This window comes from Benincasa hispida, chromosome 11, assembly GCF_027475165.1.
Source record: "Benincasa hispida cultivar pf3 chromosome 11, pf3_genome.v1.1, whole genome shotgun sequence".
NCBI classification, from domain to species: domain Eukaryota; kingdom Viridiplantae; phylum Streptophyta; class Magnoliopsida; order Cucurbitales; family Cucurbitaceae; genus Benincasa; species Benincasa hispida.
Genome location: NC_143488.1, coordinates 39,594,398 through 39,661,017, shown reverse-complemented (window position 1 = coordinate 39,661,017; position 66,620 = coordinate 39,594,398). Strand labels below are relative to the sequence as shown.

The 66,620-nt window shown below is 35.9% G+C and overlaps 1 protein-coding gene and 1 long non-coding RNA gene across 7 annotated transcripts; one reads left to right on the top strand and one right to left on the bottom strand.

The window, feature by feature from the left end:
* Positions 1–20,112: 20,112 nt before the first annotated feature.
* On the bottom strand, positions 20,113–28,371 carry TRB1 (telomere repeat binding factor 1). Of its 6 annotated transcripts, none has more exons than XM_039049922.2 (8): positions 27,994–28,371; positions 26,948–27,145; positions 26,567–26,781; positions 23,876–23,956; positions 23,562–23,646; positions 22,344–22,427; positions 21,309–21,650; positions 20,113–20,416 (listed from the first exon to the last, which is right to left on the bottom strand). In XM_039049922.2, the coding sequence occupies exons 2-8, from the start codon at positions 27,095–27,097 to the stop codon at positions 20,402–20,404; spliced, it is 972 nt and encodes a 323-aa protein (XP_038905850.1). In that variant the 5' UTR covers positions 27,098–27,145; positions 27,994–28,371; the 3' UTR covers positions 20,113–20,401. The 6 variants fall into 6 exon arrangements, with proteins under 6 accessions (XP_038905850.1, XP_038905848.1, XP_038905849.1 ...); XM_039049920.2 differs by having other exon boundaries at positions 23,864–23,956; positions 27,994–28,264; XM_039049921.2 differs by lacking the exon at positions 27,994–28,371 and adding an exon at positions 27,408–27,534 and having other exon boundaries at positions 23,864–23,956.
* Positions 28,372–36,172: 7,801 nt separating this feature from the next.
* LOC150032635 (uncharacterized) lies at positions 36,173–37,183 on the top strand. Its single transcript, XR_016524849.1, has 2 exons — positions 36,173–36,374; positions 36,643–37,183. It is a non-coding gene; the product is annotated as an uncharacterized LOC150032635 (long non-coding RNA).
* The last annotated feature ends 29,437 nt before the right edge of the window (positions 37,184–66,620 follow it).

The following is a 66,620-nucleotide window of genomic DNA, read 5'->3' as shown; positions in this document are numbered from 1 at the left end:
AGACCAATTATCACGATAAGACATACGGAGAATAAGTTTGCACCTAAATGGGATGGGCCTTACGTCGCCAAAGAAGTTTACACAAATGGAGCATACAAGATAGTTGATCAAGATAGGATAAGAATCGACCCAATCAATGACAATTTTCTCAAGAAGTTTTACGCTTAACAAATGTAAAAAAAAAGGGGGAAAAAATCTTTGTACGAACTACGTTGGGACTTGATCCCTGTTATTATAAAGGGTATGTAGGCAACTTAAAGAAATTTAAGTTCAGTCGCGCATAAAAAATATATATATTTATACGAACTACGTTACGACTTGATCCTTGTAATTATAAAAGGTACGTAGGCAACTTAAAGATATTTAAGTTTAATCGTGCATAAAGAAAATATATTTGTACGAACTACGTTATGACAAAGGGGTATGTAGGCAGCTTAAAAAGATTTAAGTTCAGTCACGTGATTAAAAAAATATATATGTGTATGTACATGAGTCCAGTGTAAAAATGGATAAATAAACAAATAAAAGAAGTAGAAATTTAAAGAAGGCTACAAGGCGCCGGATAACATCACTGAGGAAATAACAAAAAAAAAATTCCATATAAGAGATTTCAGCACTACAATAGTCGAATCTAGTAGCTAAAAGAAAGATACAAGAAAAAACTCCTAAGCCACTGCCTACTGAGGTATGCCTAATCCAATAAGAAAAGCGACGTCAAGTCAAGGTACTTAGTGGTAGTTCCCCAACTCCTGCTGCATGGCTTCTAACATCTGACGTAGGACATTTAACACTTTGACATCTTTGTCAGAAAGGATTGGGGTGGTCTCGATCTCATTTATCGCCCCTCGCATTTCCGAGGCCTCAAGCTTATGCCGAGTCAAAAAGCCTTCACTCTCAGAAATCTGCCGCGATATTTCGGCCCTGATGGCTAATTACTCTTCTTCTTGTAAGGCCCGAGAGTTGCGTTCAAATAGTGCCTTTCGTTTAGCAAAAGAACTACTCTCATCATACAATATTTTCTCCAGATCAAACTTAGCCTCCTCCAGATGTTGCTCCTTACTTGTTTGAGTTAATTGAGAGGAAAAGGATAGCTGAATCTGATTATACATCTCCACATTTCGAAAGTACTCATCTACAAGTTTTCTGAGAGGAGAGAGGTTGGCACCACAAATGTCAGAAATGGCTCGGAATATCTCATGGGTTTCTTTCTCCAGACAGAGGACCTTCTCGAAAGAAGTACGCATAATCTTCTTGTGCATAGTATCCCACATGACTGAGGCCGCGTGGTGTCGAATGTCGGAGACCACATTCGCAGCATAGAACTTAGAGACCTCGGGAACGGCTAGAGGTGCTGCCTTATTTACTCACCTTGGGAGCTCACGATCACTTGGACATGCCAAGACCCTCGACCTTCTCCGGGTTGGAGAACCTTCCGGCCGCAGGCACCAGGGGGTAACTAGTTTCCTTGGCTATGGGATCTGAAGCCTCGATGTTCCCAACGACCACCGCCTCCTTGACATGAGGGATGCCACTGGGATAACACGTACTTGATAAGACCTTGGCACGTGATCCACTGGCAGGGCTTCGGAAGTGCCAACTCCTTCAACAGCTGAGTCAACGAAAAAGGGCCCGTCCTTGAAGAGAGAGGTTCAAGGGTGACTACAGAAAAAGGAGTTAAATATAAACAGTATAGTAAAAAATATGAAATGAGAGGACTTATATATATAAAAAAAGACGACGTACCAGTAGGTTGAGAGCGTTAGGAGCCACTGGATCATTCTGAGCCCTCTCAAGAAAATCGGTATCCGATACCCTGTGCTTTTTGGAGGGTCACTTCCAATAACGGTTGTCGGTACTACTGTGACTATCCTCTTCAATCAGTTTGGAAATGTCTTTTTGTGCGATTGCTACCGCCTCCTTAGTTAGGTGAAGCTGCTTCCCCCCATGGTTGATCCCTTTACCTTTGGATAGTCTGGGTGGCGTTGGGGGAGGAATAGCACTGGTCACTAACATATGAAGATTCTCTTCATAGTACCTCCCGTGCTTTGTTAACCACCAATCCTTGAACCGTGGAGTAACATGGGTGTGCGGATCCAATGTACGAGCCGACAGGAATACCTGAGACAAAGGCTTGCGTCTCGTGCATACTCTTCAGTAATGTAAAATATTCTTCAGCGTAGGGGCAGGTAGTATTCCCCCTATATCATTTGGAATGTCCTGATGAAAGCCAAATTGTCGACCGAAGCGAAAGGGACTATACGACTCTATAGTTCGGACATTCCCACATTGGAAGGATAAGTAGCCTGATCGTAGACTGGAGAAATAATTGGACTTTAGAAAATATAGGTCTCTACCATCAGTTAGGTGCTCATGCCTGCTTCTGTTCTGAATGCTCGTGTGCCACTGAATACTGGCGCTACTATGGATCAGCTCCAGTGCCTTGTACTTGTCAGATTAAATCGAGCCGTCTTCGCTAGAAAAGCTGGCCATCTTGGGACCCTGAACAGCTGCAAGAATGGGGTAATGCATGTTAAAGTAATGGGCCAGCCAGCCATGGACATAGTGTATGGGGAAGTGAAAGTTCCTATGCCCAATTGGGTTCGTAACCTTTGTTATCAGCCCTAGGCCATGATAGATGTTGGCTAAGACTGGAACGGCGAGACTATAAACAGTTCAGTGAGCCATCAAGCTAGCCATTCTGAAGACCTCTAGGCGAAGATAACCTCCCTTCTGGGGAAATACAAAAAGACATAACCAGCAGGATAGAAAGGCGGCCAGATAGGTTTTGTCCTTCAACTCCTCTCCTACCTTTAACTCCACGAATAGCATGTTTTCCCTGCTTGACCAATCTCGAAACACGATCTGCGTATCGTTAGGATTTTGCGTGAACTAGGAATGAGAGGCTTTCTTATGCTTCCGTGTAATGGGCTTGTCATATTTACGAGCCCTTAGGTACCAAAAAGAGATCCAGGAGCTGATAGACACTGAGGAGTCATGCTTCGAGGGAGTCATGCGATTTTCTCTCTGCGAGCACACTATCAAAAAATACGCCTGAAAAAGGTGTTCACATGTTTTCGACAAGTACTTCTCTTTGTCACGGTAACCGGTTAGCTCTTTGAGGGAAGGAACCACTTCCTCGTAAAAGCTTCCTTTGACCAGAAGACCCCCAAGCAACCAGAGATCCCATAAAGAAATTGATGCTTCACCCGCCGTGGTATGAAGAGTGTTGGTTGAAGAGCACCAGGCTTTACAAAAAAACTCAAACTATGTCACCATTGTGATCATATGTGTACAGGAAAGTCGTCCCTGTGCCAAATAAACTAATTTCACGAAGGAATCGCTCGTTTTAACCCATTACAACCTCAAGCCACTCCCAATAACAGCGAACAAAGCCAAATTCTCTAGGGATTTGTCGTGATGGTCCCGCGGACCTGGCCCTTAATAATATGACGTTCGAGAGTTAGAACTTGATCTGGATTAGGGGTCTCCTCTTGAATAGAAGACCATAGGATCCATGCAAACTCTCCCTAGGTCAAGGGCACTTCCATCGATAATTTGGAAAGGATCATGTTTTTGTCTAGACTTGGCCAACGATCAGCGAAAGGACAGCTAATGACTTTGCCACAGGAAAGTTGAGTCCTTCCTTTATGGGCTAACTCCAGTCTTTAAGAATCACGAAGTGCCTCTCATTAGATGAAACGTGCTTAATGAAGTGAACCATTATTTTGCAAAAAAATGTCATAGGGGGATGAGCCACAACCATAGGTTTCAGAGATATAAAAAAAACCCCCTATTTTTCGTGACAATTTGCTAAAAAAAGGGGAATGGGGGAACCGTAGTAGACCTTTCCAGGATCGTCCCTAGGATGATTGAACGGGAGAGTTGTAAGCCTTTGCAGGGCCCCTCTCATGACGCTCAGGATGCATGAACGGTGCTATAAGGTAGACCTTTCTGGGATCGTTCCTAGGGTAATCGAATGGGAGAGTTGTAAGCCCTTGCGGGGCCCCTCCCATGACGATCAGGATGCACGAACGACGCTACAAGGTAGACCTTTCTGGGATCATCACTAAGGTGATCGAACGGGAGAGTTGTAAGCCTTTGCGGGACCCCTTCCATGACGATCAGGATGCACGAACGACACTACAAGGTAGACCTTTCCGGGATCCTCCCTAGAGTGATAGAATGGGAAAGTTGTAAGCCTTTACGAGACCCTTCCCATGACGATCAAGATGCACGAACGGTTCTACAAGGTAGACCTTTTCAGGATCGTCCTTAGGGTGATCGAATGAGGGGATTGTAAGCATTTATGGGCCCCCCTCCCCCTCCCCCTCCCCCATGACGATCAGGAAGCACGAACACGAGCACGAACAAGGATACAATAGATAGACCATGTCGGGGTCATCCTTATGTGTACTAAAAAGTCAGTTACGCGGCCGGATATTTCTATAAAAAAAAAGAGAAAAAAATTGTTACAAAACAAAGCTTTTGAGAGGAGGAAATCTACCCTTTAAGATTACTAACGGGTTGGTGAGATTAAAAAAAAATATTTTGTTGTGTTCCCTTGGGTTGCGCTATAACTCCTACAAAAAAATAGTAAGGGGGCCAGTTAGTAAAAAAAGAGAGAAAAAGATAAGAGAAAAAAAAAAGAAAAAAAAAACCTTCTGGAAAAAAAAAAGAAATAAAAAAAACATGGGGAAAAAATAGGAAAAAAAGAGAAAAGTGTTGCACAAAAAAAAAGCAAACAGAAAAGAAAAAGAAAGCAAAAAAGAACTTTTCTAAAAAAGAAAAAAAGAAGAACAAAAAGGAGGAAAAAACGAAATTTTCTTTTAAAAAAAGAAAAAAAGGAAGAAAGAAAAATGGAAAAAAGAGAGGACGAATTTTTTGAAAAAAAGAAGAAAAAAAGGGAGAGAAAAAGAGTAATAAAAAAGAGAAAAAAAATAGAGAGAGAGAAAAGAGGCGGAAAAAGGAAAGGGCGCGGAGCCCTAGGGCACCCCTACTGAAGTGCGCGAGCCCGGCGAACGGCGGCACGAGCAACAGTGGCGAGCCCCAACGAGCCTTGAATGTCGAACGTTTGTGGTGACCAATGTTTGCGACAACCAGACGAATGGATAGGCTTCGACAACGATCAACGTTGTGACAACCGAACAAACGAGCGGGCGGTGGACTTCGACTAGCGGACGACAAACGCGACTTCAGCAAGGTCGATGGCTCGGCTCGGTTGACGGTTTAGGGCTGCGGCTCGCCGCACAGCTCGGGCTGTCGCGCGTGGCTCAGCTCAACATGGCAGATTGGTCGGCTCCTATACGGCGGCTCGGAGTAAAAAAAAAAATTAAAAAATTAAAAAAAAGAGGAAATGGGGAAGTTTTTTTTTCCCTCTACCATTGAATGACTGAGATGAAAATGCAGAAAGCTTTGAGCCCTATTTATATGGGCTCCATTGAATCTAGAATTCAACCAGGAAATCTTAGATTTGGTCAAATCTAAATTTTATTTGGTTTAAAAAAATTGTTTTCAAGCCTAAGATCTTATCTTTGATTATTTTTCCATCCCTCATTTTCTATAACTTTTGGCCATGCACAAACCTTTTTATTAATCGCGTTTTCGCTCCAAATTAAATTAAAATGGGGATGAAACTTATTCCTTTATTTTAAATTCAAAATTTATGAGCTTCATCCCTAGGACAGGAGCTCAAGGATTTTCAGAAATTTTGCCATATTCCTAATTTTTTTTTTTTAAACCAAAATCTTAAGTTTTCATCTCCAAATTAAATTAAATTGGGGTGAAACTTGAATTTTTATTTTAAACTCAAAATTTCTGAGTTTTATCCCTAAAATCAAATTAAATGGGGGACAAAGCTCAAAATTTTTCGAAAATTTGGCCATATTCCAAATTTCTTTCTTAAAGCCAAAATCTTAAGTTTTCATCTCCAAATTAAATTAAATTGGGGTGAAATTTGAGTTTTTATTTTAAACTCAAAATTTCTGAGTTTTATCTCTAAAATCAAATTAAATTGGGACAAAGCTCAAAATTTCTCGCAAATTTGGCCATATTCCGAATTTTATCCCAAAATCGAGTTAAACTTATGCACTAAACTTATAGTTTGACTAACACGTCAATTGAGGTCAAATTCAATAATAGATATATTTGGATTTTGATTCCAACTTTATACTTTTCTAGATTCATCCACCTATATATGTACATAAATCTCGAAATGGGATATTTGTTGAATAAGAAATTTTGGACCAATCACAAGCTACTACGTCATTTACTAAATTAATGATGAAATTTCAAATCAGTAAATTTAGATCAATTAGAAGTTGACACATGCCCCGAATTGAAGTTGAAGACAACTTTTGGTGATGTCACGTGGTGTCATCATGACCTTGAATCAGGTAAAATTAATTTAGCCCAATTTGATATAATTATTTGGGCAAAAGTCCAGTTGAGCCCAAAATTAGGCTTAATAAGGCCTAAATACCAAAGTAGGCCAAGATCCAAATAATTGGACCCAAGGGCTAGGCCCAAACCCACGGGTCCACTAAACCCATGGGTCAACCAGGCCCAAACCCATGGGCTAGTCAACAAGTCCATGAAGCCCATCAAAGAGTCCTATAAATAGAGGAACTCTTCTCATTTCAATGGGCAACAATTCTACATTCAGAGAGTCCAAAGAGAATTCATCAACAAGTAGAAGATTCCCAAGACTCTTCTACTTTAAGAACGTTCGGTACTTTTCTTCTTCAATTCAAGCACATTCATCCAACCGAGAGAGAATCAGAGGATCAAGTATTAGAGATCGAACCATATCGCATCAAATCAACATCAACATCAACACCAACTCAAGTTCAATTCCATGAAACAAGTTTCTCTTGAAATATCGTGTGAACACACATATAATTAATTCCCTCATTTGATTTGAACAATTCAAATTAATTCAAAATTGATTATCATTTAATCCTTGTTGAGCTACAGAGAAGACCTCATGGACTTGTAGTATGAAGCTCCAATGGTACCTAGATAATTAATTAAACTCCTTTAATTAAATTATTCAACATCTATTAACTGTCGGTCACTCCATTAAGATCGACAGTTGTACTCTTCGCACTACAGATATATTTCTATGTCTATTGGATTAACCATTCAACAATGCGATAACCCTTAAAAAATTGCTCATAAGTATAGCTAGGTCAAAATTACCGTTTTTCCCTTACAGTTACATCTAACTCCTTAAGTACCACTGATCCCTCTAATAAACAATAAGTCATAGTCCAATTATGACCAAACCCTTTTCAAGCTAGGAGAGAGTGTGGCGTCACATTGTTCAAGCCCCAGAATCAGCCCTTAAGGGAGTAATTTATCTACTTACCATGACATTAAAGAAGGAGTGAATTTCGTCTTGTGTAGCTATGTTCCCAGCTCCCCAATCAGACGAATCTCTAAAATGGAAGGCTTATTGAGTCGGTGATCTTGCCACTATCACCCATATAAATCAAAGGACCACCCTCATAGGTAGGAGTTCACAACTCACTCAGGATTCAGGTCATGTCATCTATGGTCATCATGGGGAAATGTAAGTCTCAATTATGAATGATGTTATATAATGAGACTAGTCATTTCGTGGTCCAGTCTTATACAAACTCCTTTGTATAGAATACCCTCGCTCACATGTCTCTACATGAATGATCAAGATCAGATCATTTGTAGCACTTTACAACAATTGTAATATTTATAAAGCGAGTTGTACTCGTAGTGTCACCAGGATAAGGTATCCATACTTGTTCATCTACTACAGACCATTTAGTTTATCACTTAAACATGATCCACCTGTATGTCTCTACATACATGTTTAAGCTAAAGGAACCTGTGAAGGCTTCACAGCAGAAGCAGGGGGATCAGTCCTAATTTTATTTTTCACAGAATCACAATATTTTATAGAATAGAACAAAAATATGCATTATAAATTTTAAATGACAACATGCTAAAAAAAACATTGTAATTAGGGAAGAAAGAGGACTTACCCTTGAAGTCAATCTTCTTCACGTCGTCCTTCGATCCGGTCATGAACTTTTCAATCTTCCAATCCGAAATCCCAAAATGGGCACCAACACTAGAGAACCTTATGTATTCTCTTGGGGTTGAGAATTCAAACAAAAGTTATGGGTTTTGTTTAAATTTGAGAGGAGGAAAGGAAGAGAGGAGGGAGAAGAACACTTGCTTTTCTTCTCTGCGTTTTCCTAGAGAGAGGAACCAAAGAGTGAGAGTTCTCTTTTTCAAAAAATAGAAATTGTGGAAGTTGAAAACTAAACCACTCTTCCACGTACTGGTTGTAACCCCCCCCCCCCCCCCCCCCCCCCCCCCCCCAAACAATTAAATTAAAAATAAAAACATTAAATTTAATTAATAATTATATATATATAATAACTAACTTATTATATATGTACACTATATATTATATCAAATATAACACATAACCTATAGTTTTTATATTGTATCAAATACAATATAACCTATAGTTCTATTTTCTCTCAACAATACGTGATATTTAATATAAATCACATTGATACTAAATTCAATTATATGAATCTCATCCATATAATTAATATTTGAATCATATTGAAATATTTAATTTCCTCTCTACTATTTATGATATTTAACATAAATCATATTTATATTAAAATATTAATTATATGAATCTCATTCATATAATTAGTATTTGAATTATATTCAGATATTTAATTTCTCTCAAAATACATTATATTAATTATATCACATACAACTAATTTAATTAATTATATCACATATAGTTGATTAAATTAATTATATTATATATAATTAATTCCCTCAATTAATTTGAACAATTCAAATTAATCTAAAATTAATTCTCAATAATCCCTGTTGAGCTACAGAGGGGACCTTATGGACGTGTAGATTGAAGCTTCGATGATACTTGGATAATTAATTAAACTATTTAATTAAATTTCCCAACATTCATTAACTGTCAGTCACTCCACTAAGATCGACAACTACACTCTTTGCACTATAGATATATTTCTGTGTCCATTTGATATAACCAGTCAACAAAGCAATGACTCTTCACAAATTGCTCGTAAGTATAGCTGGGCCAAAAATTACCGTTTTGCCCCTGTAGTTTCATCTAATTTCTTAAGTACCACTGATCCCTCTAATGAACAATAAATCATAGTCCAACTATGACTAAGTCCCTCTCGGGCCAAGAAAGGTGGTCACATTGTTTAAACCTCGAAATTAGCTCTTAAGGGAGCAATTTATGTACTTACCCCAACATCAGGAAAGGAGTGAATTTCGTCTTGTGCAATTGTGTTTCCAGCTCCTTAATCAGACGAATGCCCAAAATGGTAGGCATATTGAGTTGGCAATCTGGCCACTCTCATCCATACAAATCAAAGGACCGCCTTCATAGGCAGGAATTCACAATTCACTCAGGATTCAGGTCATGTCATCTATGGTTATCCTGGTGATATGTAAGTCTCTATTATTAATGATGTTATATAATGAGACTAGTCATTTCGTGGTCCCGTCTTATACAAACTTTTTGTATAGGATACCTTCACTCACATGTCTTCACATGAATGAATAGAATAAGATCATTTATAGCACTTTACAACATTTGTAACATCTACAAAGCGGGTCGTATCCGTAATGTTACTGGGATAAGGTACCCCAACCTTATCCATCTACTACAAATCATTTAGGTTATCATTTAAACATGATCCACCTGTATGTCTCTATATACATGTTTAAATTACATAAAATAACCTAGGATATTAGTTTATTGGATTGAATGTATGCTTATAAAATAACATTTATTTTATTAATAACAATTTGTTTATACAATGTTTACAAACTACAAGAATACAAGAGATTTAGGAAACCAATCTCAACATTCTCCCATTTGTTATAAAGCTTAGGGAGCCTGATGTACAACACAAATACAATACAAAATACAATAAACTAGGGCATACACTATACCCCAGTTACATGTCCCACTTGCCCTAGACAATATGCCACATGTCTCATAGACCTAGACTTTCTAGATGACCCTCAAACACTTTAACCATGGAAGTCTTTGTAAGCGGATTAGCAACGTTGTGCTCTAAAGTAATCTTCATGACAATCACGTTACCTCGATGCACAATCATTCGAATCAAGTGATATTTCGACTCTATGTATTTTGTCTCTTCTATGACTCCTAGGTTCCTTAGAATTTGCCACAACACCACTATTATCACAATAAAGTGTGATGGGCAAAGACATATTTGGAACACCTTCCAATAAGTAAGGAATTTCTTAAGCTAAACAACATCTTTAGCAGCTTCACAAGCAGCTACTTATTCGACTTCCATAGTGAAGTCTACGATGCCTCCTTGCTTGATGCTTCGAAACTATAGTTCCTCCATTCAGAGTAAACACTGACCTTGATGTGGATTTCCAGAATCCCAATCAGTTTAAAAGTCAGAGTCCGTGTATCCTGTAAAGATCAAATCCTTATCTCCATACATAAGCATATAGTCTCTCGTTATCCAAGGCACTTGAGAATTTTTTTGACCGCTGTCCAGTGATCTAATCCTGGATTGGATTGATATCAATTGACAATCCCTACTACATAGCAAATGTCAGGTCTGGTATATAACATTGCATACATAAGGCTACTAACAACTGATGCATAGGGAATTCGTCTCATTGCCTCAATCTCTTGAGGAGTCTTAGGACACTGCTCTATAGACAATACAATTCCATGTTTGAAAAGTAATAAATCCTTCTTGGAATTATGCATCGAATATCTGACAAGCATCTTGTCAATATACGATGCCTAAGACAAGGCCAACCTTTTGTTCTTACGATCCCTAATGATCTAGATCCCTAGAACAAACTATGCCTCTCCCAAATCTTTCATTTGGAATTGGGTAGTCATCCATTTCTTTATATCAGCAGAAAACCTACATCATTCCCAATGAGTAGGATATCATCCATATATAGCACGAGGAAAACTACTGAGCTGTTGATTATTTTCTTATAAACACAAGGCTCATCAATATTCTGATCAAAACCATAAGATTTGATCGCAATATCAAATCTTATATTCCAAGATCGAGATGCTTGTTTAAGTCCATAAATGGACCGATTAAGCTTGCATACCTATCACTTTTGATCTTGTTCAATGAATCTTTCTGGTTGATTCATGTAGATGGTTTCTTCAAGATGACCTTTCAAAAAGACAGTCTTGACGTCCATTTTCCATTACTATGGACAAGAGAATTCTAATAGACTTTAACATAACAACAGGTGAGAAAGTTTCCTTATAGTCCACTCTTTCAACCTAGGTATAACCATTTGCCATAAGTCTAGCTTTAAAGGTCTATACCTTTCCAGCTACACCTCTTTTTCTCTTGTAGATCCATTTACAACCTATAGGTTTTACCCCATTAGGTTGATCTACAAGCTCCCAAACAAAATTGAAGTACATAGACTCCATTTCTTAATTCATGGCTTTAATCCATTCATCCTTGTCAACATCTTCCGTTGCTTGTTTATAAGACAATGGATCCTCAACACCATCAGCAGCTATGATGTCTTGGGCTTCTGTTAAACCCATGTAGTGTATAGGTGGGTTCATATCCTTCCCACTATGTTGAGGCAATCTCAACTCTTGAGATTTACGTGTATGACTAGACGAAACTACATCAAAAACTCTTGTTGATGTAACAACCCCTTCAACAACCATTGTTGAAGTATCAGTAGATTCATTATAAATTTCACTTAAAACAATTTTGCTTCTTGGCTTATGATCCCTTATGTGGTCTTCTTCCAAGAAGGTAGCATTTGTCGACACAAACACTTTATTCTCACTTGGATCAAAGAAGTACCCACCTCTCGTTTCCTTGGTGTAGCCTACAAATAGGCATACTTTTGAACGAGGTTCCAAATTTTTTGGGGTTTGCCATTAGCACATAGGTTGGACATCCCTAAATTCTGAAGTGGCGTAAACTATCTTAACGATGTGACGCCCCAAAGATTTATACTTATATTTATATATATAAAAAGAGAGAGAGAGTTAATAGTTAATTAAGGAAAAGAGAAGGGGAATTAGGGTTATAAATGAGGGTTTAAGGAACCTCGGTTTGCGTGCAAAAAAAAATCCTTTTTTAATTTTTTTCTTTTCTTCTTCCTCCTTCAGCCCTCACGAAGCCCTCTTCACCCAACTACTTTGCCATCGCCTCCTTACGCCTCAGCCCAACGCGCCTCGTCCGTCGTCCGCCGCTCGATCGTGAGTCTCCTGCTTCTAGCCGCGCAAGGTCTTGGTCATTCCAGCCGCGCGAGGGTTCAGTTGCAGGACCACCTGTGCGACTGCCGCTTTCGCCAGCTAAGTCCTTCGATTGTTTTTTTTTTCTTCCGTTTCCATTCTACGTCCGCCAGTCGCTGACCGTTTCGGTTCTGCCAAGAACATGGTTTTGGTGAGATTTAAGTTTTTTTTTTTATTTTTAGTTAATAGGTTTTGAATGGCTACCGATTTTTGGTCTGACTTAAGTTAATTCAGGGTGCGTTGTTGCTCAATTCAAGATTTCAAGACATTTTTCGGTACTGTCCAGCAACATCAAGGTTTGCTTGGGCGCCTTCTGGTAAGCTATATTGGTTGTTCTGATTTAAATCTCGTTTCTTCAGTTGGTTTGGTGAATGTTGATGTTTATTAGATTTTAGAGTTTAGTTTTGAAACATTTCAGCTTGGCTTAGAACTGTTTTGGATTCCGTCCTTGGAGCTTAGTGTAGTTCTGGTTACGTCGGCATTCTTTTGGGTGAGTGGTTTGGAGTTTTTTTGGGTGCAATTTGTGTGAATAGGTTGTGTTTATAAGGTTTAACATTAAATTGTTTAGCAATTCGAGCATCTGACTTGAGTCAAAGAGGGATTTGGTTGATAATTGGAGTTTGGTTGCTAATTTCGACATAATTTCGAGGTAAGTGATTTACTACCGGTTTGCCCTCAATCCTAAGTATGAGTTACGCATTGGTTCCTTGGTTGGAAATGGAATAAACTATTTTGGTATGCATACCGGTCCGTTGAGAATTTTGAAAGCTTACGCTTATGCCACTATATGTCAGTATTGTATGTTGTTGCAAAATTTGATTGCTGGGTAAATTGGGAACTGTCGGATGGTCTTGGCATGGTTTGTGACCTTATGATCTATGACCTTGTTTGCATGCTTATGTCTGTTTGAGATTCTAGTGACTGTTAGTGTTACCATTGGGTTATGCACATCGCATATTGTGAGCCTTTGGGCCACACCCTATGCTTATGTACGGTGTCCCTTTTTGGGATCACCACTTATGCTTATGATTGTGATCCTCTGCGATCACTACTTATGAAAGCGTGCCTTCGGATTCGCCCCTTATGCCTATGCCTATGCCTACGCCTATGATGCCCTTGTGCACTTTGGCCTAATGGGAAGACTAACAGATCACTAAATGGGCCCAATAGTGGGCTGCTTACTGAGTATATTTATATACTCATCCTTTTTTTTCATGCTTTTCAGTTAGGGGTAACGATAGACCAGCGCATGACAAGAGGGATCCGTGACCTGGCCATTTGGACGTTTTACTGCTTCTGCATTTAAGATTTAAGTATTGGAGTTTGGTTTTGAAGTTAGGCGTTTTTAGAATTTTCTGAAAAATTCATTGATTTTATTTATTGAGTATTTACTTGCTATTCATTTTAAAGTTAGGTTAGGGGTACCCCGAACGATTTATCGGACCACAGAGGTTTGAATGTATAAGCTCTAAGTTCTCTTTATCTCTATAACCTTTTCCAGTGAAGGTTGTTTTTTCATTTTGCCTTCAAGGCATGACTCATATATAGGTAAAGATTTTTCTTTTGAACCATTTGGAAGTCCACTTTTCACCAATCTCTCAATCCTATTGAGATTAATGTGACCTAACCTTAGATGCCAAAGATGTGCATTTTATTTAGGAGAAACTCTTAGTCTTTTAACAGTTGTTTCCATTTTGAACATTTCAGTATTGAGCACGAGTTTTGTAACTAATAGCCTTAGTACATGTAATTTACTTTCCATTGAACCAAAGCCTAGTTCCATTCCATTCTTAAAAATAAACACTATTTTCAAAGAATGATAGAAAATACTTTTGTTCAATCAGACAAGAAACAAAAATTAAGTTCCTCTTGATATGAGGAACTATATATACATCATCTAATAACATATATCGTTTCTTATAAAAAAAATAACTTAAGTCTGCCTATAGCAACAGTTGAAACGACCTCACAGGAATTAAATCATTGATAGGAAGAACATATGTGATTAGCAGCTCATGAATCAACTACCTAGACAAAATCATCATTCTCTACTAAACACGTCTCCAAGATAGATAAATCGAATTTATTTTCTTCAGAGTTCTTCCTTTTCTGGAGAGTAGTGGGATAAGCTCCACAACCCATATCATAAATTCCAAGTTTCATCTTAGTGGACAATCATCGTTGATTAACTTCACTAGATTTAGCAACATTTGTTTTCTCTATTTGTCCTTTAACATTCAATATGGACTGCAGTTTATCTAGAGAGCTGACACTACTAGTTTCATCGCCGTCAACCCCATTTTGCTTGAATTGTGAGGACTTTCTCTCAAACAATTCTTGTGTTGATTGCATGATCTGATGTGCAGTGACCATGCTCTCAAATCTTTTGGTCAAGACATCAGGTATACTTTCCAAAATGTAAACTCGGATCTTATCATTAGCCTTCGTCCACATCTCATATATATCACGAACATTTCGTGTTTCATCAGGGGTTGGGACTTGAGAATAATCCCCACTCAAGACAATGTTGTTAACTGCGAAAAATGTTTTGATTGAATCTTTCCACGTTGAATAATTAAAAACGGTCAAATTACTAGAGGCAAATAAAAGAAAAAAATACAATTGGACATTTTTGCTGAAAAGAAACAAATTGATCTATGTTAGATTTTAGCATAACTCTAAAAACATCCAATCAATTTTAGTAAAAACTAAATGAACCCAATTTAACATCTAATTTTGCAATGATACTTCGATGATTTAGGACAAAATCCACCGAAGGGTAGTCAGTTGTCCCTTCATTGAATTGAGACACTCTTAACCAATTATTACACCAGAATAACTCTTTATTCCTATAACAATCAATCATTATTAATTTGGTAAAGAAATCATTAGCTAGCTTAACAATGTCTCTAAGTGTGACCCTTCATTTTAGGCCCTAAAGTTCTACCTCAATGAACCAACTGAAGGGAAAAATCGATTGGGGCAAAAACTAAAGCAATCCTATCCATTTCTGAAGTTTGTCTTGATATTGACCTAATGCACAAACCATTCGAAGGGGGACGCTCCCAAGGCACCACGAGGTCGTGCAAGAAGATCTCACAGTACAAACTAATGAAAGAGACCGTAGGACATGTTAACACACATCCCTCTCCCAATTACTATAAATACTCTCTCCATTCACCTTGATATTGATCCATGCAAACACCATCTAAAGAGGGATGCTCCCAAGGCACCACAAGGCCAAGCATGAGTCTCACGGTGTGAACATTAAGGGAGAAACGTGAGTGAAAATTGACGTATTATATACATCTTTTTTCTCCCAATGAGTATTTTAATAACCTAGGGTTTATTTAACTTAAGAAAAATACGATTAATTATTTTTACTAAGTGATTGTTTAAGTTTGCCCAAAAGTAATACTTACTTTGGATAATTAAACAATTTTGATTAATGTCCGTTAAACACTTTAACAAACCTTAATCAACAATTGCATGCTTGTAACAAATCTATCTAATTCACCTTTCCAAGTCAGTTCCCAAGTAAGGGTGTTACGCTTTCGTCAACTTAAATGCCCCAACCTAGACATAACTAGCCTTACACAAAAGGTCTCATAGATACGTTTGCTACAAATTTAATCTTTATTAAAAATAATTTAATCCTATTAAACTGATAAAAAAATATTAAATTAATCTCTAATCTCATTAGAAATTTGTAATCTTAGGTCTATGGAGTCATATTTTAAAACTATTTCAAAAAATTATTTTACCTACGTTTTAGGCAATTATGAATTACTAATTTTAATTTCTAATTTCATTTAATTATAACTCTTATAAAACAAATAGAACAAATTAAAACCGTTTATTGCATCTAATGACATACTTTATAAAATTATAACAATTATAAGATTATCTAAAATAATGTCATGCATCATGCAATTCCCATTTCATTACTAGACATACATAACACTTATATATTAAAGTAATAAAATTATTAATAACATACATTCAAACATACATTCATACTATACATTATAACTCTTATAATATAAATGATGCACGTATATGTTATTGATGCATGCAACTATATAGTATAACACTTGTATTATATGATGCATGAGCATGCTATAAAATTAAATCATGCAACTATATATATTATAACATTTATAATATAAATAATGCATAACCTGTGGTGGAATTTTTACTATATGACATACATTATGACATATATAAAATAATTAAACCATACATCATATGTAATTTAAACAGAAAATATGGACTGGGTTTGGACTCTTAAAACCATTAATTAAATTAATATAACATTTATATTAATTTAATTAATCAAATAGTCTAACTATTACAAATTAATAGTCAAACCAGTTCGAAACAGGTGAATTGGATCATGAACCGCACGAATCGAACTGCCCAGCACCCGAATCGAACCTAAACCGCTTGAACTGACCGAGTCGCAAGCGAACCAATCAAGCATTGAACCGAATCGGGCGAGAGCCAGTTTGTTATTTCCATCTCGAGCATTGCAACGTTGTGTCCAACGTTGCAATGCTCCGGGAAAAACAAATCGTTCTTCCTCATCGTAGCGTTCAACGTTAGGGTATGACATTGCAACGCTACGGTACAGTTTGCACTGCATAGTCGCAATCTCTTTCAAATTTCCTCCATTTGAGACCTCATTTTCTCCAGAAACTCACCGAGAACATCACGAGCGACTTAAAAACAATAAATTATAGACTCGATCGCAAAAGTATGCCTAAAACAAAGGCCCTTACAAACCAATTTTGAAAAAATTAAAGTAGTAAAGCTAAAAGGGTCCAATCCTGAAAACATCCAAAATTGCAAACCTTTCATCACATGAATAATATCACAGAATGCATCCACCAAAACTCTGTAAAACAATTCTGAAAAAAAAAAAATATGGGACCAAAACTGACCACGCTGATACTAATTGAAGGAACTTGTGAAGGCTCTGCTGCGGAAGCGGGGGGATCGGTCCCAATTTTATTTTTCATAGAATCACAATATTTTATAGAATAGAACAAAATTATGCATTATAAGTTTTAAATTACGGCATGCTAAAAAAATAGAATAATTAGGGAAGAAAGAGGACTTACCCTTGAAGTCAATCTTCTTCGCGTAGTCCATCGATCCGATCACGAACGTTTCGATCTTCCAATCTGAAATCCTAAAATGGGCATCACCACTAGAGAACCTTCCGTATTCTCTTGAGATTGAGAATTCAAGCAAAAGTTGTGGGCTTTGCTTGAGTTTGAGAGAAGGAGAAAAGAAAGAGAGAAGGCTTTTCTTCTCTGTGTTTTCCCAGAGAGAGGAACCAAAGAGTGAGGGTTTCTATTTCAAAAAACAGAAATTGTGGAAGAAGAAAATCGAACCACTCTTCCACGTACTGATTGAGAGAGTTGTAACTCTCTCCCTTTAATTAAATTAAAAATAAAAATAATTAAATTAAATTAATAATTATATATATATATATATCAAATATAATACATAACCTATAATTTTTATATTCTGTCAAATACAATATAACCTATTGTTCTATTTTCTCTCAACAATACATGGTATCTAATATCAATCACATTTATACTAAATTCAATTATCTGAATTTTATCCATATAATCAATATTTGAATCATATTCAAATATTTAATTTCCTCTCTACCATTTATGATATTTAATATAAATCATATTTATATTAAAAAAAATTAATTACATGAATCTCATTCATATAATTAGTATTTGAATCATAGTCAAATATTTAATTCCTCTTAAAATAAAATTTTATATTATAATGTATCAAATACATTATATTAATTATATCACATACAATTAATTTAATTAATTATATCATATATAATTATTTCCCTTAATTAATTTGAACAATTAAAATTAATCCAAAATTAATTCTTAATAATCCATGTTGAGCTACGGATGAGACCTTATAGACCTGTAGATTGAAGCTTCAATGGTACTTGGATAATTAATTAAACTCTTTAATTAAATTACTCAACATCCATTAATTGTTGGTCACTCCACTAAAGACCACAACTGCACTTTTCATACTACAGACATTGGATATAACCAGTCAACAATGTAATGACCCTTCACAAATTGCTCGTAAGTACAGTTGGGCTAAAATTACCATTTTGCCCATGTAGTTTCATCTAACTCCTTAAGTACCACCTGAACACTCTAATAAACAATAAGTCATAGTCCAATTATGACCAAGTCCCTCTCGGGCCAAGAGATGGTGTAGCCACTAAAGAAACTCGTTCTAAAGAGATCCATGAGTGGAAACGGATCGTCCAAATTCTATTTAGATTGAAAACACGAATTTACAGTAAACATACAGTTTATGCATTCTAATTAAAATTACAACATGCTTTTTAAACAAGAAATAGGGTTCAAAAGATTATACCTTTGAAGAACACTTCTTCTCAAAAAAAACCCTTGAGCTGTCACGAATTCTACAACACAACAACGCTGAAGACTCTCTTCAAAAAATACATGAACCAAAATATGAAGACACCACCCTTGGAACCTTCAGTATACTCGAGGTGAGAACGCAGGAGTTGTGGGCTCTGACTATTTTGGTTAGGAGGGAGTTTGTGAGTTTGGAGGAGGAAGAAGATTGAAGAAGAACTCTATTGCATAGCCAAATCTTCTCAATCGTGTAGTAAAAAACTCTATCGTATAGGTTCTCCTATTTTTGTGTAGTGTACTACGCTTTAGGAAAAAGAAAACCAATTTCTTTTTATTCCTTTTGCTATAAAAAACCAATAACCACCCACTAAAGTGATTGGAGAGAAAATAGGATTATTATTCAAAATAAGAAATAATATAAATAAATATGATAACCAACTTATTATATTATATTTATAACCTATAGTTTTAATATCGCATCATATACAATATAAACTATAGTTATTTTTCTCTATTTTATGACATTTAATATAAATCATATCTGAATAATTTATTTAGATATGAACAACTATGAATCTCATTTATAGAAAATATATCTGAATCACATTAAAAAAATTTATTCCTCCAATTAAACTATAATGTATCAAATACATTATATCAATTATATCATATATAATTAAATTAATTTAATTATATCATATATAATTAAATTCTTTCTTATTAATTTGAAGAATTTAAATTAACCCAAAAACTGATTCTGAATTAAATTCTTTTGAACTAAGACATCATAGACATGTAGTTTGAAAGGATATTATGGAAAGACAAGCAAACGAAAAGATGGCTCCCTCAAACGGGTGAATATTTCGTACTATCTTCGTTTACTGTGTCAAAAAGTACAGATTAATTTATAAGATAAATAAAGTATGATACTATGGAGTATTAGAAATTTATCCAGCTCAAGACCCAAAACAAGAGTCCCCTATCCATTCCCAATTATTTTGTGAATTAGTTCTTAGTCTTTGGACTTCTAAACCAATATAAACCTTATCGTTACATTTGACTGAACAACCAAAATAAAAAGTAGTCACTTTCTAAACATCGATGTTGATACTTTAATGGCAAATCGAATAATTTCCCATACAAACATGAAAATCGAGAAGTGGAAAAGTATGGTCTTTGTGGTTGCCAAAACGTGAAATTAAAATGAAATTGGGACCCCCCTTGAAACTTTGGTCTTTTTTTTTTTTTTTTTTGTCAAAACCCCATCTATTTCTCTATCTTTTTTCCTTGTTTACATTAATACAACTCCAAAGTTTCAGACTAATAGAAATAAACAATGGCAATAATTCATTAACATCAGAGAGCATAGATAAAATGCCCACATATTTCCTACACTACAAGCAATGAACATTTTTACATACAACTAACTATAAACCCACAGAATTTTCCTATTCTTCTTCTAGTCAGATATGACCCTGTTCCTCGAGTTGCCCAAAAACCAATTGAAGATGGTGGGGGAGAGGTTGCTTATAATGCTAATCGATAGTGAGCGTGGAACACGTTGATCCATTTAAGAACAGCTCCATAACTCTTCTAAATCAGTTTTTGCTTTCCATCAAACCCGAATCATCTGTTAACAAATACCAAAAGAAATGTGCATTTAAGATTAGAGTTTTTGAGATGTTTGTTAACAAAAAACTCAGTCACATAATAATGATGAAGCAAAAGTAGAGCTTAAATGACAACAATGCTGGTTGAGAGAATCCCGGACCAATACAGGTAGGAAACTAAGGGTATAAGGTTATTAGTTAAGGAGTTTGTCAGCAGAAAACACGGCTTACACAAGCAGATGAAAGCAAGTATTGAGTATACTAAAGAGGCCTCAATAGAACTTGGCATATATTCCTTCCCTAGATACCAAAGGTTCAGATCTCCAAACACCGACATTTGTTGTACTAAAAATAAAATAAAATAAACAACTTCCTCAGGAATACAATTTCCAAGCTCTCAGTGAAGAGAGAATACCACTTCAATTGAATCAAGTCCTGTACCTCTAATCCTCCAATATATGGTATTTGTAATTTCAGCCAAGGAAATTCTTTATGTGTGAAAGCGATTCTATATTCGCTAATAAAATAACCTAATTTGTTTCTGAGACTACCTCAATTAATAAAGAATAAAGATGATGTGGATCCTATCAATTGTCACATCCCTCTGGACAATCATGATAAACGGATCAAACTTAATGACTAATAAATCCAATGGAATTAACAAACAAAGAAGTAGATACTAATGCAACTTTTTTCTTTTTAATCATGATCAATTCGCCTGACTCTACAACATTTGGGTGTCAAAGAAACTCGTAAGATATTAAATCCTAGGTAGGAGGTGACCATGGATTGAACCTATGACCTCTTAGTCCTTTGTCAAAGTCATGTCCCATATTTACTACTACGCCAACTCATGATGGTTGATACTAATGCAACTTCAACGTGATAAATAATATAATAATAGAGTTTTACCATCTTCGGGAGATTTCTTCCTTTCAGTGTCTTCATTGCAGCTTCTGCAAATGATTGGGCTGCTTCTGCATCAGCCTCAGCTGCCTCGGCTTCCCTTGCTGCCTCTTCGGCTTCCGCTATTGCTACTTCTGCTTCTGCAACTGCTCGAGCAGCAGCTGCCGCTGCCTCTTGGGAAGTCATGGTCCTCATCTTGGCTAATTCGAGATCGATCTGAGCTTTCGAAAGAATACACATTTCATCCTTGTCAGCTCTTGTAGAAGCTCTTTGCTGGTCGTCCAACAATAACATAGAGCTCCTCCTCTCTGAAGGCCCCGCTGGAGGAAGCCTATATTTTCGTTTAACCTGGACAAATAGAAACTCCACTTAAACCCTGAAAACCTTGAGAAGGGGTGATATTTTTGGTCTATCAATAGAATACAATAAGAAAGAACTGAATCGACCCATCAAAGGAGGTCAAACAGGTAATTGAGATTAACATTTTTCCTAAGCTAACATCTAGACTGAGCGATTATTGTTCAGTTTAAATTTTCCATCATAACACCGGAAGTTGGGCTTTACCTGATATTATGCTTCCAGGTCAAATTAAATACAACACCGTTTTATCCTTGGAAGTATGAGAACCATTTCCGAAAAATTTTCAAGCACATAAAAGATCTAAGATTTTAATTACACAAGAAGGATCTCAAAGAATGAACTGAGTGGGAAGTAATGGCAGCAAACTTGGTAACGTTATATAACCAAGGAAAATAAGAGGGAAGGAAGCCAATAATCCAATTATCTTCCCAGAATTAGATATGATTCTCTTTCTCCAGAGAATGATGGTGGATTTCTCGGCAAATTGTTTCACAACACTATTATAGTCACATGGGAGTATAATGCTGAAACTAAAGCATTCCACAAGAAACGATATTATTATTATTTTGAGAAATCAACAACGGAAAAAGAATAAATAGCTCTAGTGAGTCAAAGTAACATAAAGGAGTTTTCCCCTCTTTTCTTTCAAGAAATTAACAATGAAATTTTAGATTTGCTTACCTTGACCAGTTTACGACTAGCTGTTAAGAACTTCAATTTTGATGATAACAACCTCTTGAAGTCGGGAGGTGCCCAGTATTGATCCTATTTACAGAAGAAAATAAAAAGGAACTCAACAAAAGCAGCAATTACAACGGACTAGGATAGCATAGCAACTATACAGAGCTCAAATTGGGGAAGAAAAGGTGCAGCACAGATATGAAACCTTACTGAAAGACAGTTCAATTCCAGGAAAAATAGTTATAATAGGAAAGATCTTCACAGAAGGGAACCAAATAGTCGTTCTAATTGATCAAGTCTACTTAAGAAAGGAAAGATTAGGGAAAATAGAGCGAAAATTTACAAAGGAAAGCCCCTCCAAAAAGCAAAGGGGTTGTGTCGAACTTCTCAAATGGACAAAAATGATTAAAAGAGTGTAAATACAAAAAGAATAGGGTGAAGAGCTTGAAGAGAAGGCAACAAATACTACAACATCCACTGCCACAAGTGTTCCAGAACGTTACAAGACATTGTACCAAAATTTCTGGCAAATGTTTGATGTCACTTGAATCAATCAGTTATTGGGAGACTAACAACTCGTTGAATTAAATAAACCGATAAAAAGGGCTTGTGAATCACACAGGATTCTGAATAATCAATAAAACTGCTCCTATCAATGTTAGTCCAACAATTAATAATTACCAATGGATAGAAGTCTCTTTTTGCCACTTGCTTTCAGAGAGGGGGATGTGCACTAGTACCATTATAAATATAAATACATAATAAAAGAATGCCAGTATGGAAGTGCATCAAACGATTATAAAATAATTCCAAAAGCGTCAGCCAAGATAAATACTAACAAATGCATTTTTTTTCCAATTAATGACGACTCTTTGCGTTAACTAGAATGAAAAAATAACATTCAAACTGCAGGCAAAAAAAAACAACCTAGCCTCAAGTATTTTGCCGCACTGACCACTTTAAATTCTTGACTGCTATTTTTGTTCTCAACACAAGTCAATAATGATTAAATAGATTAAAATTAAAAAAACATAAAATATAAAACACTGTAACTACTTATTTTAATACAGAAAAAAGAAATCTCAATACGTAAGAGACCGAAATCAAAAGGTATAACCAAACGAACATCTCACTTCATTTTCTCCTTGAATTGATGAGAAATTGATGAAAGAGCTTCAACACAAGTCCAATTTCTTTATTTAGAGAAAGGAAAACTACCTCTATATATGAGGTAATCTTTGTCTTATTAGAACCACCAGGCTCCCTGAGGGAAGTAATCGCCTCAATTATAAGATTGTCTAACCTGAAAAATAATAAATAAACAAATTAAACCTTTATTGGCTACCAAATGTATATCACATAAATACATATTTCAGATGTTAAAATATATTACGTCTTTCTCGAAGTGAATAGTTGCATTTCCTACCAGTAAATCATTGGTTTTTTTTTTTTTTTTTTTTTTTTAATATTGTATATTCTATGTTGCAGTTATTTCAAACTAAAATGTTGTGGAATTTGACCTTTTTTCCCACCTATGACAATCATATCTTGCATCTCTTTCTATTCTTTCTACTTCTTTTTCTTCTTCTTCTTCTTCCTCCTCCTCTTCCTTTCTGTTCAAAGTGGGAATAAGATACATTTGTTCAGAAAAGAAAAGAAAGAAATAAGCCAGGAAGATTAGATTTCTTCTTGCAGCTAGCAGCCATAGCTCTTTTGATTTTTAAAATAACTTCCACTTCACACTTAAGAGAAATTCCATGAAGGAATCTAGATTTCAGAAATAATAATAATAATAAATATATAAATAAATTTTCATTAAATATATAATATAGATATCTGATAAGGACAAGGATTATTGGTGGGTGAGGGGGTGAGGGGGAAGAATAACGTGATAATGATGCAAACTAATGCCAACCTCAAGAACCCATATTATATTCTAGAGGTAAAATTGTGATGAAGTCCCTAAGCTTAAATCACCCAATAATTTGGAAATAACAAAAGTGATTAGAAAATCTAATTGAACAGCTAAAACAATGTTCAATTTTATTAACTGAAAACCAACGGAGAAGGTAAATCTCTCATGTTCTGTTAGTTCACAATTTAAAAGCAAAAAGTGCTTACCATTAAACAAGCAGGAATTTTCTATTTAGAATTTTTGGTCTGTTCCATAGGCATTTCATTGTGGAATAAGGGGATAGGAGCCATAGCTCTTTTGATTTTTAAAATAACTTCCACTTCACACTTAAGAGAAATGCCATGAAGGAATCTAGATTTCAGAAATAATAATAATAAATATATAAATAAATTTTCATTAAATATATAATATAGATATCTGATAAGGACAAGGATTATTTGTGGGTGAGGGGGTGAGGGGGAAGAATAACGTGATAATGATGCAAACTAATGCCAACCTCAAGAACCCATATTATATTCTAGAGGTAAAATTGTGATGAAGTCCCTAAGCTTAAATCACTCAATAATTTGGAAATAACAAAAGTGATTAGAAAATCTAATTGAACAGCTAAAACAATGTTCAATTTTATTTACTGAAAACCAACGGAGAAGGTAAATCTCTCATGTTCTGTTAGTTCACAATTTAAAAGCAAAAAGTGCTTACCATTAAACAAGCAGGAATTTTCTATTTAGAATTTTTGGTCTGTTCCATAGGCATTTCATTGTGGAATAAGGGGATAGGAGCCATAGCTCTTTTGATTTTTAAAATAACTTCCACTTCACACTTAAGAGAAATGCCATGAAGGAATCTAGATTTCAGAAATAATAATAATAATAAATATATAAATAAATTTTCATTAAATATATAATATAGATATCTGATAAGGACAAGGATTATTTGTGGGTGAGGGGGTGAGGGGGAAGAATAACGTGATAATGATGCAAACTAATGCCAACCTCAAGAACCCATATTATATTCTAGAGGTAAAATTGTGATGAAGTCCCTAAGCTTAAATCACTCAATAATTTGGAAATAACAAAAGTGATTAGAAAATCTAATTGAACAGCTAAAACAATGTTCAATTTTATTTACTGAAAACCAACGGAGAAGGTAAATCTCTCATGTTCTGTTAGTTCACAATTTAAAAGCAAAAAGTGCTTACCATTAAACAAGCAGGAATTTTCTGTTTAGAATTTTTGGTCTGTTCCATAGGCATTTCATTGTGGAATAAGGGGATAGGAGGCTTTTTCACAAGGTAGAAAGTGAAATTTGTAGTTTTACATTTATTGCCTTTTATCGCTTCAAATTAAGCTCTCCCGTACTACTCTCTTGCTACAGTTCATGCTAATTTGAAATCCATTTTGCAACCCCTGGCTTTGAGGCTTTGGATTGGGTGATATTTTATCCCATTCTTCTAGTATTACATCTCAATTGATATAATTTTCATTTCTTATCAAAATATTTCTAGATTACTTCTTTGAATCAGCTAATGGTTTAACCCCCAATTTAAATATGTAAGCTTCCAACTACAACAAGATTTCAAGCCTGGTTTAACTTGTAACATAGAGAGTGCTGGTGGAGGTTATTAATCAGGCAGAGCAAGATTAGTTCTGTTTGCAATACTCTTGGTTTTCTTCAAAAAGTAGAAACAAAAATTCCTTCTAGACAAGGTGGAGTGCTGAATAGCATGTTTGAGCACATGCTACCCAGCACTCATCACAATATAACTGTTGAGTGCTGAGTAGGTGGAAAATTATCAGAATTTATAGTTGCTATGTTTGAGCACATGCTACTCAGCACTCATCACAATATATGCTGAAGGAGCTTTATCAAAATGATATAGACAATTAGAAGTTCAGTTGCCAATCTTACTGACAAAAACCTCAAATCAAGATACACCTAGGTTGAACAGATGGTCTGAGGAATAGGACCAAATCCATGACAAATCCATCACTTAAGATTGGATCATCCAATAGAATATTCAATAAACCAGTCCCACACTCTACCAAAATCAGGGCTCTATTATCAAGTAACCTTAGCATAGCTCAATGATTCAATTAATTAACACATTGTCCTAAAGATCAAATGTTCAAATCCCACCTTGATATTGTTGAACTCAAAAGACCTATATGGCCATATCTATTAAGTTAAGTGGGAAAACAAAAAACAAAGTGTTCTAGAAAAAGAACAAATACAAAATAACAAAATCCTGTCCACAGGACAAGAACTAAGAAAAAAGGAATGAAAAATGATAAAAGATTTGACCAACCTTACATTAGATCGCTTTGGACCAGTTATCTGCTTGATATCCAAGGAAAGAGAAACAGACTTAGCTTCTGGCAATTCGTCTTCACTTTGGACAGCAACACTTTGAGCCACAGTGTTCTCATCCTTTTTAGGAGCATGTAATCTCTTAAGAGCCAACCTGGCCTTCTCTCGGGATCCCCAGCCATTGGCCATGACACTCATATTCCTCCATTTGTCCTTTTTAAATATTGACGACATGAATCAATCTATCTTTCAATATAAATTTCTTGGCAAAACAATTCCTCTTTCAACGCATAAGAAGAAATACCAGAAGTTTTACATAAAAAAGTTTTCTGGTCTTCTGGAATAGCAAGCTCAAGACTACTAAAACATTATTATTTACCTTGAGATCAACATTTGAACGAAGATACAGTACACTGCTGAATTCAGGATCCTTAAGTATCGTTCGCCACTTTCCTGCTCCATGCTTAACAACTCCAGCCTTCAGGGCTGCTTCTTCTTCACTAGTCCATTTCTGCTTCGGAGCACCCATTAAAGGCAGCAGAAAGAAGGCTCACTCCCACGGCCAACTAGTTTTTTTCTTTTCACATAAAAAAATATTCATTCAGAAAATAAAAGGAACAGATTTGTTTACATATTCAAAACCTACCAATGTCAAATGTGAAGATTAACTAACTACTTCGCATCAAAGTTAAATATAACACGAATTGGAAAAAGAAAACATCCAAAACCTAGCCAAAATCTCAAATTCTCAACTATATATATATATATATATATATATATATATACAAGAAACTAAAAGACCAACATAAGCATAAGTCAACAGATTAAGGCACAAGAACCTCCACCAAAAGGGTCAGGTTCAAATCCCCACCCGGAAAAGTAGTTGAACTAAAAAGAGAACTTCTTAGATGATAAGAAATCTATCTCCGTTTAAGCCAAAGCAGAAGGAAGTATAGTATTTCCTAGAGTTCATAGGGTCAAAACCACATTTAATAAGAAGGAACATCGGTTCAAACGGACTGACCACGACGCCATTGAATGGTCAAATCTTCAAATTGATAAGGAACGAAGACTACCACTTCATTCGCATTCCGGATAATCCAATTCTGCCATAACCTTAACCCTCCATTTCAATCCATTTGATATAATTTCCAATGTCAAGTTTAACCTTTCGTCTTCAACAATTACAATACGTCAATACCCATATCGAAACGAATCAAATTCAATTCAAAAGGAAAAAAGAAAAAAAAAATGGTAAGGGCAAACCCTATTCTCCAAATAAAGTCATTTGATCCAGTGAGCAGGTAATGTTAAATTTACAGAACCCTATTGTTACAATTTCAACATGCTTGTTACGATATTGGAGATTGGAAACGATAAAATCAAACCAAAAAATTTCAAATGCGAAGGAGAAACATAAAATACCTCAGTTATGCAAAGGGAATAGTGGAATGAGTTAGGTTTTTGGAGGCTGGAACATTCAAAATTCCGTTGAAAATTGAAGCATAGGTGGAAAAATTCGCCCTCTCTGAATACTGATTCTCTCTATCGCTCGTTGAGATTTATACATTTATATATTTTTCCTGAGGCTCCTTAATATTTTTCCAGGAAAACCAATTTTATCAGGCACGGATTCAGCTGCCAGCCGGAATCGTTGTCTTGGTCTTCAAACTTTTTTTCTTTTTCTTTTTCTTTTTCTTTTTTTAAAAAATTTTTTTTTTTAATATCTCTTAAAAAGTAAATAAAGAAAGAAAGAAAAAAAAATTAAAATGCTCTTTTTCAATTTTTTTTAGAAAAAAAAATATCTTTTTCGTCACTAAATTTTTAGGAATAAGTGTTATTGGTTCCTGAAGTTTTAAATTGACTATTTTAATTCCTAAATTTTTAAGAATAAGTTTAAAAAGTCTCTTCCCACTAATAAAATAGTTAAAATTAACATATTTTTTGAGTAGATTTTTTACGGTGATGTGACTTGCTTATTAAGCTTAGTGGGGCTTTGATGATAAATCTCAAAATTTTATTAATAATATTTTCCAGAATAAAAAATCTTCTAACTCCAAATTAACACGAAAAATTTCACAAAATGACCCAACTCTAAAAAAAAAATCTATGGATGACCTCTTCCTAAAAATTTATCTATGATTGATCTTTTGCCCATGTGAAATACCAGTTCTACTCTCAACCTAAAAAACTCTTCAAACCTTGCTACGAAGCATCATTCACCCTGCTTTTTCGCTTACATCTTCTCTCACTATGCAATTTTGGCTCTCGTACCTAATTCGTCGTCTCCCATCTTCATTCGAGCGTTTGGCCACCTTCTCACTAGTCGTTTGTACACATTTTCTACCGATATCGATCTCTAAAAGGTATGTGACTCTTCTCCTTGAATGCATGTTGATATTCGTTTAGGGTTCATAAAGGGTTCGCACCTACCATTTGTTAAACGATCTCTCAACTTTTGTTAAATGATTGTGTATTTATTTCTAAGAGATCGCTTAGATAATCCTAGGCAAGCATTTAGTATTCTTTAAACGATCGATTAGAGAAACGTAAACGATCATTTAGAAAAAAAATGTGTGATCGTTTAGTGGTGTTTACACGATCGTTTAAGTATTTGTAATGCAATTGTTTAGTTGTTAGTTACAAGATCATTTAGGTATTTATAATACAATCATTTAATTGTTTGTTAAATGATCATTTATGTATTTGTAATGCGATCATTTAGTTGTTTATTACGCGATCATTTAGGTATTTGTAATGTGATCGTTTAGTTGTTCGTTACATGATTGTTTAATTGTTTGTTGTCCGATCATTTTGTTTTATGTTAAGCGATCATTTAGTTATTTGTTATGCGATTGTTTAGTTTTTATTATGTGATCGTTTACTTATTATGGTAATGTATGCGTTTGTTACAGGTTGCAGATGGCCATCCCTGCTGATAAATATTTCCCTGCTACAGTTTCTTGCCAAGTCCACAAAACTACATCCATTATTAAGAATAAGTTGATAGAATAGCAAATGAGAATGTTTAAGACAACGGTTTTTGGTCCACTGTTGGACGTAGATCTTGTATTTAATTGACAAATTTTTCACCATTTTCTGTTGAGAGAGGTAACAGATGCGAATCCAGACGTTATATCATTCAACATACTGGGGAAGAAGGTAACATTCTCCAAGATGATTTTAATATGATAATTGGGTTGTGATCGACCAAGGAAATTGTAGAAAGAGAAATAAATGGTGAGAGACTGCGATAAATCATTCTTGGATCGAAGGACCCAAATGATAAGGATAGTTCTTGCAAGGACATGGAGAATGCATTCGAGAAGTTCATTTTTACAAACTATGAAGATGTCGTCAAGGTTTCATTGGCATTATTCATTAAAACGATGATGGTTGGAAAAGACAAGAAAACCCAATTTGATGTGAAAACATTTGGGATTGTTGATGACCCTGAAGTCTTTACACACTATGACTCGTTATCCGTCTTTTCCAAACGTATCTTGAATAGCATGAAGACTATCATGTGTTGGAAGAAGGAGGCACGTGAGACAAAGAAAGCAGAAATGCTCATCGTGCCTCATATTATTGTATAAAGGGATTTTTACTTACGTTCCAAGTATGTACTTTCGTTTCTATTTCACTTTAATTTGTGTGTTAATATTGTATGTGTAATAAAAGCTCCTATATTATAGGTTTGGGCTTACAAAATTTTATATGCGTCAAGTAAGTTCATAGCCACTAAAGTCAGCAAGGCTGCAATTCCTAGAATTCTTAGATGGACTTGTTCTCATGATCCATCTTATAAATCATTGAGTAAGAATGTGTTTTAGTTCAAAAAAGTAAGTAACCGATCGCTTAGTAATTATTGGCATCTATCATAGTTTCGTGCATTCTGACTTACTCATTTGCTTATGTACAGACTATTGTTTTTACGAGACTTTTATCGAGAGTAGAGAAGATAAGGTACAAGGAGGACCGGTTGGAAGGAAGAAGAAGTGAGGAGATGATCCATGATGTCAAAGGAAGAAGGATTGTGGAGGTTGAGGAGGTTGAAGGGCATGATCACTCTTTGGATACCTATGAGTCCTTTAGGGGGCACGATGGGTTGGACCAACATGTTGGGGAGCAAGAAAACCCTCCATCCAATGAACCCCATGTTGGTGAGCAAGGTCAGCATGTAACTAAGCATCATGTCATAGAGTCCAAATCATGTAGGCCAATTCAAACTAACCAGGAGAAGGGTAGGAGGGGACAAGATGAATTGTTAAACACGCCACATAAGTCCTCCAAACATCGTCATTCCAAATCATACAAAATTCTTAGGGAGGAAATTAAAAAAGTTCGAAAAGATTTAGCAAAGACTACCATGGTTAGTCAGATGGGTGAATACCTTTACTGTCTAGCATCATCTAATGGGCCAGCAGCTAAACGAAATAAAGTTGCTAGTCCAGCATTTACATGGGGTATGTATGCATATAATCATAAATGATCGTCTATAAAATCCTAAAGATTGTTTGGATAATCTTGAACGATCGTGTAGATATTTATAAATGATCGTGTAGAAAATATTAAATGGTTGTGTAGAATATCTTAAACAATGTGTAGAATATCTTAAACAATGTGTAGAATATCTTAAACGATCGTGTAGAATATCTTAAACGATCATATAGAATATCTTCTTTACTTGTATGTTTTGTGTGATTTGTTCAGGATAACAATGAAGGGACTCCTTAAGTGAAATGATGACGATAATGATGATGATGGTGGTAATAATGAACGGACTCACAATGATGATGATGATAATAATAATAATGAAGGAACCCCCCACAATGAGTAGTCCAAATGTATCAGTGATCAATGTATGGCTATTGAGCAGAATACGATAGAAGCAACAGTCGACGAAAGACTTGAACTCCCCATAAAATGATTCAATCTTAGGAGCCACTTCGATTTGGATCCAACCAATGTTATGGAGAGTGCAACTAAAAAAGAAGCCATTAAAATGAAAATCGACCATTTTATGAATTAATCATCTTAACATTGAAATCAAGGTAAGTCCATTATTATCTAACTGATTTACAATTTAAATGTAGGAGAAAAATGACCTCCCCAAGCGCTGAAAAAGGAAAAAACCAACCAGGTGTTTACCTGAGGATGTGAAAAGGGGGAAAAAGCCACATGTAGATGGTAACAAAGAGGGAGAAGCTATATACAAATAAGTAAACGATCACCCATAACTTACATATCATCGAGCCTAGATGGGCCAGTCTCAGGTGTTATTAATGTTTATATGCACATTTTCTTGTTATGCCCTCTTTGTCCACAACGTGTACACCTGTGGATTTGTCGTGGCTCTTCTTCAATAGAAGGTATCCTAATAGTATGACGTCGACTCGCACTTGGTACCTTTCGTGGTGGTAGAATTTTGAAGTCTTCAAAATTTGATCTTTGACTCCATTCTTATCTATGTCCAATAGGGAAGATTGGTTTTGCATAAGCAATAAGCATACATTCAACTGTAAACCATTTTGAACAAAATGTTTGAACATTAATGTTTCTAAGGGTTGCCGCAGATATTTCATGGGAGCATGAGATCTCTATATAATTGAACTCCATACAAGTACATGTCCGTGAACGAAGATCAACCAACCCCCCCAAATATCCATCGTCCACATTAATTATATGCATGTCTGTCGGAGAAATATGATATGTCCTAGACATCAGTTCTGATTCCTTAAAAATACCATTGCATAATCAGTTACAATGTTTGTGCATGCCATTGTATGTGTACATCGGACATAAAACCAACCTTGTAGCCACTCACGGATATGCTCCAATAGCTTCGTGATTGGTAGTTCTCGTGCATCTTTCAACATTCATTGAGGCATTCTACTATATTTGTCATCATCTTGTCATACCTATAATGGACTTGATAAACCTTTGCCCACCGTTGTAATCCAATCTCCTCAAGATAGGTCGTCACCCCAAGATATTGTTGGAGCTTAGCCCAAAACATCTGAAATTCATACATTTTATGACACTGCTAGGTAGAAGTGTGGAATTATGCCCTTATTCTTGAATCTGTCCACCAAATTGTTCCGAATATGGTATATACATAGGGCATGGAATGCATTAGGGAATATACTTGAGACAGCCTTCGCAATTGAGATGTGACGATCTGATATAATCACTAAATTGAGAATGTCTTCTACTGAAGCCTTCAAATGAGTCATGAACCAATTCCATGATGCATCGTTCTCCTCATCTACATAGGATATATGTTGTTATTACCATCAATGCATGTTGCTATTAACAACATACCTTTATATTTCTTGTACAGATGTGTCCCATCAACAACGTTTACTTGGCGTATGCAGTTCAATAAATCCCTAATAAACGGGCCAAGTGCCATGAAGACATACATAAAGTAATGTTTGTCCTCAACTTCAACTTCAAAGATTGTACCCGACTTTGCAAGCTTAAATGCCTCGCCATATGCCTTAACAATAACATATGATCCTTCCAGCGACCCTCGTGCAAACACCAATCCATACTCTCTAGCGCGATAAGTTTGTCTGTAACTTATATTCACTTCAAAATCTCACCAGACGTTCTCAATGATATCCCTCTGGCGGTATGTTCGACCAACTTGTTCTTAATTTGGACTTGATTAAGTGTCCAATAACTCAAATTTTTGCTTGTCAATGATTACCCATTCTCATTTCAAGAGAACATGTATGTTCACTCGGATATTTTGTCACTTTGAAGGATCACTTTCTTTCAATTTTTTTGCACGAACCCTCCACTTGCATTCCTCCACTAAACACCGCATAGTTAGCAAGCACTTCGTTGACTTCTTTACATGGTAGTCGAAGTTCTTTTTTATTTCAAGTATTGATAATTTAACTGACAAGTCATATTTCGAAAAAAAAATTTGACTGACCTTTATATCCTTGTCATTCAGACAGTCATGAGATATTGTAGTGAGGTTGTCATACGATATGCCCTCTGATGGTCTAGGCATATCTACAAATGGTTGGGTTGGAACGGTGGAATGCATTTGAATTAAAGGCGTGTAAACACTTACTCAAAATCTCACTTATAGTGGAATCACTAACGAATAGTCAAAAAGAGATTCGGGCACAACACCATTGTGATTTGGGGATCTTTTGTTTGCTCCGCAAGGTAGCCAGAGCCTGCCAGTTTTTCACTAAATAAGCATAAGAGTATTTTATAACAGCGGAAAAGTAGTGCGGAGAACTAGTCAGAATTGGGCCAGCCATCCAATTCGTGACGTGGATGATCCACCGAATCCATTGCTGACTTCACCACGATCGATTAGGTGAAACGGTTCCTGTTCATGGATTAACGAAAATGTGCAAAAGTATGCCATTTGAATGAGTCAAATTGCAAGTTCAACCAACCAACTGATGGGGCGGGAACAAGTGGGGTTAGAACATGAATGTAAGGTGTTGGAGAAGTTGGCCATATCCATGGTCAGTATCGAACTGTGGAGTACATCTGGGTTCATTGTTGTGACCAAACCAAGCTTCACTTCAATCTTCCCCCAAGTTACATGGCTCAATATGATTATCCATTGAAGACATGGTGGGAATATTACGTGTTGGAATGGTTGCATATCAAAAGTTTTGACTGGTTGGAATGAGTTGATTTGTTGGATTGCATTGTTAGTACATATTGTCAATGTGTACTTCATGACTTTTGTAAGGTGTAACTAATACAAATAACGGCATCCGGGATGCATCATTACCTTCTAAAAAGAAGCTAAGATCTTTATCGTCGACTATGTCAATTGGGGAAGCTAGGACCAATAGTTGTAATAACATTTAATGTGTATATCAAACATATCTGGATCGATATTCAGTCGTTGGTGCATAATATTCACTAATTCATTGATTGTTATATCAATTCAGACCTTCAAACCTTTCATATGATCTCCAACATAATTGCTTCCCGATTGGTCCCATTCCCTACCAAATCGTAGAAAGATGCAAAGTAGCGCCATTAATCTACAATTGGATTAGCAAATTTTAAGCAATACCCAATCAAATTTTAAGAAATCGCCTAGTAATTGATAATCGATCGCCCAACTATTTATAAGTGTTTGCTTAAAATTGTATATGCGATCGCGTATAAACTACTAAACGATCGTTCGATATTATATACACAATCGTTTATATAATACTATACAATTATGAAGTAGAATATAAAATATCGTTTATATAATACTAAATGATTGTTGAGTATTATGCAAAAGATCATTTAAATTATCGTTTAAATAATACTAAGCGATCGTTTGTATAATACTAAACGATCGTTCATATAATACTAAATGAGTGTTTACATTATAATGAACAATCGTATATATATTGCTATACAATTGTTCATTCAATACTAAATAGTCTGGGGACAAGAAATACTGTAGAATATCACTTACATTCTCTCCGTTTCTGGATCTGACGAACGAATCTTCCTCTATACCCAAAGATACAATGTAAATAAAGATGAAAGCGTTCGACAATGAGGATGTTGTATTGAAACTCTGGGAGAATAATGGGAGGATGAACAACGTTCAACAGAAAATGACTAACTAAGAGTGACCTTCCATTCTTGATATCAATGTTATTCAATTCCATTAGTAGAATATTAGTTGGGAATAAAAGTGTTGGTAGAATGTTAGTGTTTCACTGAATACATATTGGATGAAGAGTTGAAGAAATCATTGAAGGAAGAAGAAATGTGGTACAGTTTGATGAGTTTTTTAAATTAGGGGTAAAATTGGTATTTTAATGGTCAAAAGGTCAATTATAGATAAGTTTTAAGGAAGAGGCCATCCATAGAAAAGTTTTTGAGATTTAGTTTATTTTGTGAAATTATCCAATTAACACAATAGATTTGCTTGCATGCATCTTAAACAACCAACGTGAGAAATTAGAAGACAAAGGTCTCTATCCATGGACATAAACGAGTCTGTCCATCGACCATTGAAAAGGATTCAACCACCAACAAAGCTTTAAGGGGTTCTAATCAACAACAAGAAGAATCGTTAGTCTTTGGGCAACCAATGTCTCATTTTTTTTTCTTTTTTTTTTTTTTCGATCGTTCATTTAGAGATAAATGCTTTTTTTAACCTCTTTCACCTTTGATTTCTTCTACAATTTACAATCATTTTTCTCAGTGTTATTTTTCATAGAAACCATCTGAATTTTTTTTATTAATATTCTAAATTAAAAATTGATTAAGAACATAAAGAAAAATCTGATTTAAGTGAGGCATAGGCTTTATTAGGGTGAGTGTAACATCCTGAAATTTCCAGTGAATTTATATTAATTATCTTACATTTATTAGATTTTATGTTCCTTTTAATTTTAGTTATTGGAGCCAAAATTAAGGTAATTTGAGAAGATAATTAATTAATTTGATAAATGGTTTGAATTTTGAAATTTGGAAGATTTAAAAAGATTTAGGATATTTTGGAGAGGGGACTAAAGTAAAATCAATTTAGGATTTTGACTTTATATATATATATATTTATATATGTAAAAATAAAATTAAAAAAATAAAACAAGTTTTTTTGTCCTTCCCCACTTATGCAACATCCCCAGCCTTCTTCTTCTTCATTCAAGCCCTCGGCCGAAAACCTCTCTCGTCTCTCACCTGCCCCACACAAGCCCAAGTCGTCGTCGGTTTTGTTCGCTCCGTTCGGCTGCTCCTCGCTCCCACGTTGATCTCTCTGTTTCTGTTGCCGCTGCCACTCCACTGCCAGTTTTTTTGAGGAGCAGGTAAGTTTCTTGATTAGTTTGAGATTTGGTTGTTTTTGGAGTGTCCATTGATATTGTTAAGTTTTGGGCCAAGATTTAATTTTATCCATAACTTTTGGATGTTAGATTTAGGAATTTAAGGTTGTTAAGCAAGCTATCCAACGTAATAAAGAATTGTTTAGGCGACCTTGGCTCAATTTTTTGTGAATATTAAGTCTTTGGAACCTTTTTGGAATAGTTTTAGTGCTAGAAAGTGGATTTTAAATTTTAAATTTTGGGTTATGTGTAGATTGGTTCCTCCATGCTAAAAGAAGAAGAAAGGTGGGTTTTAATCCACATTTCGAATGTGAGGTTTGCAATACTGGATGTTAACATTTTTTGACAGTTAGCTTTATGTTTTAATGCTATTACAATGTAAGGGCCCGTTATTTTTTGGGTATTTAAGTTTTGCTATCGAGTCTGTAAGTCTGTGTCGATCGAGGAGCAAGAGTTGCTGAAGAGATCAGTGAAAAATGGAGGTTTTCGGTCCAAGTTCGAACCAAAACGCATCAAAATGGAGGTTTATGGACTATAGCGTTGCAACTCTATGAGGCTAGGCGAGACGAGCATTATTTGTAGCGTTGCAACACTCCACCCCCCAGCGTTGCAACGGTCCGAACTTCACAAGTGTGTGTGATGAGTCCAGCGATCGTGAGTTTGAGTCCCCTCTTCGGTGCTTGTAGCAACTTTCCTTGTTTTATGTAATTTTATTTGTTTTTTTTATTAATTTAATTAATATAAAATAGTTATATTAATTTAATTAATTTTTAGGATACCAAAATTTGGTCCAATATTTGTTGTTTAATTTATTATACATTTGATGTATGTATAAATTAATGGATGAATTTATATCACATAATCTATATTATATAGATTTGAAATCTCACCTTAGGATAAACATTTTCATGCATCATACTTAATATAAGTATTATATTATTTATAATTTATAATTGCATGATTTCATTAGCATGCTCATGCGTCATAATATAAGTGTTATATTATTTTGCTGTATGTTTCATTAAGCATGTTCATGCATCATACAATATTATAAATGTTATAATATATGATGGAATGATGAATATGTATGTTTAATTTTCATGGATGATGAATATAAATGTTATATCTTTCCAATGAAAATGAATCTTGCATTGAGCATGACACTAGTTGGATAAATATAATTTTTTATATTTGATCAACGTCATTAGATGCAAATTAGAAGTTTTAATATGACATTAAAATATAATTGCTATATGTTTAATGGAATAAAGTAAAATCTATAACAAAGAGTTTCATGCAAACATAGGTCCATTTTAATTTTACTTGGTTTTCAAATGAGATTAAAAATAGGTTAATCTTTTAATTTGTTTTAATAGGATTAAAATGAATTCCACAAAAGATTAAGTTTATAAAATAATTGCCCATAAAGGACCTTTGTCTTAAGAACATTCTATCTAGGCTGAGGTATTTAAGCTGACGGAAACGGAACACCTCTACCTGGGAACCAACCTGGAAGGTGAATTGAGCAAATATTATATAAACATGTAATAAATGATTGAATTTATTAAAGAATTTAATAAATGAAATCACATATTGTTAAAATATTCAATATAAACGTTAGAGCAAATTAACAAAGGACTTAGTTAAAATTAATTAGCCGGATTTTTCTAAGTTTATAAACCCATTTTTACGAAACACTTAGTGGGAGAAAAAAGATGTATGTGATATGTCATTTTTCCACCCACGTTCTCCCTAAAAGTTCACAAGGTGAGATTCATGCTTGGTCTAGTGGTGCCTTGGGCGCACCCTTCCAAGGTATTTGAAGGATCTCAAAACGAGAGTTCCATGAGTGGGTTTAGATCGCTCTGATTCACAGTGATCAGAATATAAATGATATACATTCTATACTAACAGTTATGCATATTAAACTCATCAACAGCATGCTCAGAATACGATAAAACATAGAGAAAGGGGTTCATACCAGAGGAAGACGGTCTTTGTTTGTGTGAACCCACAACAGCAAAAAACTCTACCGATCTACTAGCACCCGATGAGTCTTTTGATTGTTACTGCACGATCCGAACGTACACAAACAAGGCTTCGGGGATAACACCACCACAAGGGAAACCCGGGTATCCTCGATATCAAAAACCCAAAGAGTGGGCTCTGTTGAGTTTGGTAAGGGATGGAGGAGAGGATTTCGTGTAGACGACAAGCGCGCACGAGAAGAACTTTGCTATCGTATAGCGAGGACGCTTATCGTATAGTAGAACTACACGTTCATTTAGGAAAAACTGGACGATCGTTTAGGAAAGTGGTATACAATCGTTTAGAGAATGCGTGAACTAGACGATCGTTTAGACAAATGAGAATCTATCATATAGGCTCTCAACGATCTCTCTTTCACAGTTTCTTTTTAAGTGCGGGCTATCGAATGCACGAATTGAATTAATTCTCAAAATGAAAACGATTTTCATACTTCAACCCGCCGGTTATTTTAACCTTCACAGCCCCACGTTCCCACGTTCAAATGTTTAATTGGTTAATTATTAAATAATTAATCAATTAATTTAATTAATAAATATAATCATATTATATTTATATCCTATAGTTTGATATCATATATCTACTATAGTATTTTTCCTCTACTTGATATAAATTATATTTATATCTAATTTCCTCCAAAATAATATATCTCATACATTTAGCCAATTATATCATATATAATTAACCAGTCTAATTATATCATATATAATTGAACTTCCTCTTGTCAATTTGAACATTTCAAATTAACCCAAACACTGGTTCTCGACTTTATCCAAGCTACCTAGGTGACCTAATGGACCAGTGTCTCGAAGCTCCAACGGTACGTGAATGACTGACTAAACTCTTTAGCCATGAGATTCACCATCCGTTAACTGTCGGTGATTTCACTAAAGATCAATAGTTGAACTCTTCTTACCACAGATATATTTCTATATCCATTGGATATAACCAATCATGAGTACGATGACCCTTCACAAATGCTCGTAAGTACAGTTGGGCCAATTTACCGTTTTACCCCTGTAGTTACATCTCACTTCTTAAGTACTACTGATTCCTCTAATGAACAATATAACATAGTCCAACTATGTGTGAACACCTCTCGGGCCAAAGAAGGTGTGTGGCACCACATCATTCAAGCCCCGGAATCAACCCTTAAGGGAGCCATCTATCTACTTACCCCTACCTCGGGGAAGGAGTGAATTCCATCTTGTGTAGTTGAGTTTCCAGCTCCCAAATCAGACGTATCCCCAAAATGGTAGGTTTGAATTGGCGACTTGGCCACTCGCACCCATACAAATCAAAGGACTGTCCTCAATGGCAGGAGCTCCCAACTCACTCAGGATTGATGTCATGTTATCTATAGTCATCCTAGTGAAGTGAAGTCTCTGTCATGAATGGTGTTATATCACGAGACATTAACACTTCGTGGTCAGGTCTTATACAAACTTTTTGTATAGGACGCCCCTGCTCGCATGTCCCCAACACGAATGATCAGGATCAGATCATCTGTGGCAGGTCACAACACTTGTGACCATTCCACAAAGTGAGCCGCGTCCGTAGCATTACCAAGATAAGGTTTCCCTCCTATATCCATATACTACAAACCATTTTGGTTATCACTCAAGACATGATCCACTTGTATGTCACCACATACATGCTTGAGTCACATACAGATAACCAGGGATTTTATGTTTATTGGTTTGTGGTAAAGCAAATAAAACAAGTAACTGAGCAAAAATACAAGATGTGAAGTAAATATGATATATTAACAATCACAGGTGTTCGTATATACTGTTTACAAACTACAGGACACGAGACTTTAGGGCATCAACCCCAACAATCTCCCACTTGTCCTAAAGCGAAGTGGGGTGTACAAAAACTTAGTACAAAACAATAAACTAGGGCACATAAAAGCCCAGTACAATAAAATCTCCCACTTGCCCTAGTTCAATCGCGGGCAATCCTGTAGACCCATGCTTCGTAGATGACCCTCAAACACTGTAGCCGTGAGAGACTTCGTAAACAGGTCAGCAACATTATGCTCTGAAGCGATCTGCGTGACGATCATGTCCCCTTGATGCCCTATCTCGTGGATCAGATGATACTTCCACTCTATGTGTTTTCCGCGCCGGTGACTCCTTGGCTTCTTGAAGTTCGAACTGCCTCACTATTATCACAATAGAGGATAATGGGCCTGGACATATCTGGAACAACTTCCAGGTTTGTCAAGAACTTTCTGAGCCAGACGACCTCCTTAGCAACTTCGCAAGCCGTTATATACTCCGCCTCCATAGTGGAGTCGGCGATGCACCCCTACTTAGTGCTTCGCCACACTACAGCTCCTCCGTTAAGAGTGAAGACTAACCCTGATATGGACTTGCGAGAGTCCTTATCAGTCTGAAAGTCAGAATCTGTGTATCCTGTAAGGATCAAATCCCTCGAACCATACATGAGCATGTAGTCCCTCGTTCTCCGAAGATACTTGAGGATGTTTTTCACTGTGGTCCAGTGACCCTGGCCTGGGTTAGACTGATATCTACTGACTATACCCACAGCGTAGCAGATGTCTAGACGAGTATAGAGCATCCCGTACATCAAACTGGCAACGACAAACGCATATGGGATCCGTCTCATCTCATCAACCTCTTGAGGCGTCTTAGAACATATTTCCTTAGACAAAGTGACTCCATTCCTGAATGACAGTAGGCCTCTCTTGGAGTCCTGCATCGAGTACTTGAGCAACATCTTGTCAATGTACGATGCTTGAGACAGTGCTAGCACTTTATTCTTGCGATCCCGAAAAATCTGGATCCCTGGAATAAACTGAGCCTCTCCCAAATCTTTCATTTAGAATTGGGTCGCTAGCCAGTTCTTAATTGCAGTCAGTAGACCTACATCATTCCAATTGAGTAGGATATCGTCTACATACAACATTAAGAAGACTATTAAAGCATTGATGATCTTCTTGTAGACACATGGTTTATCAACGTTTTGGTCAATCCATACGACTTAATCGCAACATCAAATCGTATGTTCCAAGATCGAGACGCCTGTTTCAGTCCATAAATGGATCGATTCAGTTTTCAAACCTTTTTCTCTTGACCTTGGGCTATGAATCCCTCGGCTGCACCATATAAATGGTCTTTTAAAGATTGCCATTCAGCAAGGCCGTCTTGACGTCCATTTTCCAGATCTCATAATTATAATAAGCTGCATGGATAGGAGGATGCAGATCAACTTTAACATGGCAACAGGTGAGAAAGTCTCTTCATAGTCGACTCCCTCTATCTGGGTATAATCCTTTGCCACATGTCGAGCCTTGAAGGTCTATACCTTCCCATCAGCACCCCGTTTGCGCTTGTAGATCCATTTACAACCTATAGGGCGAACCCCATCAGGCTAATTTATAAGATCCCATACTGAGTTGAAGTACATCGACTTCATCTCTAGATCCATAGCTTTGACCCATTCAACCTGGCCAACATCCTCCATTGCCTTCTTATAAGACAACAGATCCTCAACGTCGTCATCTGCTACCATAGCAAGGATTTTCGTGAAACCAGATAGCGAACGGGTGGGTTCGCAACCCTCCCACTATGTCGAGGTTCCCTCAACTCTTTAGGTGAAACCGATCTACTAGATGAACTCCCATCAACAACTCTTGTTGATGTAGCAGGCTCTTCAACAACTCTTGTTGAAGTTTTAGTAGTTTCATTGGAAAGCTCACGTAACATGACTTTTCTTCATGGATTGTGCTCCCTTATATGATCCTCTTCCAGGAAAGTAGTGTTTGTTGAAACAAGCACCTATTTTCTGTCGGATCATAAAAATAACCCCCTCGTATACCTTTGGGGTAGCCTACAAAGAGGGATAACCTCGACCGTGGTTCCAACTTCTTGGGATTAGCCTCAAGCACATGTGCAGGGCAACCACAAATGCGAAAATGACGTAAACTAGCTTTACGCTCATTCCACAACCCCAGAGGTGTTCTTGCAACACTCTTGGAGGAAACATAGTTGAGAATGTACACCGCAGTCTCCACGAAACCCCAAAATGAGTCCAGTAAGGAAGCGTAACTCATCATCGAATGAACCATGTCTAACAAGGTCCTATTTCTCCTCTCCGCTACACCATTCTGCTAAGGTGTACCCGACACTAAAAGTTGGGAAATGATTCCATGTTCTATCAAATAGTCCTGGAATGTGGAGTCCAAAAACTTTCTACCTCGATATGATCAAAGTGTTTTAATTCGTCTATCCAATGCGTTTCCAGCTTCAGCCTTGAACTCTTTGAACTTTTCAAAGGATTTAGACTTCTGTTGCAAAAGATGAACATACCCGTACCTGGAGTAATCATCAGTAAAATTGATAAAATACTCATAACCACCCCGAGCTCGCATATTCATAGGACCACAAAGGCCAGAATATACTAATTTAAAAGGCTCTTTAGCTCTAAAACTTTTTCCAGTAAAAGGTCGTTTGGTCATCTTACCCTTAAGGCAAGATTCGCACACAGATAAAGAATTTTCTTCTAATTCACTTAGAAGTCCATTCTTTACCAATCTCTCAATCCTATTGAGATTGATGTTCCCTAAACGTAGATGCCAAAGTTGGGCATTTTCTTTTGGAGAAATTTGTTGACGTTTTGATTGAGTTATGGCAGTTCTGAACATTTCAATATTATAAAGGGAATTAATGGCTAACGGCCTTAGCACATATAAATTTGATTCCAGATTTGTTATGCAAATAAAAACACCATCTTTATGAATAAATGCTTTATTCACATTAAAAGAGACAGTGTATTTACATTGCAATAAGCACTTTACAGAAATAAGGTTTCTTTTTAGTTTAGGAACAATATATACATCAATTAAATTTAGAAACCTATTCTGTAAAGTCAACTGGATCCCTCCCACTACCACGGCTGAGACGACGTGCCTGGTGCCTACTCGCATCGTCATCTCACCAGCCTCCAACTATCGCCAAGATCTAATCCCCTAAAAAGAAGAACAAACATGATTAGTGGCGCCTGAATCAATTATCCAGGCCAAATCATCATTCTCTACTAAACAAGTTTCGAGTACAAGTAAATCATATTTACCTTTATCTGCCTTGGCCTTACCCTTGGCTGCTTTCTTCTCCTTCAGATACCGAAGATAGTTCCTCTTCTAATGTCTATCTTGATTTCAATGGAAACACTTTCCTTTAGCAACTTGTGGACGCCTCCTCGGGGCGACATGCAGTGGGTTAGCAGGTGCCTTCTCTTTTCCCTTACCACCCTTCTTCTTCTTCCCCTTTGCAGATTTATAAGTAGAAGGTGCAGACTTCGTTCTTAAGGTCGAACCTCTATGGAATGTCCTTGAGGATGAAGCTACATTTGCCTCACCCTTCTGCATCTCCTTACTTTTCAGTAAAGATTGGTATGTCTGCAACTCGTTGAGGAGAGTTGTAAGGGTATACTTCACTTTGTTAAGAATTACATTGCTAACAAAGTGTAAGAAGCTCTCTGGCAAATAATGTAGGATTATGCTAACTTGGCTGCCCTCATCGATGGTAGACTCATTCAACTCCGCCACATTGAAGTGGACCATCATGTTTAGCACATGTTCACGAATAGAGGTGCCTTTTTGCATTTTGGAGTTGAATATATATTTAAGAGCCCCATACATAAGCTATTCAGACGGTTGTCCAAACATCCCCCGTAGGGACTCCATGATCTCACCAGCTGAGACCATAGGCTCATGCTTCTTGGCCAAGACGTCAGAAAGATTTGCCAAGATATAGGCTCGGGTCTTCTCATTTGCCCTTATCCATCGCTCGTATGCCTCCTGAACATTTCGAGTGGCATTTGGAGCTGGAATAGGAGGACAAGCCTCCGTGAGAGCTAACATGAGATCCTCGATGATTAGGATCTTCGTGATCATATGTTTCCATGTTGAAAAATTTTCGCCAGTTAATTTTTCGGCGCTTACCAGTGATAAGGTGGCTGTAGCCATTTGAAAAAGTTGCTGAAAATACAAACAAATCTTGATTAGTTTTGCTAAACCACTTTTAAAACCAATTAGTTTTGCAAAACAATTTCAAGTACCCTAAGTTTTAGACTTCTATTTTGCAATGCTCAGTGATTCAGGACAAACGCCACCGGTGGGGTGATCAGTTGCCCCTTCACTGGGATGAGACATTCTCAACCATTAGGCAGAACCAACTCTTGGAACTGAACCTAACAACCACCATTTTTTCGGTCTAGAATTGTTAACATTTAACCATTCTGTGTAAATGTAACACCTCGTTTTCGATGCCAGAGTCCCACCCTAATGCGCTTACCATAGGGAAAAGATAGATTAGGACAAAAGACTAAGTTACCTTATCCTCTTGCAGGAGATCAAATAAAGAAACGCACAAAACTGCCATCCTTTAGAGGGACACTCCCAGGGTGCCTCGAGGCGATGTACAGTAACTTTATTCAACTTAACGAGGGAGACCGAGGGATATGCTGTCGCATTTTCCGCTCCCACTTACTATGAACATTCTCTCCATTCCACCTTGATATTGACCTACCCAAACACCATCCGTTGGGGGGACACGCCAAAGGTGCCGCGAGGCTGAGGATAGATCACACGGTGTGGACTTTAGGAAAAAAGTGAAAGGTTTAAGTGAAGTATCTTATGCCTCAAGTACCTCCCACTGAATGTTCTACTTAGGGATTCATTAACCTAGACAAACCGGCTACTGATTTTAGTCTAAGTGATCTTTTTAAAGTCTGCTCATAAACAACGTTTGTTTATGAAATATAAAAAAGTTCAAATAGTCACATTTAAACACTTTAATGGACTGTTCTTAACTTGCACGCACTCATCAAATCTATCTAATTCACCTTTCCAGGTAAGTTCCCAGGTAGGGGTGTTACGTTTTCGTCAACTTAAATACCCCAGCCTAGATAGAACCCGCCTTAGAAAAAAGGTCCCTTATAGATAGATTTGCTACATTTTAACCTTTTATTAGCCAATTTAATCCTATTAAACTGATGAAAAGATTAAAGCCTTAGGGTTGCTAATTATATTAGAATCGTGATCTTAGGTTTATGTGATCCAAGTTTTAAACATTTTAAAACATGAATTAAACCTAAGTGAGTATGCATGTCTTTCTTATTTCTTTTAGTTCTAATTTCTCAACTCTTAAAAAGAAACAACTAAAAAAAATATTGCGCATAACGAGGCATTTATAAAAATTATAAAGTAACCTATGTGTCATGCTTCATGTAATGTCCGATCATTACTATATAACTTTTATATAACGCGTAATAACCAAGCAAACATGCTATCGTTTACCCTTATACTATAACAATTATAATATAAAGATGATGCATATCAATGCTTTTTATGCATGCATAAATATAACTCTTATATTAATGATGCATGAGCATGCTCTTACATAATAAAATTATGCTTCTCTAAATTATAACAATTACAATAAAGAGATGATGCATGATCAATGTATAACTTAAGGTGGGATTTACTATATGTGCATACCATATGATATATAAGACATACATCGCATGTATTAAACAAATATATTAATGGACCGGGATGAGCCTTTAAACCAAAAAAAGAACCGAAATGAAAACCCTATCATTACATTTGTCATTGATCAAACTGGTTCACAAGCGAACTGGGTCTTGAACCGCCAGGAGGTCTCCATCGTGTAGTAATCTTTAGCAGGTAGACGATTGTTTAGCGCACACTAGACGATAAGAACTTTAGCAAATGATCATGTAGACGACGATGAGGCTGCAAAGCCTGATCATCCATGCGATCGTGTAGTGCGACAATAGGTATACGATTTACCTTAAGTTACTAAGCGATAATTTAGTCAGTTACTAAGCGATGAAGCTTGCTAACCTAAACAATCGTCTAGCGCGCTTTAAACGATACGCGAGCGTCTGATCATTTAACTGATGCGTGAAACTTGGTAAACAATTTACCTTACGATGCTAAGTGATCGTTTAGTCAGTTACTAAGTGATGAAGCTTGCTGACCTAAACGATCATCTAGCTTGTGCGCGCATTAATCGATACTCAGCGATCGTATGCCCGATCGTCTTCTCAATACGACCAATGCTTGATCGCATATCTCATCATTCAACCAATGCTTTCAACCACGATCGCTTAGTCCTTCATCTTCACGATGTGATGGATAGCGATGGCATAGAACCTTTTCTGCATGATGCGATCAACCCTAGATCATCTTCTTCCTTGAAGAGCCGTAACCTTTGCCCAGAACTTCGATGAACAACTCAAGACTTCAAACACTTTGAATACAAACTCGATTTCAATTATATATGCCCAAAAACGCAGGGGCCTTTACATATAACCGCAAATGTAAAAGGAATTTAAATAGACCAAGGCAATGCATTCTGAAAACTTCGATTAATCCGGCACATCCACAACAGTATTAACACTTAAAAACAGCATAGAAATGCACCCACCATGAACGTAAATGTTATTTCGTTGCAACTAATGAAATTGGAGTATCAGAAACCTGGCTCCGATACCAATTGAAGGATCTCAAAATGAGAGTTTTATGAGCGGGCTTAGATCGCTTCGATTTCACAGTGACCGAAATATAAACGATATACATTCTATACTAACAGTTATGCATATTAAACTCATCAACAACATGCTCAGAATACGATAAAACATAGAGAAATGGGTTCATACCAGAGGAAGACGGTCTTCGTTTGTGTGAACCCACAGCAGCGGAAAACTCCATCGATCTACCAGCACTCGGCGAGTCTCTCGACTGTTACTACACAATCCGAACGTACACGAACAAGGCTTCGGGGATAACACCACCACAACGGAAACCCGGGCATCCTTGGCGTAAAAAACCCAAAGAGTGGGCTCTAGTGAGTTTGGTAGAGGACGGAGGAGAGGATTTCGTATAGATGACAACGGCGCATGAGAAGAACTCTGCTATCGTATAGCAGTGACGCTTATCATATAGTAGAACTACACGTTCGTTTAAGAAAAACTGGATGATCGTTTAGGAAAGTAGTATATGATCGTTTAAGGAACGCGTGAACTAGACGATCGTTTAGACAAATGAGAATCTATCGTATAGGCTATCAGCGATTGCTCTTTCATGGTTTACTTTTAGGTGTGGGCTATCGAATGCACGAAATTGAATTAATTCTCAAAATGAAAACGATTTTCATACTTCAACCCGCTGGTTACCTTAACCTTCACGGCCCCACATTCCCACGTTCAAACGTTTAATTGGTTAATTATTAAATAATTGATCAATTAATTTAAATAATAAATATAATCATATTATATTTATATCTTATAGTTTGATATCATATATCTACTATAGTATTTTTCCTCTACTTGATATAAATCATATTTATATCTAATTTCCTCCAAAATAATGTATCTCATACATTTAGCCAATTATATCATATATAATTGAACTTTCTCTTGTCAATTTGAACATTTCAAATTAATCCAAATACTGGTTCTCGACTTTATCCAAGCTACCCAGGTGATCTAATGGAAATGTAACTCGAAGCTCCAACGGTACGTGAATGGCTGACTAAACTCTTTAGCCACGTGATTCACTATCCGTTAAAAGAAAATGACTCCACTAAAGACCAACAACTGAACTCTTCTTACCACAGATATATTTCTATGTCCATTGGATATAACCAATCATAAGTACGATGGCCTTTCACAGATGCTTATAAGTACAGCTAGGCCAATTTACCGTTTTGTCCCTGTAGTTACATCTTACTCCTTAAGTACCACTGATTCCTCTCATGAACAACACAACATAGTCCAACTATGTGTGAACACCTCTCGGGCCAAGAGAAGGTGTGTAGCGCCACATTGTTCAAGCCCCGGAGTCAGCCCTTAAGGGAGCCATCTATCTACTTACCCCTGCCTCGGGGAAGGAGTGAATTCCATCTTGTGTAGTTGAGTTCCCAGCTCCCAAATCAGACATATCCCTAAAATGGTAGGTTTGAATCGGCGACTTGGCCACTTGCACCTATACAAATAAAGGACCGTCCTCAATGGCAGAAGTTCCCAACTCACTCAGGATTGAGGTCATGTTACCTATGGTTATCCTAGTGAAGTGAAATCTCTGTCATGAATGGTGTTATATAACGAGACATTAATACTTCGTGGTCAGGTCTTATACAAACTCTTTGTATAGGACGCCCCCGCTCGCATGTCCTCAACACGAATGATCAGGATCAGATCATCTGTGGTAAGTCACAACACTTGTGACCATTCCACAAAGCGGGCCGCGTCCATAACATTACCAAGATAAGGTTTCCCTCCTATATCCATATACTACAGACCATTTTGGTTATCACTCAAGACATAATCCACTTGTATGTCACCACATACATGTTTAAGTCACATACAGATAACCAGGGATTTTATGTTTATTGGTTTGTGGTAAAGCAAATAAAACAAGTAAATTAGAAAAACAACAAGATGTGAAGTAAATATGATATATTAACAATCACAGGTGTTCGTATATACTATTTACAAACTATAAGACACGAGACTTTAGAGCATCAACCCCAACAGTATTTGCATAGGTTAATGTGGAGGTGAATGGAGAAAATGTTTATAGTAAGTGGAAGAAGGACGTGTGTCAACACATCCTGCAGTCTTCTTCATTGGTTTGGAATGTTATTTCCATGCTCGAACTCGTGGCATCCTAGGAGCATCCTTCTAAGGAAGATGTTTGCATGAGAAAGGGGCATAACAAACTTCAGAAATGGATAAGATCCCTATAATCAATTTCACCAATTATGCTCTTCCCTGAGGCAGATTGATTGGGGCAGGGTTATAGGGTTAAAAATGAAGGGTTATACTTACAAGGAAACATTAAGGTAGTTAACATTTTATGGACCAAATCAATGGTAATTAAATATTATAGGAATAAGAGTTACTTTGGTGTAATATTTGATTAAGAATGTCTCAATTCAGTGAATGAGTAACTATTCGCCCTGAGGTGGCATTTATTCTAAATCACTAAAGCATCATCGTAAAATAAAAAGATGTTGAGTTCATCACTGTTTTGCTAAATCGATTGGATCAAATTGAATTTTTGCATATGTGTCTAAAATAAGTGATTTGTATTGTATCATCAAAATGACTAGCATAGTAATCTCTTTGCTTGGTGACGATAAACTAAATGGCGATAATTACGCAACATGGAAGAATACGATTAATACGATTTTGGTAATAGATGACCTATTTGTTTTGATGGAGAAATGTCCTCCAATTCCTGGGCCTAATGCTTCATGAAATGTTCCTAAAGCTTATGAGAAGTGGACCAAGGCCAACGATAAGGCCAAAGTCTACATTTTTTGTGAGTTTATCTGAAGTTCGAGCCAAAAAGCGCGAGTCCATGGTCTTACCCGAGAGATCTTGGAGTCACTGTGTGGGATGTTTGGCCAACCAGCCATGTATCTATGGCATGATGCTCTAAAGAACATCTTTATTGCCCGCATAAACGAGGGATCATCCGCTAGGGAGCATGTCCTTAATATGAGGGTCCACTTCAACATGGCCAAGATGAATAAGGCTGTCATAGATAAGGCCAGCCAAATTAGCTTTATTTTAGAAACTCTTTTGAAGAGTTACCACCAATTCCACATCAATGCGGTGATGAATAAGATTCAATACAATCTTACCACACTTCTAAATGAGTTGCAAACTTATGAGTCCTTGATGAAGTTAAAGGACAAATCAGGGAGGCAAATTTTGTTAGTTCCTCGAAAACTTTCGTAGGGGGTCTACTCTAGGGCCAAGTCTTTGTCTTCTTCATCAAACCCCAAGAAGTGGAAGAAACAAAAAAACGGTAAAGGGAAGAATTAAACTAATCCACTTGCTGCTACCCATAAGGATAAGAAGGTCAAAGCTGCAAAGGGAACCTGTTTCCATCAATCAAAATGGACGCTGGAAACTAAACTGCCCAATTTACTTGGCTGAAAAGAAGAAGGAGAAGGAAGGTAAATATGATTTACTTATTCTAGAAACGTGTTTAGTGGAGCATGATAATAATACCTGGGTACTTGACTCAGGAGCCACTAATCATGTTTGTATCTCTTTATAGGAAAATAGTTCCTGAAAGTAGCTTGAGGCTGAAAAGATGACTCTTCAGGTAGGAATGGGCGAGGTCGTCTCGCTAGTTTCAATAAGGAGCATTAAGTTATTTTTTTATTCTAAGTTCATATTATTAGATAATTTACTTTGTTCCTAATTTCAATTTCTTGTTTGTTGGAACACTGTAATAATATCTCGTTTATTTGTGATAAAGCATTTGTCTTGAAAAATCGTGTTGATATATGTTCTGCAACAAATCAAAATAACTTGTATGTACTAAGGCCGTTAGTATCTAAAATGCTCCATAATGTTGAAATATTCAACACTACACTACATAAAACAAAAGAAGGAAAGTTTCTCCAAAAGAAAATGCCCATCTTTGGCATTTAAGTCTGGGTCACATTATCTTAATAGGATTGAGAGATTGGATAAGGATAAACTTTTAAACGAGTTAGAAGAAAGTTCTTTACCAATATGTGAATCTTGTCTAGAAGGAAAAATGATAAAACAACCTTTTACTGGAAAAGATTATAGAGCCAAAGAACCCTTGGAGCTTATACATTCAGAACCTTTATGGTACAATGAATGTTAAAGCAAGGGGAGGTTTTGAATACTTTGTCACTTTTACTGATGATTATTCTAGATATGGGTATGTTTACCTAATGCAACATAATTTTGACACATTTGAAAAGTTAAAGGAGTATAAGGCTCAAGTTGAAAATTTATTAAGTAAAAGGATAAAAATACTTCGATCAGATCAAGGTGGAGAGTACATGGATATAGGATTCTAGAACTATATGATAGAACATGAAATCAAATCTCAACTCTCAATGCTTGGTACACCTTACCAAAACGATGTATCAGAAAGGAGAAATAGAACCCTGTTAGACATGGTTTGGTCCATGATGAGTTATGCTTCTCTTTCTATCTCGTTCTAGGGTTATGCAATGGAGATTGCAACATAACTTTAGAACCAGGTTCCATCAAAGAGTGTTTCTAAAACACCTTTTGAATTGTAGAGAGATTGTAAAAGTAGTTTACAACATCTCAAGATTTGGGGAAGTTTAGAACATATGCTTGTGGAAAATTTGAAGAAATTGGAACCACGATCAAAATTGTGCCTCTTCATAGGCTATTTCATAGAAACAAGAGGTGGCCTCTTTTATGATCCAAAAGAGAATAAAGTATTTGGATTGATCGCAACCTTTTTGAAGGAAGACCACATCAGAGAGCATAAATCAACAAGCAAAATCATATTAAATGAACGCACCAAAGAAACTACTAAAACTTTAACGAGAGTTGTTGAAGAAGACAAAAGTTCAACGAGAGTTGTTGATATTACTTTATCAAGTCAAGTACAACCTACTCAAGAGTTGAAGAAGCCTCGACGTAGTGGGAGGGTTAAAACCCAACCCATTTGCTATTTGGGTTTAACTAAAACTTAAATTGTCATACAAGATGATAATGTTGAGGATTCATTGACCTATAAGCAGGCAATGGTTTATGTGGAAAAGGATGAATGGATTAAAGCCATGAATCAAGAAATGGAGTCCATGTACTCCAATTCTGTCTGGAAACTTGTAGATCAACCTGATGGGGTAAAACCTTTAGGTTGTAAGTGGATTTACAAGAGGAAAAGAGGTGTAGATGGAAAGAAAAAAACCTTTAAGGCTACATTAGTAGCAAAGAGTTATACTTAGGTTGATGGGGTGGACTATGAGGAAACCTTCTTGCCTGATAAAATCAATCCAGATTCTCTTGTCCATTGCCACATATTATGACTCTGAAATATGAAAAATAGATGTCAAGACTTCCTTTTTGAATGGTAATCTTAAGAAGACAATCTACATGTTTCAGCTAGAAGGATTCATTAAACAAGTTCAAGAACAAAAGGTTTGCAAGCTGAATTGGTCCACCGATGAATTGAAATAAGCTCCTCGATCTTGGAATATAAGGTTTGACGTTGTAGTCAAAACCTATAGCTTCAATCAAAATGTTGATGTGAATGGATTGAAATTCCCTACAGCGGAAGCAATTGAATGCATTGGTCTCTAAACTTCGTTTTACAGAACAAAAAAATACAAAGAGACGAAAATGATAAACAATATTAACTTAAGCATGATATCTACTGTATTAATCAAATAAAGAAGAAATATATAAAGGGAATCACATACCCTTGAAGACCAATTCTTCATGTTCCTCTCCAATTCGCGTAGGCTTCTCCCGATCTCACAAACATTGCAACCGAACACCACCACGAGTTCTTCCCCATTATTCTCGGGACGAGAATTGTGTAGAGATGTGGGCTTGCACTTAAAATTGGCATGAGGAAAAGAGAAGAGAATTGAGAGAAATTGTCTTCTCTGTAAAAACTCATTTGCATAACACAGAGAGTCAGAGAAACCAGAGAGAGAAGGAGAGAGAATAGTTCTCTCCCTCTCATCCAATTTGTTACGTGAGATCTTGAGAAAAAAATGGGTGAGGGAATTACAAGTCTCTCCCCTTTAATTTTATTAAATTAAAAAAAAAATTTAAAATATATATTAACCATTTAATATATATAAAAACTATATATTACATCACATATAACATATATAACATATAGTTAATGTTATATCACATATAACATAAACCATAAATTATTATTCTCTTGAATAACCTAAGGTATTAATATGAATTACATTCATATTAATTTTAACCTATAATTTTTATATGAATTGCATTCATAAAAATAATAATTGAATCATATTCAAATTATAATACCTCTCAATAAAATATATAAATTTAACATGAATCGTATTCATATTAATTTTAACGTATAGTTCCTATATGAATCATATTCATATAATTAATATTTGAATCATATTCAAACATTCTCTCATAAAACTATAAAAATCTAATATGAATCATATACACATTAAATGTTAACATATGGTTTTTATATGAATCATATTCATATAATTAATATTTGAATCATATTCAAATATTTATTTCTCTCATAAAAATTATATTTAAATTTAATTTGAATCATATTCACATTAAATTTTAACATATAGTTTTTATATGAATCATATTCATATAAATAATATTTGAATCATATTCATATAAATAATATTTGAATCATATTCAAATATTCATTTCTCTCATAAAAATGTATCAACACACATTATATTATATAATGTATCAATATACATTATTTAATTGTATCTTATACAATTAATTCCCTTTAATTGATTTAAACGATTCAAATTAAACCAAAATTAATTTGATTCTCATCAATCCTCATTGAGCTAATGAGGAGACCTTATGAACCTATAGATTGAAGCTTCAATGATACGAGATTAATTGATTAAACTCTTTTAATCAAATTAATCAACATTGATTAACTGTCGATCACTCCACTAAAGACCGACAGCTGAACTCTTCGCACTATAGATATATTTACGTATCCATTGGATATAACCAATCAATAGTGTGTTTCACAAATTGCTCATAAGTACAACTGGGTCAAATTACTGTTTTACCACTATAGTTACATCTAACTTCTTAAGTACCACCGATCCCTTTAATGAACAATTAGTCATAGTCCAACTATTACCAAACCTCTCTCAAGCTAGGAGAGGTGCGGTGCCTCATTGTCAAGCCTTAGAATCAGTCCTTAAGGGATCAATATATCTTTTTACCCTAACTATAGGGAATGAGTGAATTTCTTCTTGTGTAGTTGTGTTCCCAACTCCCCGATAAGATAAATCCTCAAAATGGTTGGCTTATTAAGTTGACGAATCTGGCCACTCTCACCCATACAAGTCAAAGGTTCGCTCTTATAGGTAGGAGTTCACAACTTACTCAGAATTAAGGTCAAGTCACCTATGGTCATCCTGGTGAAATGTAAGTCTTTTCTAGCAACTGCGTTATTAAGAGAGACTTAACATTTTGTGTTTGGTCTTTAAACAAATTCTTTTGTATAAGATACCCTCGCCCACATGTCTCTACAAGAATGATTAGGATCAGATCATTTGTGGTACTTTACAATAATTTTAACAACTAGAAAGCGAGTCGTATTAGTAGTGTTACTAGGATAAGGCAGCCAAACTTATCAATACACTACAGACAATTTAGGTTATCACTTAAACATGATCCACATGTATGTCTCCATTTAAGTTACATCAGGTAATCTTGGATCTTAGGTTGATGGATTATTGCACAAGTAATATAAAATCAATCAACCATTGATTCAACTAACATAAAACTACAAGGCTTTAGGACATAAACCCCAACATGATGAACCTTGTGTTTACAAGAAGATCATTAACGGTTCAGTAGCATTATTGATGTTGTATATGGATGATATCCTACTCATTGGGAATGATATAGGTTTTCTGACCAAAATTAAGGAATAGTTTGCTGCTCAATTCCAAATGAAAGAATTGGGTAAAGCACAATTTGTTCTAGGGATCCAAATCATTAGGGATCGTAAGAACAAATCTCTAGCCTTGTCTCAAGCATCGTATATTGAAAAAAATGCTTATTAAATATTTGTTGAAGAATTACAAGAAATGTTCACTATCTTTTAGGCATGGAATTATGTTGTCTAAGGAATAATGTCCTAAGATACTTCAAGAAATTGAGTAAATGAGACGTATTTCTTAGGCATCTCCGGTGGGTAGCTTTATGTATGTCATGCTGTGTACTAGGCCTGACATCTGCCATGTAGTGGGAATGGTCAGCAGATATCGATCCAATTCAGGATTTGATCACTGGACAACGGTTAAAGCCATTCTTAAGTATCTTAGGAGCACAAGGAGCTATATACTTGTGTATGGTACTAAGAATTTGATCCTTATAGGATACACTAACTCTGATTTTCAGACTGATAAGAATTATAGGAAATCTACATCACGATCATTGTTTAATTTGAATGGAGGAGCTAAAGTATGGCACAATATTAAGCAAGGATGCATTACGGATTCCACGATGGAGGCAGAATATGTAGCTGCTTGTGAAGCTGCTAAAGAAGCTGTCTAGCTCAATAATTTTCTGATGGATTTGGAAGTCGTTCCAAACCTGAATTTGCCCATCACCTTATATTGTGATAATAGTGGTGCAGTAGAAACTCCAAGGAGCCTTAAAGTTACAAACGAGGAAAATACACGAATGCAAGTATCATCTCATTAGGGAGATTGTGCAACAAGGAGATATGATCGTTACACAGATTACCTCGAAGCACAATATTATTGATCTATTTACAAAGGCTCTCATGGCTAAAGTTTTTAAGGGCCATCTAGAAAGCATGGGTCTACAAGATATGAACCATATAATCTAGGGCAAAAGGGAGATGATGTTGGGTATATTGTATGCCTTAGTTTATTGTATTGTATTTGATACTATACACCTCACTCGCTTTAGAAAAAATGAAGATTGTTGGACTTGGTATCCTAAATCTCATGTATCTTGTAGTTTCTAATATAAATAATATATTTAATAAAATAAGAGATATTTTATTAACATTTAGACTCCATTAATTCAATCTAATAAACTAAAATCCAAGGTTATTTCATGTAACTTAGAACATGTATGTGGTTGACATATAGGTTGATCATGTTTAAGTAATAACCTAAATGGTCTATAGTAGATGAATAAGACTGGGTACTTTATCCTGGTGACACTACGACTACGACTCGCTTTGTAGTTGTTACAATTGTTGTAAAGTGATACAAATGATCTTATTCTGATCTTTCATGTGGAGACATATGAGTGGGATATTCTCTACAAAAAATTTGTATAAGACCAGACCATGAAATGAATAGTCTCTCTATATAATACCATTACTAAAAGAGACTTACATTTCACTAGGATAACTATAGGTGACTTGACCTTAATCCTGAGTGAGTTGTGAACTCCTTTTTATGAGGGCAATCCTTTGATTTGTATAGGATGAGAGTGGCTATGTTAGCCAACTTAACAAACCTACCATTTTGAGGACTTGTCCGTGTAAGGAGCTGAAAATACAACTACACAAGATGGAATTCACTCATTCCCGATTTTAGAGAAAGTAGATAAATTGTTCCCTTAATAGCTTATTCCAGGTCTTGAACAATGAGCCTCAACCACTCACTGACCCGAGAGGTGTTAGTTTATAATTGGATTATAAACTGTTTGTTCATTGGAGGAATCAGTGGTACTTAAAATATTAGTGTTGGGATTGGTGTCCTAATTCTTCTGGTAGTCTTGTAGTTTGTAAACACTTTGTGAACATATTTTTATTAATAAAATAAGTGTTATAAGCATTTACTCAATCCAATAAACTAAGATCCGAGGTTATTTTATGTAACTTAAGCATGTATGTGGAGACATACAAGTGGATCATCCCTTAAGTAATAGCCTAAATAGTTTGTACGAATAAAGGAGGGATACCTTATCCTAATGATATTACAGATATGACCTACTTTGTTGATATTACAACAGTTGTAAAGTGCTACAAATAATCTGATTCTAACCATTCATGTGGAGACATGCGAGCGGGGTATTCTATACAACGAGTTTGCATAAGACCGAACCACGAGATGATTAGTCTCTTTATATAACGCCGTTGATAATTGAGAATTACTGTAAGACCACAAATTTTGTTAGTAATGTAATTTTAGTAATTTCTTTTAATTAACAGCGTTTTTGGAATTTTGGACTTTGAGTGTAATTGCAGGAATTTAATTATTGATGTTGGAAATTATTTATGTTGGAAATGAATGGCAGGAGTTAATTATTTTTGAAAGGAGTGGAATTTAAAGAATTTATGTGGATTAAGAAAAGAATAAAATAAAATAAAATATATTTTATTTTTATTTTTATTCTTTCCTTTCCTTTCCTTTTTTTTTTTCTTTTCTCCCTCTCTTCCCCTCTTCTTCCTTGCGCAGGCACCCCCTTGTGAAGAACCCTCGCCACCTCAGTCGTTCAACGTCGTTCCACCTGCCTCACGTCACTTCGACTTGTAAGTCTCCAGATCTATTTTCGGTCAGCCGTTGATGCCAGCTGAAGCTTTGTCACTCACGACCCCAGCCGATCACGCGACCAGCCGCCGCGCCTAGCTTAGACATTTGCCGCTAGTGCTCGACCCATCACTAATCGTGCCAGCCGGTTTAGGTCGCTTAGCCTTGCACGCTGCCGCTTGGTCTGCTCGGTTCCACTGCAGGTCGTCCAGCTGCCTCGCTGTTGTTGAAGTACAATCGCTCTGCAGTCAAGTTTTAGATCGGCTCGTTTCGATCGCGATTTTTCCGACTTCGCCTCTGTCCGTTCCAACCCTGCCACCAGTCGTCACTGAGTTTTGGGGTAAGATCTAAATGATTTCATGGGTTTGTTGAGAATCTTAAATACCCAATAAATAATGTGTTTAATTATCCTTTCAATCAGGATTTTGGAGGTTGGGCTTGATAGTTTGAAGGAGTTTAATAGACTTTTGGCCTGGCAAGTAAAGTTTAGGTGATTTTGGAGGTTGGTATGATTTGGGGCTTTGTTACTTGTTTGGTTCGAGTGTAATTTATACAAATTAAGTTGCTAAGTTTTGTTGTTGATTTTGGCGAGATTTTAGTCTTAGGAGTGTGAACCTAAAGGTTAAAATTTACTTTGGTTTATGTACTAGGATTAAAGTCCAAGATTGTGAAGATTAGAACAGTATTGGTTGTTGAATAATTTGTTGGGCTTAAATTCAACGTTTGAAGGTGAATTCGAATCAGACTACGCCTTAGGTAAGTTTATTGGAAATATTTGGTTATATTTGGGTGTTTGGAATTAGGCTTGAGTTATTAATATTAAAGCTTGTTTTATCTTTAGACTCGTTTAAGGATTCGAGAATTTCACAAAGATTCAATTGCTTTTGGTTCGACCTAATATCAAGGTAAGTAATCTTACTACTGAAACTGCCCACGGGCCAGACACTAGATATATGCTAGCATAATAGACGAATATCAGAATAGAACGATAGCATGATAAACGGATAGTATAAGTATGACCGATATATGTTCTTGTATGAGAATCTGCAAGATTTATTTGTGCACGTAAATACTTGCATGCTAGTAAGAGATGATACTTGATTCACTGGGGTTGTATTTGATATGAGGATATTGAGGTGTATATGCATGTTGTATAGCTATGATGTTGAGGTGTATATGTATGTTATGAAACCATATTGTGATAATTATGATATTGAGGTTGTGATAGTGTCTTTACTGATTAGTTAGATGCCCACTAGGTGTTATGTTTCGTTCGGGATTCACCAGATATTGTGTTTTTTTTCGGGATTCACCAGATTATGTTTCCTTCGGGATTCATCAGGGATTCACCAGATTGTGTTTTCTACGGGATTCACCAGGGGTTGTGTTTTCTTCGGGATTCACCAGGGGTTGTGTTTCCTTCGAGATTTACCAGGGGTTGTGGGCATACTTAACTATAATAGGATAGAAACCAGTTTTTCATGTATGTATATGTCCCATGAGGACTAGAGCAACTTTTATGTTCCGTAGAGGTAGGCATCTAGAGAACATATATTCCTTGCCCGACCCCAGTAGTAGGGTTACTTACTGAGTATTTTATACTCATCCTTTCTTATGTTGTTTTTTCAGGTAAAGGTAGAGATGCACTGGCGATTGACAAGCAAAATTCGTTATCGAGCCACTGGGACCAGTTTTATGCTTCGACTCATGAGATTTAGATTTTTTTTTCATGTTTTGCTTAACTTTCAGTTTTCATGTTTTAAACTTACTATTAAGAATTGTTTTCAGACTTATTTATTAACATTTATGATTTATGGGTACTTTATTGTTGTTTTTAATATTGAATTTAATGAAGGATTTTTGAAGTTACCTTATTTATTTAGCATTTATTTCACCATAAAAAGATGTTGTTTTAAGATCCATGCATGCATGTATTTAGTAACGGCCTAGCTGAGTCTTAAGGGGTCGGGTCGTTAAACTTACATTTCACTGGGATGACCATAGATGACATGACCTTAATCTTGAGTGAGTTGGAAACTCCTGCTCATGAGGGTGGTCCTTTGATTTGTATGGGTGAGAGTGGCCAGATTTCCAACTCAACAAGCCTACCATTTTGGGGATTCGTCTGATTGGGGAGCTGGGAACTCAGCTACACAAGACGGAATTCACTTCTTCCCCGAAGCAGGGGTAAGTAGATAAATTTCTCCCTTAAGGGCTGATTCCAAGTCTTGAACATAGTGGCTACACCCTCTCTTTAGAAGAGAGGACTCAGTCATAGTAGGATTATGATTTATTGTTCATTAGAGGGATTAGTGGTACTTAAGGAGTTAATGTAACTACAGGGGCAAAATGGTAAATTGGCCTAGCTGTGCTTACGAGCAATTTGTGAAGGGTTATCGCATTGTTGATTGGTTATATCCAATGGACACAGAAATAAATCTATAGTGCGAATAGTGCAACTGTCGGTCTTTAGTGGAGTGACCAACAGTTAACGGATGGTGGATTTCGTGATTAAAAAGTTTAATCAATTATTCACGTACCGTTGGAGCTTCAAACTACAGATCCATAAGGTCCCCTTGGTAGCTCAATGGATTCATGTTGAGAATCAGTTTTTGGGTTAGTTTGAAGTGTTCAAATTAACAAGAGAAAATTTTATTATATGTGATATATTTGATATGATGTATTAGATACATTAATTGGAGGAATTAATATAAATATGATTTATATTAAATAACTTAACATAGAAAAAAGACTATGGTTTATATGTTTCATATGATGAAATATTAAAACTATAGGTTATAAATATAATATGATAAGTTGGTTATCATATTTATTTATAATATATTAATTATATGATAATTATTCTTTTTCTTTAATAACCAACTTGAGTGGGGGTTTATACAAAGTTATGGTAACTGTGAGATAAAAGGAAAATTGTTTCCAAATCGTTGTTGTTGATTCATTCGGATAGATCTCACAGATTGTAACACCCTACACCTTTTTATTTATTTATTATTAATGTAAAACTTTTCCTCTTTTCAGTATTTGTCCTTAGTTGAAGGGCATGTTTGGAATTTTGAATTTAAAGTATGAATGCGAGAATTTAAGTGTTGTCATGGAATTTATTCACAAACTTTTCAATTTTCAAATGCAATTTAAAAAGTTATGGCAGGAATTAATTATTTTTGAAAAAAGGAAAGGGATTAAATAGTATAAAGTGGGTTAAGGAAATGATTTAATTAAAAATATAATATTTTTCTTTATTATTATTATTATTATTATTATTATTATTATTATTATTAGTTTTTTTTAAATAAAAAGCCCCCCCTCCCAATCTCCTTCATGCAACTTTCCCTCACTCCCCGACCTCCATTGCTCCGCCGCCGCCTCAGTCACCCAACTTCGTCAGCCCTACAGACCGCGCCATGTGACTCCCCCGTACCTTCCTCTGTCCGTCCGTTCGAAGTTGCACCGATCTCGCTCAGCTAAAGAGCCGTTCGGAGTCGCACCGATCTCGCTCAACCAAAGAGCCATTTCGAGTCGCACCGATCTCACCCAGCCGAAGAGGATCTGTCCGTCCGAGTTTCCGCCGCCTGCTTCGAGCCCGAACCGAAGGAGCTGCCATTCGCAGTCGTGTGCCACTCCTCCGTCCAGCCTTGCGCGCCGCTGGTCCGCCACCATAGATCTGTCCAACGGGCTGCTCGAGTTTCTGTATCGAGGCCGCCATTCAACTCTAGTTTCCGCCGTCGACTCTTGGTTTTGAATAGATCTTGGATTTAGGTAAGGTCAATGTTATGAGATGGACCTCTTGAAGGATTTTTGACACCCATTGATTATTGGAATAAATAATCATTTAATTCATGTTTTGAAGGTTTTAAGTTGTCGTTCGTTGGAATTAGACCTTGTTAGAAGGAGATTTTGGAGTGCTTGATCAAGTTTCGTTGGGTAAGTTTATTGGTGATCCCAAAAAGAAAAAAAAATTAATTTGTATGTATGGATCTTGGTTCCAAGAATTTAAAATTTGTGTTATGTTCTGTATTAGGGGACTTAGTTCAAGGGTTTTTGGTTAGAGATCATTAGCTTGGATTAAAAATCAGAATTAGATTTCGAGGTAAGTAATCTTATCACTGGAACTGCCTACGGGCCAGGCTCTAGTTGTATGCTAGCATGATAAGTGTATGTTATGCTAAATGTTAACATGTTGATTGATAGTATGACTTGAATCAAAGTATGTTCTGGCACAAATTCTGATTTATTTACATACACACCTAAGTGCTTGATCGTTAGTATGTGATAGTATGTGTTTTCATATGTCGATGTCTAATCTGCTGGGGTTGAGGCATACTTGTATGTTGTGGATTTATGATATAAGTTATACATGGATGATGTATAATATGTTGTTAAGAATTATGGGTATGTGATGCAGCCATGGTATTAAGGATTTTTATGTATGCTTGAGAACCGTACAATGTTGAATCTTAGCACGTTAGGACTGTGTGAATATCCTTATTGATTAGTTAGATGCTCACCAGTTGTATCTCCTTCGGGATTCACCAGTTTTGTGTTTCCTTCAGGATTCACTAGTTTGTGTTTCCTTCGGGATTCACCAGTTTGTGTTTCCTTCGGAATTCACTAGTTTTATGTTTCCTTCGGGATTCACCAGCTTGTGTTTCCTTCGAGATTCACTAGTTTTGTGTTCCCTTCGGGATTCACCAATTTTGTGTTTCCTTCGGGAATCACCAGTTTTGTGGGCATACTTAACTACAATAGGATAAGACTCAGTCTCTTATATGTTACATGTATTTATGTGCCATATGTGGGTATCTAGAGGACATAGAAGCCTAGCCTGATCCCAGTGGTGGGGTTACTTACTGAGTATTTTATACTCATTCTTTCTTATGTTGATGTTTCAGGTAAGGGTAGAGATGCACCAGCGATGGCGCAGTGGAATTCATGATCGAGCCACTGGGACTAGTCTTTATGCTTCCGCATCATGAGATGTAGAGTTCTTTTCATGTTTCTCTTAATGTTTAGTTTTGATGTTTGAAACTTATTATTTAGAATTGTTTTTCATATGCACTTATTAACCTTTATGATTTATGGGTACCCTACTATTGTTTTTAACAATGACATTTATTAAATGTATTTTGAACTTCTCTTGTTTTTAATTAGCATTTATTTCAAATAACTGAGTGTGTTTTAAATTCCTTGCATGCATTTATTTTAGTAACGGCCTTACCTAGGTCCTAGGGGGTCGGGTCGTTACATAGATAGGCTATCAAGTAAAAGTGTTTTACTAAACGATAGTATAGAGAGCATACACGATCGAGTACCAAGTTTATTATATGATAGTTACTCGCTTACTCGTTGCTACACGATCGAGTAGTAAAGTCTATACAATAGGCTTCTTCTTTCTAAACAATCGAGTATCTAGTCTATAAGATAGACTTCATCCATCTCCCACTTACTCGATTATTACTCGATCATCTACCTCCTTCATTCCTCTATCCAAAGTCACACAAAGTCACAAGGTAACTCTTGTGGTGGTGTTCTAATTCTGTTCGAGGTTCGAGGATCGAGTTTGATCATTGCGTTCGAGTTTGTGCTATTAAGCTAGTTGTTGAACGATCGAGGGATACTTGAAGAAAGGTTCTTCAAATGTTTGCATACTTTATCCCTTGTTTGTTCATTTATAAGAAGTAAGCTGTAATTTATAGTATATGGATAATCGTTTCTGTTTAGACTGTAATTGTTTTTGTTCTTTCTCAATGGGATTTGAAACGAACCACTTCCGCTCACTAGATCTCTACATTGAGATTTCCTTCAGTTAGATATAACTACAGAGGTAAAATGATAATTTGACCAAGCTATAGTTATGAGCGATTTGTGAAGGTTCGACTCACTGTTGTTTAATTATACCCATGGATATAGAAATATATCTACAGTACGAAGAGTTCAACTATCGATTTTTAGTAGAGTTACCGATAGTTAATGAATATTGATTAATTTAATTAAAAAGTTTAATTAATTAATCTCATATCATTGATCGAGCTTCTAATCTATAGGTCTATCAGGTCCCCTTGTTAGCTCGCTAAAGGATATTAATGAGGAACAATTTGATTTGTTCAAATCAGTTGAGGGAATTTTATATTAATCAAATGAATATATAATGGTTAATTATAGATGTGATATGTAATTTAAATTATGTAAGAAAGAAACATTTAAACGAGATTCAAACATTAAATTCAAGTGAATTAGATTCATGAAGAATTAATTAATTATAATGTTAGAGTGGTCGATACATATAAATATATGATATTTATATGTTAATTAATTAATTATTAAATAAGATTTAATATATAGTTATTTAATCAGTATGCCAATTAATTAAATAAAGCTTATTTAATTAATTAGCACTAAGGGTATAAAAGTAATAGAAGAGACCGTAGGATATGTTGACACATTTCCTTCACCCACTTACTATGAACTACTTCCCCCATTCGCTTTGGTCTTGATCTTATGACGAACACTTTCCAAATGAAGCAGCCGAGGTATAATCTACATGAAGTGCTACACAGATCTCACGGTGGGAATTATGTAGGGACGTGAGAATTGAAATCAATATATCGTATAATTGATTTTCCATTCAACACCTTCCCCTCATTCACCATGATCAATTGATGCAAACACTTTCCGAATGGAACAGTCGAGGTATAATCGACACGAAGTGCCACATGAACCTTTCGATGTGAACATTTTGAGAACGTGAAAATTTTAAAATCAAAACATCACAATTGATTTTAAGGTGAACAACTTCCCTCATTCACCAAAATCTCAATTCATGTAAACACTTTCCGAATGAAGTAGTCGAGATATAATCGACACGAAGTGCCAAGTGAATTTCGATCATGAACTCTTAGGACGTGAGAGTTAAAAATAATCATATCATACATGCTTATTAATCTCCCACTGAAGTGTTCTAACATATCATTTACGTTATTGGATTTTCGCTGAAGTGTTCTAATAGCATATCATATATGTTATTAAACTCCCACTGAAGTGTTCTAATGATTAAACAGGGTATTCATTTCTTAGGCTTGTTTCGGTTAATTAAACAACCTAATTCTAGGTGTTTATCCAAGTATAACGTTTATAATTGGATTTAACTTATGATGTCTAGGTGATAAACTAGTTTTAAAACCTCATATCGCTCACGTATTGCTCATAAAACCGGCTAACAACGCTCAATAATTCGGCCATAATCCCCAGGTAGGAGGTGTTTTGTAGACCGTCAACTTAAATACCTTCAGACTTCGATAGGATTATATATCGGTTGAGTTTGTAACCAAAGTTTTACAAGTTAACGACCTATTTTAACTATTAAAATGAGTGGTTTAACTTACATGAGCATGCAACTATTCTTTGTTATGGATTTTAAATGTCTAACCCAATTTTATAACAACTTACAAAATTTTAGACATGCTAAATATCCACAACATACATTAAAGGCTTTCAATATTTAATATAACATTTATATTAAACAAAAGAAACCCTAAACATGCATACTATATATTATAACATTTTATAACATACTTTCAATACATGTAACATGCTTCCTATGGTGGGATTTTAAATCTACATGGCATACTGTATGCACATACAAGATTTATTTAATAATAACATATATCACATGCATAAATAATTAAACACATACTGATATGGTTTTAGTTTTGGCATAAACAAGCAAACAAAGGCCTAAGAATTACAAAAATAGTAAGAAACAACTTCAAAACTACTTTCGGACCATTCGAACCGCTCCAAACTGAACCCAAACAGCTTGAATTAGATGTGAACCACCTGAACTGGACCAACCAAAACCCTTTTGAAGTTGAACCAGATCGGACAAGAAGGGAACCAGTCAAACCGACTGAAATCTCACTGGATCTCGCTCGCTAAACCGGTTTAATCTCGCTGCTAGCTCATCGGCTCGGTTTAATCTCGCTGGTTTAGCAAGCAATCTCACTCAAATTCGATCTCTCGCTCCTTGCTCGAAATCTCGCTCGAACTCGATTCAAAATCTTACTCGAACTCGATCTCTCGTTCAAAATTCCATTAGAATCTCGCTCGAACTAGAAATCTTGCTCAAACTCGATTCAAAATCTTGCTTAAACTCAAAAACTTCCTCGAAAATTCCATCAGAATCTTGCTGGAAACGAAATCTCCCTTGAAACTTGGTTAATTCTTGCTGTTGTTACACAAAATCTCACTTGAACTTTGAATGAAAATCTTGCTCTCACTTGATTTTTTTAGTAGCATCGCAACGTTCAAGGGCAACGTTACGTGGGCAGAAGCTCATGATCTGGAAACTACAGCTCGACCTTCTTCACTTCTTTCTTCAATTACAACTTAATTTCAACTCTAACAACTCCAAATAAATTACAGACTCTTAAGCACACATATAAGCTCATCAAACAAGAGCTAATTACAAATTTAATCAAAGAGAACCATATCAGTGCACCATTTTCATATATCTCATGGAAAAACACCCACCACACCAAAATTAAACCAAATTGAATGCTTAACTAATGCTCTGATACTAATTGTAGGAGTATATCAACAAGTAGTGAAAGCAACGATGATCAATAAGCATTCTAATTCATCAATTTTGGCTATAAATGAAGCATGTTCATACAATAATAAGAGGGTTTCAAATCATATCTTTGTAGAAAACCTTGAATCACCATTCTCAGCTACAAATCTTCTCCAAATCTCGTTGTGAACCACCTCAAGATCTTCCCTACTATTCTCTTAGAGCTTTAGATTGAGTTATGGGATTCAAAACAAGCTTGAATGAAGGGAATTTGGAGAAGAACTCACTGCTGCACCCACTTGAAGAACACCTTCTTCAACTCAATTTTTTTGTAAAAATTCAACTATTGCATGCCCCAATTCCACTTCCATCTTCTCTATTTATTGCAGGACATTCATGCAAAGAAGAAGGTTACATGAGATGCAGCTCATGTTGTAAGAGTTAAACAACATGCAGTGGAAGTATCAAGGATTCATAAGCATTCTAATTCAC

Excerpts from the sequence above, each read along its gene's own strand:
- TRB1 (XM_039049920.2), bottom strand. The coding sequence starts at position 27,097 with ATGGGTGCTCCGAAGCAGAAATGGACTAGTGAAGAAGAAGCAGCCCTG. Across the intron at positions 23,957-26,566 it reads CCAAAGCGATCTAATGTAAG|AAAGGAAGAGGAGGAGGAAG; the intron begins GTTGGTCAAATC and ends CACTTTGAACAG. Across the intron at positions 22,428-23,561 it reads AGATTACCTCATATATAGAG|GATCAATACTGGGCACCTCC; the intron begins GTAGTTTTCCTT and ends TTCTGTAAATAG.